This window comes from Coregonus lavaretus (assembly GCF_964263955.1).
Source record: "Coregonus lavaretus genome assembly, contig: HAP1_SCAFFOLD_2536, whole genome shotgun sequence".
Classification (NCBI taxonomy): Eukaryota; Metazoa; Chordata; class Actinopteri; order Salmoniformes; family Salmonidae; genus Coregonus; species Coregonus lavaretus.
Genome location: NW_028156463.1, coordinates 192 through 72,280, shown reverse-complemented (window position 1 = coordinate 72,280; position 72,089 = coordinate 192). Strand labels below are relative to the sequence as shown.

The 72,089-nt window shown below is 42.6% G+C and overlaps 3 protein-coding genes across 3 annotated transcripts; 2 read left to right on the top strand and 1 right to left on the bottom strand.

Moving 5' to 3' along the window:
• Nucleotides 1-4,406: 4,406 nt before the first annotated feature.
• LOC311126315 (regulator of G-protein signaling 7-like) lies at nt 4,407-25,842 on the top strand (the record flags this gene model as incomplete). The annotated part of the gene is made up of 16 exons (XM_084200324.1): nt 4,407-4,503; nt 11,285-11,335; nt 14,422-14,528; nt 16,876-16,927; nt 17,411-17,475; nt 18,559-18,635; nt 18,874-18,955; nt 20,052-20,126; nt 20,241-20,339; nt 20,514-20,575; nt 20,987-21,097; nt 21,349-21,474; nt 22,214-22,400; nt 22,614-22,703; nt 23,429-23,482; nt 25,822-25,842. 16 exons carry the CDS (start codon nt 4,407-4,409, stop codon nt 25,840-25,842), a joined length of 1,356 nt encoding a protein of 451 aa, XP_084056450.1.
• Nucleotides 25,843-36,835: 10,993 nt separating this feature from the next.
• On the top strand, nt 36,836-37,390 carry LOC311126313 (gremlin-2-like; the record flags this gene model as incomplete). The annotated part of the gene is made up of 1 exon (XM_084200323.1): nt 36,836-37,390. One exon carries the CDS (start codon nt 36,836-36,838, stop codon nt 37,388-37,390), a length of 555 nt encoding a protein of 184 aa, XP_084056449.1.
• Nucleotides 37,391-39,223: 1,833 nt separating this feature from the next.
• Nucleotides 39,224-69,035, bottom strand: LOC311126316 (formin-2-like; the record flags this gene model as incomplete). Its single annotated transcript, XM_084200325.1, has 15 exons — nt 39,224-39,357; nt 39,752-39,833; nt 41,183-41,332; nt 42,222-42,273; nt 47,565-47,657; nt 49,510-49,630; nt 50,198-50,257; nt 50,598-50,744; nt 51,082-51,211; nt 51,313-51,404; nt 53,867-53,928; nt 59,069-59,156; nt 65,356-65,500; nt 66,635-67,440; nt 68,919-69,035. Coding segments are annotated over 15 exons (2,172 nt in total), but the record flags the coding sequence as incomplete, so codon positions are not given.
• Nucleotides 69,036-72,089: the final 3,054 nt, after the last annotated feature.

The following is a 72,089-nucleotide window of genomic DNA, read 5'->3' as shown; positions in this document are numbered from 1 at the left end:
GATGATCAAAGTAGTTGATTGGTTTTCTATTTTTCAATCATTCATAATTTGGGGTTTTGATGATGCCTCTCCCTCAAACAGTAAGCTCATATCATGATGTTTGACTGTTCTCTGAGAGAAGGACGAGCTTCAAGCCTGATATGTTTGTAAGTGAATTATCCTGTTGAAATTAGGCGAAAATGGTTACTAAAACGTGGGGGACTGATCTAGAAAGTTATCTTATGAATACCAAACAGGCTGATAATAAATTATTATAATTAAGACCGTTTTAATATCTTAGGTCAGCACACCTCTATAACATTGGCTAGTAAATTAATAATTTATTTCTTCATATAATTTACACTATATGAGCTTGAATGTTTATTATTTTATTAACAAGGGCACAGTCTTGGATGGATTTAGCTGATATAGCCACCAAGTCAGAGATTCGATCTATTCATATTTTACTCTATTCTCTAGATCTGTTCATATATGGCATGTACATTTGAATAAGGATCTCAAACAAGCCTATGTTCTGTTTTTGCCAGTGAAGATATTACTTTCTCATATAACCTAAGGTATGATGAGAACATTGTGTTTTTGGAATGAGTCCACATTATGCAAACGCATCACACTGATCAACACTGTGTTTCTGATATACTTGTCAACATAACTATGCTCTAACTCACAACGTCACAAATCAGGCCCGAGGACTGGTGAGCAATTCTCTGTTTCTAAGTGCAGTGGAGGATTTAAAAATGGAACAGGAAGAGGAAGAGTCCGTGACCAACTCTCACTCAAATGTGCATTAAATCTGCCTGGATGCTCCGTAATGTGTATTTATTGTACAATATGTCTGATACTCAACAGTGTTGCTTTTCTAGAACACTGTGATAGAAGTGTGTAGGGTGTCTGTAGCTGTGTAAAAATCTACACTTGTGTCCTCCTCAGATAACACCAGCTGGATAATTCCATTCCCCTCAGGATAAGCAGTTCTTAAAGCCCCATAATACACAGAATCCTAATGCACAGCTTTCATTCAAAATCTACAATCATGCAGTATAAAACGTAAATGTTTACAAGATAACACAAACCTGCCACAATAGGCCATTGTCGTTAAATGGGCAATTCATGAAGCTTCTGGAAAGCCCTACGGTAGCAGCAGGCCCACTGTAAGGAAATGAAAAGCTCCTCCATTATTCTCCTCTGTGATGGATGATTGTCCCACTGCCATGCTGGTGATGCTGTAAAAGAAACCCACTCTTTCCTTTCTCTCTCTTGTCCTGGTAGTGAGCAGTTCAAGTGAGTAGTTGTATGAAGCAAAGTAAAAAGTCTAGTGCTCCATTAAAAAGTGAGTGTTTGTTCTTTTGTCTCAAATGCTCATTGGTGCTCCCTGAAAATTCTGAGACACAGTATACACTACAGATGTAGGATCTTCATTTGAGCCAGTTTGCTACAACAGGCAAATAATCCTGCAACATCAGGAAATGTGAATTATTATGTGGATTATAATTAAGGGACATTTTTGTAGGGGTTGATACATTTTTTGTTAGGGCAAATCAAGTCTGAAATGTCAAAGTGGAAATTACAAACTTTAGAAGCCTTTTTAAAACTCAAATACTACAAGTTTGCATTTCCTGCCGTGCAGGAAAATTCTCAGCAACAAAAGAGTGATCAAATTAAGATCCTACATCTGTAGTTGGAATAGCACAGTGGTAGCCTTTATTATATTTTGAGCTTTTGTTAGTAATTTCATATTTACAGACTTGTGTTCAGAAAACAGACGATTCGCTGTAGAAAGGCAGCAAGATGTAGTTCTAGTCAGTCAGTACAAGAGAGAAACACTCTTCTTCTTCATGAATAGCTTAAATCAAAAATATTCAGTGGGAGGGAGAGACAGTGTGAAGTATCGATCATCACTCTGTTATCCTGCCGGTTAGCTCAGTGAATCATCTAACTAAGTTCTAAAAAGGTGTCAGGAAGTGTAATTTCTCAATGTGCCTGCTGTCATTTAGCTACTGTATGGATAATCTATTGGCAATGTGAATACTGGTAGCAGCTGTCTTTTACATAAGGATCTCTGTTGTCATAGTGACAGTGTTTTGTTAGAGACTGCTCAGAATGATCTGATGAGAGCTGTCCAGCATGGCTTTCGATCCTCTGTCTGTCTGGCAGCAGTTGCACCCTTTGAGGAGGGAGGACATACACATTAGATAGGCATCTCTGTAACCCCATACTCTCCCGACAACTCTTCATAATCTATGCCTGTGTTCTATCAGTCCATTACAAGCCAATTACTCAATAGGTTTCGGCTTCAGGGTACTTGAAATAAGGCAAGCTCTTTTTGTAAGATTCTGGTCCCATTTTCTCAAAATAGTTGTGACGTGCATGTCTTGGTTGCCCAGGTGAATTGATTTTAATAAGACCTTGTGTGTTTACATATCTATATTTGAGGCAGTTTTATTTACTGTTATTGATTACAGAGGAGTCTGCTCTACTCTGTTCCATATTGTATTTCAGTTGACACGCTGGTACATCCTAGGTTGCTGTGCTACTGTATCCAGCATTTCGATTCTGTGTTATCGTCATCAAATACTTAGGACATTAAAATAGTCCATTATGACTCAAAATAAAATCCTGGCCTTCCCTTAAGATCTTAAATTAAATACGACATATCTGATGATTGAACACCATTTCTACACCATTTCTCATTAAGTACCTCTATTTTAGACTCTATTGTACAAAGATCCAGTGCTTAGGTAATGGTAAATGAGACTTACATGGCAGGTTCAGGTACTCAGGCTAAGAATACAGCCACAGCACTTTTGCAAATTACCACTATAAGAATAACATTATGGTAATGTTGCTGTGAACGGAGGCCTTCAGGGGGTGCCTGTCATCTATATCTAGAAGGGGGGCTGAGTATGACAGAGTGGATGTATGAATATTTATTGTTATGTGTTTAGCCTTTATTCTATTGGACAGTAGATAAATCAGTATCATAATCCATATTTCATCAATTTACAGTTATATGCATACTTTCACAATTATACCTTGATCCGTTATTCTTAAGTATTTGTATGAATAGGAGATGTAATGTCATTATGTTGCGCTATCATTTGTTCTGTCTTTGTTCCCTCTCTCTCCTCCCTCTATCCCTCATCACAGGTGACGAGCTGCACCTGTGACCATTGGGAATGGTTTATAGTGGAGTGCTATGGGGTGGGGCTGCAGGTCTCCTGGGTTCTGGGCCTGGGAGAACATGAGTGAAGGTGTCTCCACAAGGAGGCCTTCTTATTGTGTTTGTTATTTTCAGCCTGAGGGCCATGTATTTGTATTAAATATCCCTTTAACTTTGGCATCAGACAACGTGGTCCTGCAATTCCTTTCATAGATACGGTCCAGGCAACGGCCTGTCTGTGACAACCCCTTCCAGAGGACAGCTGCCAGAAGAAAATCTTTATGGAGTGTAGTTGTCAAGATTCTGTACAGACTGAGGGGGAATGTTGATGAGGCACAGGGCAGCCAGTCAAATGAACTAAATGCAATCTACGAGGGTCGAAAGTGAGCTTTTGTAACCAACACTAACCAACAAAGCTTAATGGTTACCAATTAGCTATCGGTTACCAATTAGTTATCCAATATGATAGAGTATATGGGAAGTACATTGAAGTCTATAGAGTAGAAATAGAACAGCAGGCATTGCGTTGTGTGTATGTGTGTGTGTGTGTCACATTGTTACACTGTATTTATTTATGCCAGAGGGCTACTTTGGGATATCTCTTGGCATCCATCCGTGAAGGCTGACAAATCCGGGACACGCTTCACTTCACTCTGTCCTGTCTGTTTCTGGAAATAGGGCCTTCCACCAGGGCAGCTGAGCCATAACGCAGAGCAATGCTCCAATCCTGGAGAGTTGTGATTCAGATCTGCCTTTCTGTGGCATGTCTGTTTTTAGCCAGGTTGTCATGTCACATTTCTTTTAGGTTTTAGCTTGAAGGTGTGATTCAGTCATCACAGTGTCCTTTTATATTTCTCTGATGTCTTTTTTGTGACATCTTGTTTTGTCCTGTTTGTTTTAAGATGCATAGGCAGAAACTTTGCCATTAGAGTTGATCAACTAAATTATCACTAATCCAATAACATAAACTGACGTTGATATGAGAAGTGTCTTCCCACTGGACACACTGGTTGAATCAACATTGTTTCCACGTAATTTCAACAAAATTACGTTGAACCAACGTGGAATAGACCTTGAATTGCTGTCTGTGCCCAGTGGGTGTGCTGCAAATATACGGCCCAGAGCTGTGTCACAGAGGCCATTCACAACAGCAGTCTTACTCACTCATTTCAGCCACTTTCCCCAGTCTCCTGACTATATTTCGACTGATCATTTCTAACATCATGTCTTCTCTCTTTTCTTCCAGATGGAGGACGTAATAGCCCGCATGCAGGATGAGAAGAATGGAATTCCTATCCGCACTGTGAAAAGTTTTTTATCCAAGATTCCAAGTGTTTTTTCAGGTAAACATCTTAATTTACCTAAAGCTTGTGTTCTAATATATTGTAAACGTTGAAATGGTAATGCCAGCTAACAAGGACTTTTGGGTTCTGACTGACTTGGAGAGCTGTCCGTGGTTCTGAAACCCATACACCTAAACCAGAGATGAAATAGAATATCAAAATGAATCATAATGTTGCAGGGAGCTGCCAGAGATCTGAAAAGAGAACCCAAGGTTGAGAAACGACTCTCAAAACTGAACACAATGGAAACTTGAAGGCTAGATAGCAATATAAATATAGGGCGGCAGGTAGCTTAGTGGGTAAGAGCGTTGTGCCAGTAACCGAAAGGTCGCTGGTTTTAATCCCCGAGCCGACTAGGTGAAAAATCTGTTGATGTGCCATTAAGCAAGGCACTTAACCCTAATTGCTCATGTAAGTCGCTCTGGATAAGAGCGTCTGCTAAATAATGTAATTTAATAAATGTTGCTTGTTCTCTATAATACCTTATGCAAAAGTGGAGTATGCGTATTCCCTTTGCAGGACAGCAAACAGCAGATATGATCTAATATGGGTTGTCATTATTCATCTGAGTTGTCATTATTCAGGAAGGCACTAGTGACCCTTGAATACATATACAATTAGAACAGTTGATGTAATGTAAGTGGTGATCCTGGAACAGTAAAGTACTCTGGGGCCGATATGAAGTTCATAGAAAGACTAAATGAACAGCACAGCCACAAGATGATTGGAGGACATGTTCTGTTCAGTCTTATTCAGTGTTGCTCAGCATTCAGTTAAAATGAAATGCCCCCTATTTAGTAGTAGCTTTAGTACAATAGTGTGTTAATTGAGACACACACACTCTCCCCTCCATATTTATTTGGACAGTGAAGCTACATACAGTGAGGGAAAAAAGTATTTGATCCCCTGCTGATTTTGTACATTTGCCCACTGACAAATAAATTATCAGTCTATAATTTCAATGGTAGGTTTATTTGAACAGTGAGAGACAGAATAACAACCAAAAAATCCAGAAAAACGCATGTCAAAAATGTTATAAATTGATTTGCATTTTAATGAGGGAAATAAGTATTTGACCCCCTCTCAATCAGAAAGATTTCTGGCTCCCAGGTGTCTTTTATACAGGTAACGAGCTGAGATTAGGAGCACACTCTTAAAGGGAGTGCTCCTAATCTCAGTTTGTTACCTGTATAAAAGACACCTGTCCACAGAAGCAATCAATCAATCAGATTCCAAACTCTCCACCATGGCCAAAGACCAAGGATGTCAGGGACAAGATTGTAGACCTACATAAGGCTGGAATGGGCTACAAGACCATCGCTAAGCAGCTTGGTGAGAAGGTGACAACAGTTGGTGCGATTATTCGCAAAAGGAAGAAACACAAAATAACTGTCAATCTCCCTCGGCCTGGGGCTCCATGCAAGATCTCACCTCGTAGAGTTGCAATGATCATGAGAATGGTGAGGAATCAGCCCAGAACTACATGGGAGAATCTTGTCAATGATCTCAAGGCAGCTGGGACTATAGTCACCAAGAAAACAATTGGTAACACACTACGCCGTGAAGGACTGAAATCCTGCAGCGCCCGCAAGGTCCCCCTGCTCAAGAAAGCACATATACATGCCTGTCTGAAGTTTGCCAATCCACATCTGAATGATTCAGAGGAGAACTGGGTGAAAGTGTTGTGGTCAGATGACACAACTTCACCGCATCAAAGGGACGATGGACGGGGCCATGTACCGTCAAATCTTGGGTGAGAACCTCCTTCCCTCAGCCAGGGCATTGAAAATGGGTCGTGGATGAGTATTACAGCATGACAATGACCCAAAACACATGGCCAAGGCAACAAAGGAGTGGCTCAAGAATAAGCACATTAAGGTCCTGGAGTGGCCTAGCCAGTCTCCAGACCTTAATCCCATAGAAAATCTGTGGAGGGAGCTGAAGGTTCGAGTCGCCAAACATCAGCCTCGAAACCTTAATGACTTGGAGAAGATCTGCAAAGAGGAGTGGAACAAAATCCCTCCTGAGATGTGTGCAAACCTGGTGGCCAACTACAAGAAACGTCTGACCTCTGTGATTGCCAACACGGGTTTTGCCACCAAGTACTAAGTCATGTTTTGCAGAGGGGTCAAATACTTATTTCCCTCATTAAAATGCATATCAATTTATAAAAATTTTGACATGCGTTCTTCTGGATTTTTTTGTTGTTATTCTGTCTCTCACTGTTCAAATACCATTAAAATTATAGACTGATAATTTTTTTCTCAGTGGGCAAACGTTCAAAATCAGCAGGGGATCAAATACTTTTTTCCCTCACGGTATATACACATCATACATACATACATGCTGTCATAATATTATATTATTTTCAGAATAGCCTTGTAGCAGATTACCTCACACATCTCACTATTTTAACCTCCTAGAAAGTGGGTCATTGCTGAATGTGTGACGATTACTGGGTGTATTAATGATGTTAATCCATGATCAATCTCATCTGGATATGCTAATGTAGTCTGGGATCGTTAAGACAGCCTTGGTTATTATCTTACAGTTTTTCTCAATCGCGTACGATTTTTTTTTTTTTAATGCTGTTGATTTTCCAAATAGTGTACTCGAGACACAGAACTCTGTGGCCTTTTGCAAAACAGTAAATGCAGTTGATAAATACATTCATCAAAACTATATGATACCATAAAAATTGCAAATACATTCATCAAAAGAACACAACGGATGCTCTTTTGATGAAAAAAGATTAACACAAACATTTCTCATAAATCTAACCTGACAAAACAGAAAGTAACCCTGTTTTTAAAAAAATCCCAGTTGATCAATACATTTTATTTGCAGTCACTAAATCATGATGATCACAATTGGACATACAACAATTAAAATGTGCAGAATTATGGGCAAATACTCTCCTTTTATGCATACTTCACCAAACAATCAAATGAAATGTAATTCATGATCAAAAAGAAAATGGAAAGTAAGCACATTGTGTGCAGGATCCAATTCTCATCACAATCCATTTCCATGTATTCAACACATAGGCTGGTCCGCTCATAGGCTTGTTGACTTTCCATCAGCAAGCAGAAACACAGCGTTAATTCAAACAGTGCTTCCCAAACTGTGGGTCGTGGCAGGGGTCCAGGTAGGTGGCAGGATTAAATGTTTTGTGCAACAAAAAAAATATACAAATACACACTTTCAGTGTAAACATAAACAACTAAAACAAAATAGAAAGTATGTTGAAAAGATAATGGACCTACATATTTTAAAATAATAAGATAATTTCTGAAATAGCAGTGGACCGGAATCAAACCCATGCTGCAGCATTATATGTGCTCCAGAGGCAGCAGCTAAGACCATAAGACCAACCTAGGTCACAATATTTTCTCTTCTGATGAAAACAATGTGTTGATATTCTGTGAACAAAACACTTTACAGGGAATTTTGTATTCATTAATGACAATTGTATTTCAAGTTTTGCAAAAGTGGGTCTAAGATACGCAATCCAGGTACAACGCCAAGAAAAAGATCAGACATTCCGCAGATGTATTTAAGCATTTGATCATTATTGTTCTGCTTTTGGTTCATTTAACCACAGTTTAAAAAATGCTTGTACGCGATTGAGACTGCAATCCACCGATTTTTTTGAAGTTGTGGTAAGACGTGGCGTGTCCTCTGGAGCTCATCTCAGAGACAGAGGAAGAAAGAGAAAGGTGTGGGGGTCACGCTGACCCTTTTTCTTCATATAACACCTTCTGTCCATCTCTTACACCACACCTTAGAGAGCAGAGACGGAGAGAGAAAGACACAGTGATAATAACTTTTCTATCTAGGCCATGTGAACACCAGTGGTTGAGCTGGGGTGTGAAGATTACTTGATGTCAGATGTTACACTCAATATTGTGGGCTGTTAAGATGATTTACATTACTATCATTTTTATTCAAGTGCAGTAATGATGGCTTTACATCCATTCTAAGTATATGGCTTTGATATGTACTAGGCATGGTGTCCTCCTTAGCATTAGTTAGACAGGTTCTGCCATGACTGTTCCAGCCACTATCAGGGGTGTAATTTGTATGAATGGGAACAGAGGTAGGTGGTTTCTAATGCCTATAATAAAAGCATGGCGTGTTGGACTGCCAATTACCCACCCACATGCTAGGAATTTGCATGTAATTAAGCCGATTCTGGTGTATTAAAGGGGCAATCTGGAGTTCAAACAATAACAAATGAGGGATGGGACTGGAGAAATGTAACCACTCTCAAATTCATAGACACAGCTTTGACTGACCGTCAATGCTATCCAAATTAAAATTGTAACTATGTTGTGAGAGTATACAATGTTTATTTAAAATAACAATGTTTACAAACAATGGAGTAAAACAAGCTTATATTCTGGGTTCTGATGGGGTACGACAGTTGAACTAAGCTTATGAGGCATTTATACGTTATATTCTTCAAGAATCAGTGGGTATATATCATTGATCTAAAAGTCCACAAATGGATGTTGTCACGCCCTGGCTCTGGGGACTCTTTAATGTTGAGCCAGGGTGTTAGTACCTATGTTTAGTTGTTCCTTGTTTTCTGTCTAGATCGTTTAGATATATGTTGGCCAGGGTGGTTCCCGATCAGAGGCAGCTGTTGCTCGTTGTCTCTGATTGGGAACCATACTGTTTTGCACAGTTGATTGTGGGATCTTGTTCTGTATAGGTTTGTGTTGGTGAACCTTTAGACTTCACGTATCGTTTTGTTGTTGGTGTCAAGTACTCATTAAAAGATGTACGCCTATCACGCTGCGCCTTGGTCTGTCTCTTACAACGATCGTGACAGAAGATCCCACCAAAATAGGACCAAGCAGCGTGTTCAGGAGCAAACGCCGGGTATGGAACAGGAGGTTACTCTGGTAGATGTCCTCCTCGGTTGGGGGAGAATCACAGAGGAGGAGGCCGTCCGCTACCGGAGGGCGATGAGGGAGGATGCCCAGGCAGGAGAGGAGAAGCGGCGCCAACCGGGCCGTCGTCGGACAGGCGAGAAGCAACCCCAAGAAATGTTTGGGGGGGGGGGGGGGCACACGGCATGGACGACGGGGCTGCTGGAGGCAGCTACAGGGCGAGTTGCGGACTAGGAGAGGAGGCCACCAGGTTACGGGGGCCATTGGTCATGAGGGGGAAGGAGAGTGTAGAGGCACGGCGAGAGGTACTGGGGTGTGTTACCAGTCCGGTCCGGCCCGTTCCTGATCCCCGCACAAGGCCAGTGGTGTGTGTTCCCAGTACGGTCCGGCCTGTTCCTGTCCCTCGCACCAAGCCTGTGGTGCGCGTCGCCAGCCCGGTCCGGCCTGTTCCTGCTCCCCGCACCAAGCCTGTGGTGCGCGTCGCCAGCCCGGTCCGGCCTGTTCCTGCCCCTCGCACCAAGCCTGTGGTGCGTGTCGCCAGTCCGGCCCGGCCTGTTCCTGTCCCTCGCACCAAGGATGTGGTGCGCGTCGCCAGCCCGGTCCGGCCTGTTCCTGCTCCCCGCACCAAGGCTGTGGTGCGCGTCGCCAGTCCGGCCCGGCCTGTTCCTGTCCCTCGCACCAAGCCTGTGGTGCGCGTCGCCAGCCCGGTCCGGCCTGTTCCTGCTCCCCGCACCAAGCCTGTGGTGCGCGTCGCCAGTCCGGCCCGGCCTGTTCCTGTCCCTCGCACCAAGCCTGTGGTGCGCGTCGCCAGCCCGGTCCGGCCTGTTCCTACTCCCCGCACCAAGCCTGTGGTGCGCATCGCCAGTCCGGCCCGGCCTGTTCCTGTCCCTCGCACCAAGCCTGTGGTGCGCGTCGCCAGCCCGGTCCGGCCTGTTCCTGCTCCCCGCACCAAGCCAGTGGTGCGCGTCGCCAGCCCGGTCCGGCCTGTTCCTGCTCCCCGCACCAAGCCAGTGGTGCGCGTCGTCAGCCCGGTTCGGCCTGTTCCTGCTCCCCGCACCAAGCCAGTGGTGCGCGTCGTCAGCCCGGTCCGGCCCGTTCCTGCTCCCCGCACCAAGCCAGTGGAGCGCGTCGTCAGCCCGGTCCGGCCCGTTCCCGCTCCCCGCACCAAGCCAGTGGTGCGCGTCGTCAGTCCGGCACGGTACCTGCCTGTTCCACCTGTGCCTGGTCCGGCACCGGTCAGCTGCTCCACGCCTGAGCCAGAGCAATCCGCTCCACCGGTGTTCAGTCCAGCTTCGGCCAGCAGGGCCAGACCACGAGGGCGAGAGAGAGAGTGATAGTCACGCCCGGAGCCGGATCCGCCTCCGAGGCGGAATGCCCACCCGGCCCCTCCCCTGTGGTGTTTGGTTGGTGCGGTCGCAGTCCGCGCCTTTGGGGGGGGGTACTGTCACGCCCTGGCTCTGGGGACTCTTTCATGTTGAGCCAGGGTGTTAGTTCCTATGTTTAGTTGTTCCTTGTTTTCTGTCTAGATCGTTTAGATCTATGTTGGCCAGGGTGGTTCCCGATCAGAGGCAGCTGTTGCTCGTTGTCTCTGATTGGGAACCATACTTAGGCAGCCTGTTTTGCACAGTTGATTGTGGGACCTTGTTCTGTATAGGTTTGTGTTGGTGAACCTTTAGACTTCACGTATCGTTTTGTTGTTGGTGTCAAGTACTCATTAAAAGATGTACGCCTATCACGCTGCGCCTTGGTCTGCCTCTTACAACGATCGTGACAGATGTAGCAATCCCATATTTCCCCTTTAATGTCCACAGTTTACATCACTGTGCTAAAGGTGCTGTACAGTATGCTTTGGGTGTATTTATGTATGTGGTTTTACATTCCAGGTTCTGACATTGTACAGTGGATGATCAAAAACCTGAATATTGAAGATCAAGGTAATGCATGATTATTAGTGTCCTATTATGTATCCTATTATGTGACACTAGACATGTGAAACAGTGACTCATTCACAGTTATGTGACGTATCGAGACCTTGGGACTATAAGGTTATATCTGTGCAAAGCATAGTCCTGAGATATTGAGAATCAATGTTTTCACATCCCAGATCTCAGAATTGTTCTGTAGTGAATTCTTATTTTATAACCCATTAAGGTCCTAACCTTAAAGGTACCTAAAGTGCAGAGTATCAAAATCCTGAAACATTTGTAAATCAGATTTTATAGGTGGGTGCAATCGTAGATAGAACCTTATGGCTCTGAAATGTCAATCTGGGTTCAGCCATAAGGTTCTGTCTGACATTTCTGAATTAGACATGTTCAGTTTTTAAGAAAACTGTAGCTCTATTTGAATACATAAATGATAGAATAACACAATTTTACCAAGATAGAGTCAGAACACATCATCAAGTACATTAAGAAATGTATTACTGTCATCGCTGAACAACGATGTGACAACATCATTTACTTTAAGATTTCTGACAGTGTTGTTTTTTTTTTGCTTGCGTGCCGTTATCGCTGGCTAGACTAGCCTAGACCATACTTAGAGGGAAATAGCAAAGACGTGTTCTGATTGGTCCATCTGTATTTGTTCAGGCTTGTGATTGGATTGCAGATAGAACCTTATAGCGCCAAGTTCAAATGGGTTAATGCAAATAGAACTTTGTCGTTTTAAATTTTTTTCATAAAATATTTACTTCATAGACATATGAAGAACCATCTAAATATCAATTATATGTGACTAACAGATTTTTGACAAAAACCTTATAGTCCCAAGGTCTTGATATACCACCTTTATTCTTGAGAAGTTCCTTCCATATTGTATCATTTTAACATGTCAATGGCTAATTAGAATCATTGTAACATAGTGGAAAACTTTGTTTCTCTAAAACCTCAGTGCATACAGTAGCAGGCTTTTCTAGAGCAATTGATTTTTATGACATAACAAAATATGGAAAAAGTCAAGGGATCTGAATACCTTCCGAATGCATTCGGAAAGTATTCAGATCCCTTGACTTTTTCCACATTTTGTTATGTTACAGCCTTATTCTAAAATTGATTAAATTGTTTTTTCCCCCTTCAATCTTCACACAATACTCCATAATGGCAAAGCAAAAACAGGTTTTTATAAATGTTTGCAAAAATAAGTTGAAATATAACATTTACATAATTATTCTGACAGTTTACTCAGTATTTTGTTGAAGCACCTTTGGCAGCGATTATAGCCTTGAGTCTTCTTGGGAATGAAGCTACAAGCATGGCACACCTGTATTTGGGGAGTTTCTCCCATTCTTCTCTGCAGATCCTCTCAAGCTCTCTCAGGTTGGATGAAGAGCGTCGCTGCACAGCTATTTCTAGGTCTCTCCAGAGATGTTAGATCGGGTTCAAGTCCGGGCTCTGGCTGGGCCACTCAAGGACATGCAGAGATTTGTCCTGAAGCCACTCCTACGTTGTCTTGGCTGTGTGCTTAGGGTCATTGTCATGTTGGAAGGTGAACCTTCGCCCAGTCTGAGGTCCTGAGCGCTCTGTAGCAGGTTTTCATCAAGGATCTCCCTGTACTTTTCACCGTTCATTTCCCCTCGATCCTGACTAGTCTCCCAGTCCCTGCCACTGACAAACATCCCCACAGCATGATGCTGCCACCACCATGCTTCACCGTAGGGATGGTACCAGGTTTCCTCCAGACATGATGCTAGGCATTCAGGCCAACAAGTTCAATCTTGGTATCATCAGACCAGAGAATGTTCTTTTTCTGAGAGTCTGAGAGTCTTTAGGTGCCTTTTGGCAAACTCCAAGCGGGCCGTCATGTGCCTTTTACTGAGGAGTGGCTTCCATCTGGCCACTCTACCATAAAGGACTGATTGGTGGAGTGCTGCAGAGATGGTTGTCCTTCTGGAAGAATCTCCCATCTCCACAGAGGAACTCTGGAGCTCCTTCACAGTGACCATCGGGTTCTTGGTCACCACCCTGACCAAGGCCCTTCTCCCCCGATTACTCGGTTTTGCCAGGCGGCCAGCTCTAGGAAGAGTCTTGGTGTTTCCAAACTTCTTCCATTTAAGAATGATGGAGGCCACTGTGTTCTTGGGGACCTTCAATGCTGCAGAATTTTTTTGGTGTCCTTACCCAGATCTCTGCCTCGACACAATCCTGTCTCGGACAATTCCTTCGACCTCATGGCTTGGTTTTTGCTCTGACATGCACTGTCAACTGTGGGACCTTATATAGACAGGTGTGTGCCTTTCCAAATCATGTCCAATCAATTGAATTTACCACAGGTGGACTCCAATCAAGTTGTAGAAACATCTCAAGGATGATCAATGGAAACAGGATGTACCCGAGCTCAATTTTGAGTCTCATAGCAGGTCTGAATATTTATGTAAATAAGGTATTTCTGTTTTTTTTATTTTGTATAAATGTGCAAAACAATCGAAAAACCAGTTTTCACTTTGTCATTATGGGGTATTGTGTGTAGATTGCATTTTTTAATTTTTTTTAATCCATTTTAGAATAAGGCTGTAACGTAACAAAATGTGGAAAAAGTCAAGGGGTCAGAACACTTTCCGAAGACACTGTATATACTGTAACCTAGTAGATGCCGCCACTTTAGGTCACGTCACTCAGACTAACAATTTCACACAAGCACACAATGCATAAACACACACACATCCACATGCAAACACACAAATTCACTGAAAGGGCACTCACATTTATCAGTAAACATGTCTTTAAACATGAATGAGTGATCATTTATTGATGCATAGCTGAGTCTTATATACATTCTAGATACAGAGAGACAAGGTGGAAATAGTGATAAAAATAGAATGTGTTTCATTTTACGTTAGGAGGGGTGACAGGGGTATGGCATATGAGGTAAACATTACCTTTGGGGCCATCCCCAACGGTACTATACTGACCTCATATACCATAGCCCGGTGAAGGGGGAAAGTGAGGTGTGTCAAAGGGGACAATGGGAATATTAGGGGTGCTGTGGTGGAAAATGATATGATTTTATTTGTGTTGTCCAGTGGAGGCCCTTCACCTGGGGACCCTGATGGCTGCCCATGGCTACTTCTTCCCCATATCAGACCACGTACTCACACTCAAAGACGATGGCACTTTCTACAGGTTTCAGGTACAGTGAATTCATAGGCTGCATGGCTCTTATTTGTACTATAATGTACTCATACTGTCAACCATAGCTGATCCAATCCATATCAAATAAAATAAAATAAAATTGTATTTGTCACATACACATGTTTAGCAGATGTTATAGCGGGTGTAGCGAAATGCTTGTGCTTCTAGCTCCAACAGTGCAGTAATATCTAACAAGTAATATCTAACAATTTCACAACATATACCTAATACACACAAAACTAGTAAGGAATGGAATTTAAGAAAATATACATATATGGACAAGCAATGACAGAGCGGCATGGACTAAGATACAGTAGAATATTATAGAACAGAATGCAGTATATACATATGAGATGAGTAGTGCAAGATATGTAAACATTATTAAAGTGACTGTAAACATTATTAAAGTGACTAGTGTTCCATTTCTTAAAGTGGCCAGTGATTTCAATAGGCAGTAGCAGCCTCTAATGTGCTAGTGATGGCTATTTAACACTGATGGCCTTGAGATAGAAGCTGTTTTTCATTCTCACGGTCCCAGCTTTGATGCACCTGTACTGACCTCGCCTTCTGAATGATAGCGGGGTGAACAGACATTGGCTCGGGTGGTTGATGTCCTTGATTATCTTTTTGGCCTTCCTGTGACATCGGGTGCTGTATGTGTCTTGGAGGGCGGGTATAATGCGTTCGGCAGACCGCACCACCCTCTGGAGAGCCCTGCGGTTGCGGGCGGTGCAGTTGCCGTACCAGGTGGCGATACAGCCCGACAGGATGCTCTCAATTGTGCATCTGTAAAAGTTTGTGAGGGTTTTAGGTGCCAAGCCACATTTCTTCAGCCTCCTGAGGTTGAAGAGGCTCTGTTGCGCCTTCTTCACCACACTGTCTGCGTGGGTGGACCATTTCAGTTTGTCGGTAATGTGTACGCCAAGGAACTTGAAGCTTTCCCCCTTCTCCACTGCAGTCCCGTCGATGTGGATAGGGGGGTGCACCCTCTGCTGTTTCCTGAAGTCCACGATCATCTCCTTTGTTTTGTTGACGTTGAGTGAGATGTTATTTTCCTGGCACCACACTCCCAGAGCCCTCACCTCCTCCCTGTAGGTGGTCTCGTCATTGTTGGTAATTAAGCCTACTACTGTTGTGTCGTCTGCAAACTTGATGATTGAGTTGGAAGCGTGCTTGGCCACGCAGTCATGGGTGAACTGGGAGTACAGGAGGGGGCTGAGCACACACCCTTGTGGGGCCCCAGTGTTGAGGATCAGCGAAGTGGAGATGTTGTTTCCTACCTTCACCACCTGGGGGCGGCCCGTCAGGAAGTCCAGGACCCAGTTGCAGAGGGCGGGGTTCAGACCCAGGGCCTCGAGCTTAATGATGAGCTTGGAGGGTACTATGGTGTTGAATGCTGAGATATAGTCAATTAACAGCATTCTTACATAGGTATTCCTCTTGTCCAGATGGGATTGGGCAGTGTGCAGTGTGATGGCGATTGCATCGTCTGTGGATCTATTGGGGCGGTAAGCAAATTGAAGTGGGTCTAGGGTGACAGGTAAGGTAGAGGTGATATGATCCTTGACTAGTCTCTCAAAGCACTTCATGATGACAGAGGTGAGTGCTACAGGACGTTAGTCATTTAGTTCAGTTACCTTTGCTTTCTTGTGTACAGGAACAATGGTGGCCATCTTGAAGCATGTGGGAACAGCAGACTGGGAAAGGGAGAGATTTAATATGTCCATAAACACACCAGCCAGCTGGTCTGCGCATGCTCTGAGGACGCGGCTAGGGATGCCGTCTGGGCCGGCAGCCTTGAAGGGGTTAACATGCTTAAATGTCCTAATCACGTCGGCCACGGAGTAGGAGAGGCCACAGTCCTTGGTAGTGGGCCTCGTCAGTGGCACTGTGTTATCCTCAAAGCGGGCGAAGAACGTGTTTAGCTTGTCTGGAAGCGACGTGGCTGGTTTTCCTTTTGTAGTCCGTGATTGTCTGCGCCAGGTTGATATCAGACCACACAGGGAGGACTAGGATTCATATGTCGTTGTTGAATGCTTATCCACAGGGACCTATGTGCTTTATACCTAATCCATTTATATTGCTGGATGTTTTACTGAGGCAACTAAAGTGCCTCGCTCTAGAGAAATAACAGGGATTTTAGCCAGGTGTCTCAGTTCTTAGATCAGTTCTTAGATCAAGGTGTCTCAGTTCTCAGATCAGTTCTTAGATCAAGGTGTCTCAGTTCTCAGATCAGTTCTTAGATCAAGGTGTTTCAGTTCTCAGATCAGTTCTTAGATCAATGTGTCTCAGTTCTTTAGCTGGCTTGTCCCTCACTATTTTCTCCTCACAATCATTCTCCCCAGACCCCCTACTTCTGGCCATCAAACTGCTGGGAACCAGAGAATACAGACTATGGTAAGTATTCACTTAGCAGTAGTGAATAGTAATACATAATGGAAGGCTGTACCGTGCATTGAATGTAACCATCAGGATGATAATATCAAAATCGATTTTATTTGTGTAGCATCTGGCATGCAGGACATTGTAACCCAAATGGCTTTGCAGAAGAAAACAGAACCATCAATGGTGGTTTGTTCAATTCAATAAGTGAATATAAGTATTTGTATGTCTTATTTTGTATATAAGTTGCAACAACCCCTCCAGCCATATAGATAGCCGTTTGCACCCCCAAAGCTGCAATGGATGTTGTTAAGACCATTTTGCAAGCCACATGATACTCTGGTTATGGAATGACTTATTAATGTTGTGGCCTAGTCTGCAGCTGATGCAGAAAGGGTTTGGCAAAGTAAAAATGTTATCTGTAAAACAGCATCTGGTCAATAGTAGCTTTCTCTGTTTTCTGATTGGTTTGTTCTTCCTCTGTGTTCTGTGCCGCAGCTGTTTACCTCTGCAAAAGAACAATGCAAAACAAAGCTCGTCTGGAGCTGGCAGACTACGAGGCGGTAGGAGGTCTTCTCTGTTCATTGTCATTGTCTCTTTAGTATGTTAGCACTAGCATCCTTAACATTGATATCAGCCTACATCCATCTCTTTAGTATGCTAGCACTAGCATCCTTAACACTGATATCAGCCTGTATCTTCATCTCTTTAGTATGTTAGCACTAGCATCCTTAACACTGATATCAGCCTGTATCTTCATCGCTTTAGTATGTTAGCACTAGCATCCTTAACACTGATATCAGCCTGTATCTTCATCTCTTTAGTATGTTAGCACTAGCATCCTTAACACTGATATCAGCCTGTAGCTTCATCTCTTTAGTATGTTAGCACTAGCATCCTTAACATTTATATCAGCCTGTATCTTTAGTATGTTAGCACTAGCATCCTTAACACTGATATCAGCCTGTGTCTTTAGTATGTTAGCACTAGCATCCTTAACATTTATATCAGCCTGTATCTTTAGTATGTTAGCACTAGCATCCTTAACACTGATATCAGCCTGTGTCTTTAGTATGTTAGCACTAGCATCCTTAACATTTATATCAGCCTGTATCTTTAGTATGTTAGCACTAGCATCCTTAACATTTATATCAGCCTGTATCTTTAGTATGTTAGCACTAGCATCCTTAACATTGATATCAGCCTGTAGCTTCATCTCTTTAGTATGTTAGCACTAGCATCCTTAACACTGATATCAGCCTGTAGCTTCATCTCTTTAGTATGTTAGCACTAGCATCCTTAACATTTATATCAGCCTGTATCTTTAGTATGTTAGCACTAGCATCCTTAACACTGATATCAGCCTGTGTCTTTAGTATGTTAGCACTAGCATTCTTAACATTTATATCAGCCTGTATCTTTAGTATGTTAGCACTAGCATCCTTAACATTGATATCAGCCTGTAGCTTCATCTCTTTAGTATGTTAGCACTAGCATCCTTAACACTGATATCAGCCTGTATCTTCACAGTGAAAACCTTTTGTTCTGTTGCTATTATTGTGTTATTATATCATGTCATGAAATAAGACAAATAATTGTTTGGCTAGATTTACTGTCTGTATTTTTTATGTTTATTGTTGTTTCAGGAGAGCTTAGCGAGGTTACAGAGAGCATTTGCCAGAAAATGGGAGTTCATATTTATGCAAGCAGAAGCACAAGCAAAGTAAGTTTCCAAAAGAAACAAATCTACTATGTGTTGATGAGTGTTAAGTTGATCACCACACTCCTCATTATAACGGATATGCCATCATCTCTAACTACCACTTCTCAGCAGTTTCCTAATAACACCACATTTTAGGCAGGGGAAGTGGCAAAGAAAAAACATTAATAATTACACAAAATATGGTTTTGTGAAAAAACCTAAAAAGTAATTGCTTGTACTGTGTATCCTATCTCCTCAGAGTTGACAAGAAAAGAGATAAGATTGAGAGGAAAATTCTCGATAGTCAAGAAAGAGCATTTTGGGATGTGCACAGACCAGTGGTGAGTTTATTGTGCTTTTAAAATCTCATGCTACAAGAGTTACAGTATCTCCATCACATAACACCTAGCTACAGTGTTAGTGCAAATGTTCCACTGGAGCATACAGCTAACTGGAGGCTAAGGGATCCATTCAATCTGTATCGCTTAACTCCAGCGCAATAGTGCAATTGAAATGTAAAGGTAATTTCCAATTGAGCGGACATATGCAGCATTTACTGTGAATGCAGTCTCCACGAACGCGGAACATTGCCTTTAAATTTAAATCGCGCTATAGCGCTGAACTTCCGCGATACAGATTGAATCGAGCCCCTAACTTAGTATTTCTGTTTGTGGAATATTGTTGTGTATTGTCATGCATACATGCTTAGAAATATCCATTGTCAAAAACCTACATTGATCTTATCTTAGAAATAAAAAATATGTGGCATGGATTTTTTTATTAGATGTTTTTTGTAAAATGTTATAGAACTTTCTTCAGTCTACAAAGCAATTTATTTCTCTGTTCAATGTGAATAATGTGAGGGACAATCGTCAATTTTTTTTTGCTTGGTAAAGGCAGCGCTTTCTTCTTTGTCTGCCATAATGTCAAAATGTTATTATTGTACCGTCAATTCCTCAAAAATAATGTATTCACCTGCAGCTCTCCTGTGGTCTGTATGACCTCATCATCCATTCAGACACACTTCCTTCTTAGTAATAGCTTCCACTAGGGAATGGATCCACTTCCTTGGAAAAATCCAGCTCCATGAGCTTAATTGTAAAATAACAGGATCAATTCATGCATGCTTGGGACATTATAATCAGGTTCCTTTCTGATTTCACAGCAGCCTCGTCAAACCAATTAGCCACCGTGGTCCTGGAGGATACCTTAATTGTGCTCCTTGTTTAATCATGCGGGACATTCAGACAATATGTTTTACATTAGTATTTAGCTAGATCATGTTTGACTGAGCTTGTAGCAAAGTGCAATAGAAAAAGCTGGATTTCTGGGTTCACTAAACAGTCCTACCTGAGCTGCTAGTGAATCAATAGGAAGAAGCAGAGAATGCTCCCTGAAGGGCATGCTTTTATTCTGTTAATTTCTGTTGCTCTCCAGCCCGGATGTGTAAACACAACAGAAGTTGACATAAAGAAGTCCTCCAGAATGAAAAATCCCCAAAAGACAAGAAAGGTAACTCTTCCTATAAATCCATTAATTCTGAATAACAGGTTAGCTGAAACACTGTTAAAAAATAAAAAATAAAATTGACTTTGGGTGGTTTCTGTTTGATTGTCTCTGCCTCAGTCTGTATATGGGCCTCAGAATGATGTGCGAACCCACAGCCCCACTCACACCCCCGCCCAAGAGGCCAAGCCAGCCACAGAGGAGCAGCTGCAGGACCAGGTAATGTAGAGGTTGCTGGACTGCCTGGGTAGCTTCTCTTGCATTGCAAAATGTATGTTTGGAAGGAAACTGTTCTTTCCAAATGTACACTTAAGATGGCAACACTGTTACTGTCTTATTAGTTTGACCAGTTTCCAGAAATTCACAAAATACTGTTTCCCCTTGTTGTTCCAGATCAATTATTGGGGAGGGCAATTAGACAGACATCGACTGAAAATGTCCAAAGTGGCCGAGAGGTGAGCGAAGTTCTCCATCTCTTCATTTTCCCCCCACTGATCCCTTCATGAACTCTCTAAAACTTAATGTAGCCAGTAATTAAGAGCTTAGACAACCTTGAAAAGTGTTTAGCCTGAACAATACCTGCTGTGTATCATCAGCACTAAGGCTAATTGTAATTTATTGTGCTGTTATGTAACACTGAACAGAGAGTACGTAACATTGAACAGAGATTACCATCCTCAGCTGCCTGGGTTACTCACTATTGTGTTAAAACAAAGATACTGCATCACTTCCTGCTATCTTCGAAGGTCAAATACTGTGTAGCACTGTTGTTAGTCATATCCTGAGTTCCCCAGGCCGCACAATACATTGTCACATTTTCTGTCCACTCTACCTGCCTGAACTGAATAGTAAGTCTTTCTCTCCAGTTTGTTGGCCTATACAGAGCAGTATGTGGAATATGACCCCTTCATCACGCCGACCGACCCCTCCAACCCCTGGATCTCAGACGACACCGCAGTGTGGGAGCTGGAGGCCAGGTGTGTCTTCTTGGACTGTCTTTTAAAAAATTATTATTACATCTCTGTGGTTATTCTGTGTTGTTTTACACTGGTACAAGTAGTGAGTGGTACCAGTAAATTATTTGTGAGTTGCTCTGGATCAGACCATCTCCTGAGGGATGTCAGGTAGTAATAAAATGATTTGTAGCTGTGTAGTGTGCACTGTTAACTGTTCACTGAGATTTTCCCTCTATACACTGTGGTGTCTGACTGCGTGTGTCTCTTCCTAGTAAGGAGCCAGGTCAGCAGAGGGTGAAGAGGTGGGCTTTCGGCATCAACGAGGTTCTCAAGGATCAGGTGGGGAGGGAGCAGTTCCTCAAGTTCCTGGAGTCTGAGTTCAGCTCAGAGAACCTGAGGTAGGGATACAGTACATACACACACACGTAACACACATGCACGCACGTACACCCCCACATGCACACACTCTCACTTCCTTTCTCTCACACACAATCATAACCTATCCTTGCACTTCATTCATGTTTCCTGTACTTCCTCTTCTGGTACTTGTCTGAACTGTTTTGCCCAGAGCTAATCTTCAGGTCAATCTGGTAATGTGTTATTATCTAACTGAGTGAGAGTCAGAGGTGGAATTTAACACCTAATTGGTCACATTAATTACCCTATAATTAGATATGTGATGTTATCATCATTAAAGGACATAACTGAGCACTGAATTTATATTTCAGACAAATATTTTCAGACAAAATCTCTGCAATACTTATCCAGAAATTCCTATAAGAAACCATGTTGGGAAAACGGCTTATCCTGGACAAAACATGCACAGCAGGCACAAGCATGCACACATATAATATGTTGCTAGTCCTATATTAGCCTGAAGAGTGATAGAGAAAGACAAAAATAAAGGGGTTCAAGGGATAGATTTTGAGTGGATTTTCCCTTTAACTATAAAGATTATCTTTTGGTATTTTTTTAATTAGTCCAGCGTTGATACAGTCCCAAAATGTTTTGCATGTCAGCAGTCCATTTTTCAAGATATTGGACTTTCAAGAAGCAAAGTGTCACCGGCCACATCATGGTGATGATGATGCAAAATACAACTGTGTTATTCCCCGCCCCCCGTGTTGTGTCCTGCAGGTTCTGGCTAGCGGTCCAGGAGGTAAAGAAAAGGCCCATCCGGGAGGTCCCGACCCGGGTTCAGGAGATCTGGCAGGAGTTCCTGGCCTCTGGAGCTCCCAGTGCCATCAACGTTGACTCTAAGAGCTATGACAAGACCACCCAGAACGTCAAGGACCCTGGACGCTACGCCTTTGAGGACGCACAGGTAACACTGTAGTAATATGTTAGTGAACAGTAGGGTAATTATAGGCAGGTTACTGACTTATGCTTGTAGTGTGTTTGGGAAATCAGCTGGATAAGCTACTGTACTGTTCAGTACATTTGTCTCAACAGAAAATATTCTGGGACGTTGAATTGTATCAAGGGTTGTTACAACATGACCATCACTGTGGTTGAACCATTTCCTTGTGGTTGACAGGATCACATCTTCAAGCTGATGAAGAGTGACTCCTACAGCCGCTTCATCCGTTCCAGTGCCTACCAGGAGCTGCTACAGGCCAAGAAAAAGGTAAGGTCTTCAAAGAATAAACATGGCTGTGTGCACTGCTGTTCTCTGACCTGCCCTGCCTCAGGCCTGGATCAATGACATTGGTGCCTCCAGCAGTGAAGGAATAGCTACTGTAGCAGCATTTTCACATGCAATAAGGCACCTCGGGAGTTTGTGGTATATGGCCAATATACCACGGCTAAGGGCTGTTCTAATTCACAACGCAACGCGGAGTGCCTGGATACAGCCCTTAGCCGTTGTATATTGGCCATATACCACAAACTCCTGAGGTGCCTTATTGCTATTATAAACTGGTTACCAGCGTAATTAGAGCAGTAAAAGTACATGTTTTGTCTTACCTGTGGTATACGGTCTGATATACCACGGCTGTCAGCCAATCAGCATTCAGGGCTCGAACCACCCAGTTTATAAGGTCTGATATACCACAGCTTTCAGCCAATCAGCATTCAGGGCTCGAACCACCCAGTTTATAATTAAAATGATAGTTCCTTCATGATTTTCTATGATTTGGCTTATGTTTTGTGTTATGTCACATATCACTGTATAATTCTCATCGTAATCACATCAGCATATCCTTATTTTCGCTTTTATTTTTCAAAGGGCCTCTCCTCACAGTTTAGTTTGTTTCCCATTCCTTCACTTTTTGGTTTCAGCTCTGTCTTTCTTTTCTGTCTTTCTTTTTGTTTCTTTTCTTTTTGTTTCTTTTTCTTCTTTTTTTGGTTAAGTATGGAGACATTCAGGACCGCAGAACTTCATTTGAGAAATTCACTCGAAATGTGGTAAGAGGACATGGGTTTTTCTGGTCGACCAACGGGCCTGTTCAGATAAAGCATGTCCACTGCTTTATCACTCTCTCCTTCCCTCCCTCACCTCTGGGACCTGTCATGGACACGGGCATGGTGACGTTTCATGACCATCTTTTTCAGGGCCTTGTCAACATGTACTGTGCCTCTCCTTTCCTTCCCTTTGGACTTTTATGTTGCAATTATAGCACCAAGTAAGCTTTTCTAAGAGTTTTGTTAACGGAATTATTGTGTTTCATTTCAGAAATTAACCTATACAGTGCCTTCAGAAAGTATTCATACCCCTTGACTTATTCCACATTTTGTTGTGTTACAGCCTGAATTCAAAATGCATTAAATTGTTGTTTTTTTCTCACCCATGTACACACAATACCGCATAGTGACAAAGTGAAAAAATGTTTTTAGACCTTTTTGCAAAGTTATTGAAGATGAAATACAGAAATATCTAATTTACATAAGTATTCACACCCCTGAGTCAACACATGTTAGAATCACCTTTGGCAACGATTACAGCTGTGAGTCTCTAAGAGCTTTGCACACATGGATTGTACAATATTTCCCCATTATTCTTTTCAAGCTCTGTCAAATTGGTTGTTGATCATTGCTAGACAACCTTTTGCAAGTCTTGCCATAGATTTCCAAGCAGATTTAAGTCCAAATTGTAATGTGGCCACTCAGGAACATTCACTGTCTTCTTGGTAAACAACTCCAGTGTAGATTTTGCCTTGTGTTTTAGGTTATTGTCCTGCTGAAAGGTGAATTTATCTCCCAGTGTCTGGTGGAAAGCAGACTGAACCAGGTTTTCCTCTAGGAATTTGCCTTTGCTTAGAAGCTCCATTACGTTTCTTTTTTATCCTGAAAAACTCCTTAGTTCTTAACGATTACAAGCATACCCATAACATGATGCAGCCACCACTATGCTTGAAAATATGGAGATATTACTCAGTAATGTGTTGTATTTATTTTTCCCCAAAACATTTTTTGCAGTATTATTTTAGTGCCTTGTTGGCAACAGGATGCATGTTTTGGAATATTTTTATTCTGTTCACTCTGTCAATTAGGTAAGTATTGTAGAGTAACTACAATGTTGATCCATCCTCAGTTTTCTCCTATCACAGCCATTAAACTCTGTAACTGTTTTAAAGTCACCATTGGCCTTTCACCATGGTGAAATCCCTGAGCAGTTTCCTTTCTCTCCGGCAACTGAGTTAGGAAGGATGCCTATATCTTTACAGTGACTGGGTGTATTGATACACCATTAATAACTTTGCCATGCTCAAAGGGATATTCAATGTCTGCCAATAGGTGTCATCTACCAATAGGTGCCCATCTCTGAGAGGCAAATTCTGGTCTTTGTGGTTGAATATGTATTCGAAATTCACTGCTCGACTGAGGGAGCTTACAGATAATTGAATATGTGGGGAACAGAGATGAGGTAGTCATTCAAAAATCCTGTTAAACACTATTATTGCACATAGAGTGAGTCAATGCAACTTATTATGTGACTTGTTAAGGACATTTTTACTCCTGAACTTATTTAGGCTTGCCATAGCAAAGGGGTTGAATACTTATTGACTCAAGACATTTCAGCTTTTCGTTTTTAATTCATATGTAAAAATGTCGACAAACATAATTCCACTTTGACATTATGGGGTATTGTGTGTAGGCCAGTGACAAAAAAATCTCAATCTAATACATTTTAAATGCAGGCTGTAATACAACAAAATGTGGAAAAAGTAAATGGGTGTGAATACTTTCTGAAAGGCACTGTATATTTCATGATTAACTAATTAATCAGACATTTATTAGTAAAAAAATATTTATGCAACAATGGTAGTTAGACATTCATCATTCCCTTTCAAGAACTAGATGCAATAGGAGCACAATAATATCAGGATATAACCTATACATATTGGTTTATTATTCTTGTGAAATCATGTTTTAGTGTAGTTTGATACACAATGTTGCATTTGTTAACTCCTCTGAGAGTTAAGGCTGGATTTAATCCGTATCGCAGAAGATCCACGTTAAAATGTAAAGGTAATTTCCGATTGAGCCGACATATGCAGCGTTTACTGTGAATGCAGTCTCTGCGAACGCGGGAACATTGCCTTTAAATTTCAATCGAGCTATAACGTGGATCTTCCGTGATACTTCTGCGATACAGATTGAATCCAGCCTTTAGAAGAGTCAGCTGAGCTGTTACAGGACAGAGGCATGTGGCCTCTCCTGCATGTCTCCCATTTTGGCCCCTGAAACCAACCTGCCAAAATGTCCTCCCTCATTCATTCTGTGTTCTCTCCTTGTCCCCACAGAAAAGTAAGAACTTGTTTTGAAGGATTTTACATCCAGGTAATAATGCCAACAATCAGTGCAGAGTGTTACAGTAAATTGCATGTGGTTGCTCACCTCACTGACTTTCATCCTCTCTGTGTTCACCCTCACATTTTTGCATATTGCATGGAGACAGCTCTTTTGACAGCTCTTGATGTAAACTGTATTCTCTGAATTAACTTTACTCAGATTAAGGAAGCTACAGCATGTCTGACTTACAGTATAACACAATAACACAGTATGATGCAATCATGTTGTACACTTGATGCCCATAGGATGTCAGTATAATCCTGACATTACACACTTTCATATTCCGACCAGGTAGAACTCTCGCTCACTCTGCTAACACACAGACATTTCCACATGCTATATTACAGGAGGGTGTTGGAGTGAATCTTAGATTACAGTAGACAATTGATCTCATTCTCTCTCTTTCTCTTTCCCGCTTCTTCTCTCCTTCTCCCAGGGGAAATCCCTGACATCCAAGAGGCTGACCAACCTTGTGCCATCATGCTAAAAAACAGCCACTCTGCGATATAGAGGAGGACCATTTCTACGTCATTTCTACATCATCACTGTCTGCTTTCCACTCAGACGATGAGCTGGACAGTACATCAGATGTTGCATGTCCAAGGAGAAGGCTTGTTATTTATTTTACCTGATCTATATCTACTATTGGCGAGGACAGGCATTTTGGGACAGACAGGCATTTTAGGACAGACATTGAGACCAGATAATGCCTTTAAAGAAAGTCAGTGTCCAGTTACTTCCACCATATCTGATGGACACACGTGTTCCTCACCAGCTGAGCTAATGATGTCAGAAAACAATTAATTGGAAACGACAGCTTAACAGTAAAATCGAATCAAAATATTATTACTATACAGTACACGATCTGTAATCACACCTACTTTTGTCACGATAAGGGAAGTGTTGTGCAGTATACATATATATAAATTATTATGTTTATTTTGCATTGCTTTTATTGCACTACAGTAATTAGCACAGTTTTCATTACACTTGTAAAGTCACATTCAAGCTGCTGTCTTCTGTCTTCTGTAGAACGCACTTCTTTGTTACTCTCTCCTGCATTTATTTTTATACCATATTTAAAGACACTTAAAAATGTATTAAAGTTGGCCCTTTATCTGTTTTAACTGTCCTGGTAATGAATCAATACATTTTGTAATGACTAGCAGGAGGAGATGGACATACTGATCTGGAGTCAGTGTAATAGCTCATGATTATTCTCACTGCTCTGTCTGCTAAGGGCACAGACTGTCATCTGCAGTTTAGTTGTTGCCACTAGATGGTGGTAGATTTAACAGAGCGGAACCTACAGTAGTTTTGGGTATCCATTAGATTAGAACTGGTCTTCGCTTATTTTACTATAATTTAAGGGAATAAGTTGTATGTTTGCAAAAAATAATGCTTTATTTGTTGATTTTGTTCAAATGTGTTATTTGTCAGCAATTTAGACATTTATTATACTGTACAAAAAACACGACCACAAAAAGTAAAGGCTGTATTCAATCCGTATGGAGGAAGTTCAGCGTTACAGCGAGATTGAAATTTAAAGGTAATTTTCCAGCGTTAGCGGAGACTGCATTCACGGTAAATGCTGCATATGTCTGCTCAATCGGAAATTCGCTTTACATTTCTAGCGCGCTAAGGGCTTGATTCAATCAGTAGCGCTGAAGATCTGCTTTATAACACGATTGAAATTGAAAGGTAGTTTCCGATCGAGCCGACATATTCAGCATTTACCATGAATGCAGTCTCCGCGAACGGCGGGAACATTGCCCATGTCGCGCTAGAGCGTGGGTGTTCAGCACTACGAAGTCAATTGAGCCCTAAGGCTTAATTGCTAATATCACTAACAGAGTTTCACAAACCATAACCTTGTCAGTTCAGGCCAGTCAGTATATTTAAGCCATGAGAAACCATGACTTAAGATATTAGTCATAGTATGGACAAAGACTGAGGCTTGAATTCAGCTGCTATAGTTTCCTGCTATTCTCTACTGGTAGGATCAAATGGTAATTGTTTAGACAGTGAAGTTTTTTTGTAGACGTTTCAGATTTTTGATGGTGAATGACAGCCAGTGTTTTTTGTCTGTTCCAGTTCCAAAAACATCATTGTCTTTCTTCTTTATACCTAAACCAAAATATTGGGAATTTCAAAGGGTCTTGTCTTGTCGACATGTGAGTAGGCAGGCGTAAGAATGATATATGGATTATGTGATTTCACACACCCATGTTTGGGAAAAAGGAACAATCTGTTGTGGTCTTATGAGAGGCTCAGAGAGAGCTGAGATGGATGTCAGATAAAAGTTTCCTTGAACTGGTCTTTGTTTCTTTGGTGGTGTGTGTTGAAGGCTTTCAGTGGTACTGGAACACCTAATCATTGAACCCACCTCATGGCCAGGTGAGAAGAAAGGTGGATAGGTGGAAAGAGAAAGAGAGAGAGATTAGTATGAAAGTGAGGGAGAGACAGGGAAAGCGAGGGAGGAAATTGCGTGAAGGGGGCGATAGTGAGAGAGGAAGAGGGATTTTGGGTTTCAGAGTACGAGAGGGAGTGATAGAGGGAAGAGGGGGAGAGAGAGAGAGAGAGAGAGAGAGAGAGGGAGGGAGGGAGGGAGGGAGGGAGGGAGACTGACAGGGGATTCCAAGATTGGAGAGTCAGCAGTGAGTATGTTTGTGGAAAGAGGAGGGAGGATAAGTATGCAGAGAAATAGAGAGGGTAAGGGAGAGAGGTGAGGCTTGGTTTGATTCATGTTGTGATCAGAGCCAATAGAAAGCCCCCGTCTATGTCTAGGGGAAAGCAGAAGTGAGAGTCCAAACCCAGCTGTAGACACACAGAGACAGCACTAGAATACTGAGACACAGAAACCCAATGGCAGAGAAAGACAGATTACACAAAGAGAGGAGAAAGAGATATATACATATTTTGAGATAAATATGGATTATTAATAAACTCAAAGATACAGACTCAGTGGAGAGAAACAGGACCACAGACCTTGGGACACTCAACTGACAGTCCACCTCAGGAACCCCTGCTGTTCCCATGGAAACCAACACCAGGATTCCCTCTCCAGGACCAGTAAGGGTGGACAGCTACCCCTAACGGAGACGGGATCACCCCACTGTCCCGGGACACTGTGAGGTACAGTCACTGTCTTCCTCCTTCAGGTCATGCAGTAGTCTTGGTGGCTGGTCAGTTATTCAGGCTGGAGAGCAACAGGTATAGAGGGTGAGATTCAATCACAGGAAGCATTTTCCTGAATGTTTATGGAATTGAGTGCTTTCATTGAGTTAATGGGTGTGTGGGTGATTGTTGATTTGGCTAATGAATGAAAGACTGTATTAGTGATAAATGATTTGGTGTGTGTAAGTGTGGGAGAAGCTATATAATTAAGGTGAGAATGTAACTTTGTGTCACAGTGTAAATCCATCAGTGTGTAAGAGAGACTGTAGCCCCGTTTATACCTGGTGCTAACATGGGTAATTTGTCCTGATCTGGTCTACATTCTGATTGTGCCCACATTTCCAGAAATGTGTCTACACATGGTATTAAAATGTGTCTGTTATCCGTCCACTGTGTCTGCATTGTGACCAGATTTCCTGGTCCCTTCCTTTATGCAAATAATTTCACAGCTATTCTTTCAAAATAATATTTATTTATTGTAAGATATATATTGATGTAATCAGTCAATGGTGCCACCTGTCAATGATTTTATAGAGCGGAATAATTATGATTTCAATGGTGTCTCTGTCCAGATCTGTCTACACTTGTAAGATATCCAGACACCATGCCTGTCTGACAACCTCCAGAGGTGGACAGGATGATCTGATCACAATCAGATCAGGATGTGTGTTTTGATTGTCTACACCTCTCTAAAAATGTGGGCACAATCAGAACGTGGAAAAGATCAGGAAAAAGGACGCAAGCTAGAAGCAGGTATAAACGGGACTTGTGAATGTGTGAGAGACAGATTAATTACATGTGTGGTTGAGAGTTTGCGTGTGTACGCGTTGTGTGAGTAGCGAGCTTGGCTTCTGATCCGACTCACCGCTCTGGTGACGGCTCCACCTTGGACTGATAGCTCTGATTCCAAAGAGGATTTAGGCAGGACACACATCTTTGTCCTAATATAAACCCTTTGATATAAACCCTTCCCCGCACTATATTATTTCCAGTTTAATCCCAAAGAGCTCTTTGTTAATGAATATGAGATATCAATTTCTAAACACTGTGTGTTTGTAATATTGAAACAATGCATTGCCTTGCTGGAGGAGGGCAATTGGTTCTTGCTGAATCTCCCAAGTTTAATTTATTTAAATACCACCCTCTCTAGTATCAGTATATATTTTTTAACACTGTTTTTCTCACTTGACAGATTTAAGTTATCAGTACAGACACTGATAGGGACTGTACAGGCCTGTTGTGTTCAGCTGCAGTTTAGGGTTGGTTATGTTACGCAGTAATTCACTCCCTCTAGGTGGGGAACACACTATCGATTATATTTTAGCCATCCTCGCTATGATCCTGATTCCGACCCGAGTTAAATGGGACGTCATTCCCTTTTATCCACTGTTCTCTCTATGTGTATTCTAACCTTGAATTTAAGCATGAGAATAGCATGCTATTCACCTGCTATTCGTTCGGGGTGGCGATCTAAGAAATGAAGGTGTGGCGGAGGTGTGTCTACAGATAAACCATATTCAGACTTTTATTTAATTCCCTCATAATTCCACCACCTTTACACGCAAGGAAACCATGAATAAGGTCGAGTGAACCTGCCGGTTCCAAGTGAAAAAAGCATCTACTTTCTTTTTGCGATAGAAATAACACCATTCTCGTTGCACTGTAATTTATAAATGCATAAGCGCTATTGTTAAGAGCTAGGTAAATGAGTATTCTGTTTGGAGAAGGGGATTGTAAATACACATAGCAATTGTTTTTGATGATTTTCCTTTTGATCCCTGGAGACAAATGTGAAACCAACCATTTGGAAGCAAACTCATATCAACATGACATGTATTGCGGCCCCTTTTCCACAGTGAAATAGGCTCTAAATAGCTGTACCGTTATTCAGAATTTTAATTGTGTGCCCTCATAATTTGCGTGGATGAAATTTGGACACCCAAGCTATAGGCTTCTGAACCTGCCGAGGTGATGTATACGCTTTAGAATGTTTTAATTATAGCCTATGCCCAGGCTTGTCTCCTTTTTATTTGACAATTTGTATCATATTAAATATTTGCCACTATCGGGAGCCACCGTCAGTAATACCCACATACATTTATAACTGTCACTTTAGTGTCCTTTTACCTTTCTTTCCTCTGTCATGTCCGTGTAAATTGTTCCTGAGGGTCGCTAGCATTAGTGGATCAGATTAGGATGATGTTGTGCAATAATTTGGAACATGTAGCCTATTTGAATCATTATGGAACTCAGACCACACCTAGCAGTTTAAACCTGGAGCATGGCGCACAGTTCACGACGACTGAACGGTTGTCATATAGTGCCATGATTAGTGAGGATTATAGCAGATTTATAGGACTATTGTTCAACCCCTATTGTACACTTTTTACAACTTCCAATATTGAACTTGAATATGACAACTTTCAGGATGAATTAAACCACTGTATTTTTTATTCATCAATATGTTTAGTGCATAAAGGCTCTCCAAACCTGTTTTTTTAATGATTCATACATACTTTTCTAATCATAAAATTAGCCTAAATAATCTACAAGATCTGAGTATTTTTTAATCTACCAGTTTGTACGGAGACGTAGATGCATAGATGGCATTCTTTTATTGATCCATATATTCTGAACCCGTTCTCTCGATGTATTCTAATCTGTCTACAAAATTGTAATTACATTTGTACATATGGCTTTTGGAAGATGGGCAGGGACTCCGCTGTCCTAGCTTAATGGGGAAGCTGGTTCCACCATTTAGGTGCCAGGACAGAGAAGAGCTTGGACTGGGCTGAGAGAGAGAGCTGCCCTCCTGTAGAGTTGAGCCAGACTCAGTTGTGTGTAACTTGAACTTTCACAGAAATCTCCTACTGACATCAAGCATGAATTATGTAAACGTTCTTATCACGCATCCTTTGCTCTGGAAGACACTGAATAGGTTCAACTCCCCTTGTCCTCATGACCACCATCATCCTCCATCCATTCAGTCCTCTTCTCTAAACCCTCCACCAGCCTCATGGTTCCTGGGTATACCAGTACCTAGCCCTCCACCAGCCTCATGGTTCCTGGGTATACCAGTACCTAGCCTTCCACCAGACATTGTGTTTTTCTTGATGGCCAAAAAGCTCAATTGTAATCTCATCTGACCAGAGTACCTTCTTCCATATGTTTGGGGAGTCTCCCACATGCCTTTTGGCAAACACCAAACGTGTTTGCTTATTTTTTTCTTTAAGCAATGGCTTTTTTCTGGCCACTCTTCCGTAAAGCCCAGCTCTGTGGAATGTACGGCTTAAAGTGGTCCTATGGACAGATACTCCAATCTCCGCTGTGGAGCTTTGCAGCTCCTTCAGGGTTATCTTTGGTCTCTTTGTTGCCTCTCTGATTAATGCCCTCCTTGCCTGGTCCGTGAGTTTTGGTGGGCGGCCCTCTCTTGGCAGGTTTGTTGTGGTGCCATATTCTTTCCATTTTTTAATAATGGATTTAATGGTGCTCCGTGGGATGTTCAAAGTTTCGGATATTTTTTTATAACCCAACCCTGATCTGTACTTCTCCACAACTTTGTCCCTGACCTGTTTGGAGAGCTCCTTGGTCTTCATGGTGCCGCTTGCTTGGTGGTGCTCCTTACTTAGTGGTGTTGCAGACTCTGGGGCCTTTCAGAACAGGTGTATATATACTGAGATCATGTGACAGATCATGTGACACTTAGATTGCACACAGGTGGACTTTATTTAACTAATTATGTGACTTCTGAAGGTAATTGGTTGCACCATATCTTATTTAGGGGCTTCATAGCAAAGGGGGTGAATACATATGCACACACCACTTTTCCGTTATTTATGTTTTAGAATGTTTTGAAAAAAAATATTTTTTTCATTTCACTTCACCAATTTGGACTATTTAGTGTATGTCCATTACATGAAATCCAAATAAAAATCAATTTAAATTACAGGTTGTAATGCAACAAAATAGGAAAAACGCCAAGGGGATGAATACTTTGCAAGGCACTGTAAAAACACAGAGTTTTGTTTTCTGTGTGTGAGCTTTGGCCTGTTGAATTGAAAACAATAATTGATGTCAGTTATCCGTCTATTACATTTCCTGACACACTTTGCTATAATTATTGTGTAACACAGGCTTTGTTTTGACCTGTCATTTTAGGCCTGTTCTTGTTCTTGTCATTGCTAACACTTTATTTCAGGGCCCATGTGGAAGGTACTGCTTTGAGCTTATTGACTGAATAATTAGCAGATTTCATTATTGAAGAACCCTTGACCTATCATAGTTGATGTATTACAATAGAGGCGCTGGTACTGTGGTGCAGACGGAAAGTTCATCCAAGTGTAGCTACCCACTGCGGTCAGTAAAGCTCAAGTTGCCATGGGCAATTGTTACTCTGGGAGATAGCTATCCCAGTTTTGTTTTTGGTTCAGTATTTGTAGACCTGAGGTCTGAGATGGTTCATTCAAGCGTATAGAGCCTGGTATTTGTGGTTGTGATATAACATGCAGTGGCCCTGTTTGTGGACAGATAGCATGGTCCAGTTCAGCTGTCTCACCGATAATACAAAAACCACAGTCTCCCTCCGGCTCAGACTCCATGATGATTGGTGAGAGAGAGAGTCAGGGGGGTGGATGAGGGGGGCCGCAAGCACTAAAGTCAGGGCTAAATAGTTTGTTTTGTTTTCCAACAGTCTCTCTGTACACTATCATTATCCCCCCCTACTTCCCCCCCAACCTCCAAACCGCAATTTGTCTTGCTGGGAGATTGATGACGATAGCTGGCAGGGTCGTCTGTATCATACTTAGGCAAAGTTTGGAAGTGGAGAAGGACTGAAGCACTGACTATATAACATATCTGTCATCTGCTGTGTACACAGTCAGGATATCCCTCCAACCCCTAGGGCCTTTAAACTCACCAGACCTGGGCTGGTCTTCTTAACTAATGAAGGGGAAATAGAGAGAAAAAACTTTCCAGGAAGCCCGCTGTGTTGGATTGACTTAATCCATTCTGATCAGTAGTCACTGAATGTTTTTAGGGACAAATACATTTGTTTAACTGGTGAGTAGATCATTGAATGATGGAGGAGGGTTACGACATGCAGTGGGGACAGAAGGTAACATCATCATTAGGTTTGACCCTTTGTGGTCAAGTGTGTGTGTGTGTGTGTGTGTGTATGTGTGTGTGTGTGTGTGTGTGTGTGTGTGTGTGTGTGTGTGTGTGTGTGTGTAAGAGATTTGTCCTCATGATAGAGTTGAGCCAGACTTAGTCGTGCGTAACTTGAACTTTCACAGAAATCTCCTACTGACATCAATGCATGAATTATGTAAACGTTCTCATCACGCATCAATTGCTCTGGAAGACACTGAAGAGGTTCAACTCCCCTTGTCCTTCTCATGACCACCATCATCCTCCATCCATTCAGTCCTCTTCTCTAAACCCTCCACCAGCCTCATGGTTCCTGGGTATACCAGTACCTAGCCCTCCACCAGCCTCATGGTTCCTGGGTATACCAGTACCTAGCCCTCTACCAGCCTCATGGTTCCTGGGTATACCAGTACCTAGCCCTCCACCAGCCTCATGGTTCCTGGGTATACCAGTACCTAGCCCTCCACCAGCCTCATGGTTCCTGGGTATACCAGTACCTAGCCTTCCACCAGCCTCATGGTTCCTGGGTATACCAGTACCTAGCCTTCCACCAGCCTCATGGTTCCTGGGTATACCAGTACCTAGCCCTCCACCAGCCTCATGGTTCCTGGGTATACCAGTACCTAGCCCTCTACCAGCCTCATGGTTCCTGGGTATACCAGTACCTAGCCCTCCACCAGCCTCATGGTTCCTGAGTATACCAGTACCTAGCCCTCCACCAGCCTCATGGTTCCTGGGTATACCAGTACCTAGCCTTCCACCAGCCTCATGGTTCCTGGGTATACCAGTACCTAGCCTTCCACCAGCCTCATGGTTCCTGGGTATACCAGTACCTAGCCTTCCACCAGCCTCATGGTTCCTGGGTATACCAGTACCTAGCCCTCCACCAGCCTCATGGTTCCTGGGTATACCAGTACCTAGCCTTCCACCAGCCTCATGGTTCCTGGGTATACCAGTACCTAGCCTTCCACCAGCCTCATGGTTCCTGGGTATACCAGTACCTAGCCCTCCACCAGCCTCATGGTTCCTGGGTATACCAGTACCTAGCCTTCCACCAGCCTCATGGTTCCTGGGTATACCAGTACCTAGCCTTCCACCAGCCTCATGGTTCCTGGGTATACCAGTCCCTAGCCTTCCGCCAGCCTCATGGTTCCTGGGTATACCAGTACCTAGCCTTCCACCAGCCTCATGGTTCCTGGGTATACCAGTACCTAGCCTTCCACCAGCCTCATGGTTCCTGGGTATACCAGTACCTAGCCCTCCACCAGCCTCATGGTTCCTGGGTATACCAGTACCTAGCCCTCCACCAGCCTCATGGTTCCTGGGTATACCAGTACCTAGCCCTCCACCAGCCTCATGGTTCCTGGGTATACCAGTACCTAGCCCTCCACCAGCCTCATGGTTCCTGGGTATACCAGTACCTAGCCCTCCACCAGCCTCATGGTTCCTGGCTCTGCTGTTCTATACTTTATTACTTTCTGGTCATAGATACAGCTGATCAATAGATTACTGTGAACAGTGGGACAGTTTCATTGAGACAAAGAGAGCTTAAAAGGGCAGAGCGCTCTTCACCCAGGGTCAAGAGCAGAAACTAAACAGAGACAGAAACCAAAAGTGGATTATGATAAAGTTATTGTCCCACATCCAATTGTGTTTGAGTCCAAGAAATTGAGAAGGGATGTAACATTTGCACAGCAAATAAGTATTTCAGGGAATAGGAGTGGCCAATGACTTTGTGGGGCTTTTGGTCCGCATTCAGAATTCTTACTTTATATTGTATATGCAATTCAAGAACAACATCTGTTGCAAAGATTTTTGAGTGATTGACAAATTGTACTGGCATTAACACAGATACATGGCAGTAATTCTCTGTCCCAACAAAGGTATTCAACTTAAAGCATACCTTTTCCCAATTCTACATACCTTTTTTTGGGATTACATTGTGAATTGTATGTGTGTGTGAGTGTGTATGTATATGTATGTGTGTTTATTGAGGGTTTAATCTCAGTCTCACATCTGCCAGTCGGCAGTGTGGAGAGAGGCAGTTTATAGTGCTCATAGGGCTTGGTCACAGAGTGGGAATGGGGACCCACAGGGTACTCTTGTCCTCCCCTAATAACATTCAGATGGGCCTACTAATGCATGTTTACATATCTGCGGCATAGTTCATGACTAGAGTAAGCAAAGCCCTAATTATTTTAACCGGCGACGAGACCAATAAAATCAACTTCCTTTTCTCATTATGGGTGTTTAAGGGTTTCCTTTGATGGCAAGACATGTTTATTTTTGGAAGAGTTCTGTAGCTGAGAAGAAAGCAAATAGAAGTATTGACACAGAGACGTTGACAAGATGATCGATTGATTAACTCAATGATTCCTTAAAGGGCAGACGAAAGAGGAGGGGGCAGTTCAACATGACGTGAACATTCACACACATACATAGGCTAAACACCAAAGCATACACACACAGACGGAGTGCTGTTGCACTGGAATAGTTTCAGGATTGAGACATACCCAGTAGACTCAACCTCGCTACATTCTTAAACCAATACATTCTAGTCACAGTATAGTCACTGTTTATGTACAAGGCTCAATCTTAGTTGTGTAGCACTGAAACTAACCTTTCTGTCTACTCTTTCCCAGAATGTTTTGGAGAATCACTCTCCCGGTCCTACTGGCTGGGGTGCTCTGTGTTGCCACAGAGACCAGGAAGCCCCGCCCCCAGGGCTCCATCCCCTCACTTTTCAAGACCAAAGGCAACCTGTCGGAGCGTCAGCGCCTGTTGCCGCGGAAACCCGAAGTCCTTTCGTCAAGTCGGGAGGCCCTGGTGGTCACGGAGCGCCGGTACCTCCGACGTGACTGGTGCAAGACGCAACCCCTCCGCCAGACAGTGAGCGAGGAGGGCTGCCGGAGTCGTACAGTGGTCAACCGCTTCTGCTATGGCCAGTGTAACTCCTTCTACATCCCCCGCCACATGAGCCCCAGCTCAAATCGAGGCCCAGGGTCCGGCCGGAAGAACCACAACAAGGCCCAAGAGCCCTTCCAGTCCTGTTCCTTCTGCAGGCCGCACCGCATCACGCAGCTCACTGTGCAGTTGGACTGTCCAGGTCTGCAACCGGCCTTTCGCCATCGCAAGGTGCAGCGTGTCAAACAGTGTCGCTGTATGTCGGTGGACGTGAGTGGTAACGGAAAACTGTGAGGAATTCTTCGGAACCAGACCATGACAGTCACCATGGACACTAATGTGACTGTGAAAGTGAATGTTAACATGAACATGAATAGCATAGACATGACAGGGGACAAGTACCTCTCCCTTATATTGGACTATTCTGCATCATCACTTTGTACACAGGTCTACTGGTCACACTAAATGAACCCTACAGGTACTGGTAGTACAGAGTGGCCCATCTATTAGACCTTTGACTATATGGACAGCTATGGTGAAACTGCAAAGCGAAGACATAAATGGAAGCATAGCACAACACCAACTGAAGCACAGACATGTTTCAGTTCAACACAGTCAGTCATATAAAACCACTGGGTCCTTCAACTCTATACAAACTGGTAATATTACCTTACCTATGGCCATGGACTGAAGGCCCCTTTCAGCTGGCCTTTGGCTCTAGAAGGGACATATAAAACCATAAACACAGCACCAAGTTCTAGACTGAAAGTGGAGCTCTTCAGCTGTCTATGGCATGTTGTGTTGTGTTGTGGACTGGGCTTACCTGGGGGAACTGTCCAGCCAATAGGGCTTCAGATTGAGAGAAAGACCCCTAGTCTGTCTAAGTATTTGCCTGTGGATTTCAGAGCCACCTGTGAAATATTTCACACAAATATCAAGCTAGCCAGTAAATAAATGATATTATTATTTTATGTATAACTGTTGTACTATAAATATATATGTATATGTCAAAAGATAATTAGCTATAAATATATATAAAATCTATTTCATGTGAAACATCTGTGTGGTCTGAATGCAAACAATGTTGTGGCATTAAAGGATATGGTTGACTAATGATGGTTGAGAAGAATAGGCTCAACAACTATTCAGATAAAGACTTTCAGGATGATTCATCTTCAATAAATAGTATTTTATCAGGAACAAAGGCGTTATTGCACATGGGGACACAGTCACCAACAGCTCTACAAGGCTCCAACAGAACATAGTACAGGAAAACAATTCAAACATACAAATCATACATGATATGTCACATACAGATTGCATATAATTTTACATGTAATGTGGATAATGTTATTTTTTAGAGTTATATTTTACATCAGTATTTCTCACTGTATAATATTATTTCAACATGTAGCTATGGTTCCATAATAAAAAACAATAGAGGATGATGTGAAATCCTGATGACCTACTAAATACCTTAGTACTGAATACCTTAGTACTAAATACCTTAGCAGCTAAGCTCAAGTCATGGTTAAGTTCATGATTTATTGCATAAACTACAACTGTACATCATGTATCATCCTTCTATGAAACTACAATGTATGATAAACTGATGATTGTCACAATGCAGGTTTTCACTAAGCAGGTCTGGTTTCCATACAGGTTGTATTGTCAGAGTAATGTAGATTCATTTCATTGGCTCATTTGTCATTAACTAGCTCAGTATGCTATAAAGGCACTTGCTGTCTGGTAAGCAAATATATACAAGCTCACTCTTGTGCTCCTTTTTATAGTGGAAGGCAGTGCAGATATGGATAGAAATGGCTTATTGGATAGAAACATGATTGTCTTAACTGGTGTCTTCTATCAAATGCTACAGGGGATAGGCTAGATACCACAACATGTGTGTCTCACTGGAAAACGATGCATTTCTCATTAAAATGGCATCTGTCCAAAAATAATTAACTGTTTAATTCATTCTACAATACTTACTTTGGACAGCACAATACTTTCTTTGGACTTGGGGGAAATCTCTCATTGACAGACTGCGCCAAAGCATGGTACTGTGTTTATATCAAACTTTCCAACACGGTAACAACCTGTTGGGCATACTTACATGTATAACCAGTTGGATGACAGAAATAAACTATTTACAATAGCTAAAAAGACATATCAGATTGTGTTGATCTCACTTGTGCAAACTTTCCTGGGTAAGACTTCTCCAGTCCATTGGCTCAGATCTTCTGACCCAGTTTGGCTTTCTGTGGAATTCAAAACAGATGGAAGTGAGTTTCAGACATTACAATGGGGCACGTAAATGAATTAATCCCTGCATTTTGACACTAAAATAAAGTGGTGACGGGTGGGATTTATACGGAGATTTTTAAAACGAGGAGTGAGAAGGGGGAAAATACAGATGTATGATCTTCATTTGATCACTCCTTTGTTGCTGAGAATTTTCCATGCAGATGAGCTTCGTGATTTACATAAATTGACTATACATTAAAATCCTATTGCTGCAAGATTATTTTCTAAAGGTCAAATTAAGTTCCTACATTTGTATATTATGAGGAATAAGGAGACAGAAGATATACAGAAAGGTGTTAGGAGAAAAGTATTTAGGACAAAGGAAAAATAGACTACAAGAGAACTCACTATTCCAGAGGACTGTTTGGGTTTGACGCTGTACGAGGCCTTCTCTCTGGCTTGTTTGAAAACCTCCTCTGCCATTTTCAGTCTGAAAAGACACCACTAGTTTCAGCCATGCATTTGTAATATACACACGCTTGCATTTGAATGTACCTTCTCCTAGAAATGGAGATAAGGTATGATAGCAGTAGTAAAAGGTCAGGCAATTCAGCAGTGAGGTTCTCCAGGCAAGGTTTGGGTCTGTGCTGTTTACACAGGAGAAAGTTATGGGTGACCAGTTCCAATGTTTTAAGAAGCCCCTTTCTGATCCACTGTGATGATAGAGCCAGCTTTAAACCATTCAGTGGCCTGACTCTCAACACTGCACGCTGTAAAAAAATACATTCTACACCAGTAAATTCACGTGTGTGCGTGTTTGTCCAAATTTGGTATGCCTTTGTAGTAAGTCAGGTTGAGGGGGGGAGTCTAAATGTCTAAATTGTCTAGATAGTTAATGAATACAACTTTGTTTTCATCATTCCGCAAATGAACAAAACACAAGACATGACTTTTTATTTTACAAATACATATCACAATGTAATCTACATCCAGCAGAACGAAACAATTAGCATTTGTTGACTTTTCAAATGCTATCTCTAAACCCATCAAACCACTGGAAGCTAACAGAATCGCTCATGTGTTCTTTTCATTATTGAGGTTAAGAAACCGATCTGGGTCGTTTCAACCCTTCTCTCTCTTATCTTGTCTATGAATTTGAATGACTCTGATAGGATCTAATAGTGAACATGTGATGCATGCTATTGGAAACTCATGTTTGGGGATCATTCATTCCAACACTGAAGATTCAACACTCTCATCTATGGCGACTCCTGACTTTCTGCTTGATATTGACCGCACAGGGTAGGTTCAATAGAAATATGAATATATCTATAGGAATCAAAATGTACGTTTGTCTGATCCATTTCCCTTCTACGAGATGATTACATAAAACATCTACTCCATTCTGGGATTAATGGTGTTTGATTGCCACAGCATCCTTGGTTGTTACAACACACAGCCTTCTCTATTGTTTCAAGGGGAGTCGAAGAGCTCAAGGTGCACTACATTTGACCTCAGTCAAGGTGCTTTATTCTACACACTAAGCTGACGGATGACTTCACTTGGCTTGTCAAGGTAATGTGCTTGGTGTGCTTGAGGGTGAATGTGAAACAGTAGGTTCATTGTGTTCCAGGGAGATATAGTAGTAAAGTTGACATGTACCGTACAGTCGATCTGTGGTAGGTCTATGGTAGGTCTATGGTAGGTCTGTAGAAGGTCAGAACATACATTGTACAACCCTCCACAAAGTTAGACCCAGCAAAGAGTGTCTTTCATTGAATACGATAAGACTCAACACACATAAAAGGACTGCAAAACACCGCTTGCACCAATCCTTACCGTTCCTGTAACCTCCGTTTGTTTTCCTTCTTCCAAAGCTCTTTGAAATCAGTGGAGAACTCATGCCACACAGAGAACAGCGTGTTGGGAGAGACTTCCTTCTCGCCCGCCTTGGCCTTGACTGAAAAGAACACGCTCAGCTCCAGAAAACTGAGGATAGAAAGAACAAAAACATTACATCAAACCCAAAATACCCAAATTACAACTGTAGATTACAGAAACACTAAGTTATTTTGAAACCTGCAGGCTTATAATAAATATGTGAAATGTGAAAGTTAATCTTAGAAAAATAAGAGCATTTCACAAAAACACTTGATATGGAAGTATGCTAAGTAAAGGTGACTGGACATTTCAGAACAGTACACAAAGAAATACTAGAATGTATTAGCTGCCACAATCACATTCTTTCCTAAGTCGATAACATAAAAGTGATATTCTCCCTCCACACATAAAATTCCAGATGAAAAGGTTATAAAACCTTTAAAGGAAATTAATCTCACTGTGCTCAAGTCTCAGAGACAAACACATAAAGAAAGGAGAGAGAGAGAGAGAGAGAGAGAGAGAGAGAGAGAGAGAGAGAGAGAGAGAGAGAGAGAGAGAGAGAGAGAGAGAGAGAGAGAGAGAGAGAGAGAGAGAGAGACAAACAGGAGAGAAAGATAAATAGAGGAAGAGAGAGCACACGTGAAAGTGACAAATGCCCTGGTTTTGTGCTTGATCAATACCCTGGAGTTTGGGGGGAACACATTCCTGCCTAGTGTTAACAGAAGCCTGGAGCCAACGCTGTCTACTCTGGCTCTGCTTGGATAAACAACCCAGACACTGGACACCTTTAGTCTATCACATGACCCGCAGTAAAGGCCATCTAGAGGTAGAGGTACATGTTCCATGTAGCCTGGGGATCTAAACATTGACACAGCGCAGTAAAGAGTGAACTTAGCTGATAATTTAGTAAGCTGTTGTGACACAACATTATCATTGTCCCAATGTTATCATACTGAAGCTCTAACATCTGAAAAAATCACATCAGGTGTATTCTTACATCTTATGAGTGTTCTCTAGTTGTGTTTCTTGTGCCTCCAGATGAGTTTTTGCTGTGAGAGAAAACATAGTCAGAATATAGGCATAGCAAGCCACTCAACAGGATAACATCAGACAGTATGCAGAGTTCAGCAGTAATGGATCATTATATACTGTACATGTGGTACTCCATCCCATGAGCTACTGTAGTTACTAGTTCAGTTATTATGGAAAACATAAAGATACAATGCGGTGATGATAACAATGCGGCCGGTTACACATAAGCTATAGAACAAGGTTTTATTATCAGTATTGATAAATACACAAAAGTATGTGGACACCCCTTCAAATGAGTGGATTCTGCTATTTCAGCCACACCCGTTTCTGACAGGTGTATAAAATCGTGCACACAGCCATGCAATCTCCATAGACAAACATTGGCAGTAGAATGGCCCGTGACTTTCAACGTGGCACTGTCATAGGATGCCACCTTTCCAACAAGTCAGTTCATACAATTTCTGCCCTCCTAGAGCCACCCTGGTCAACTGTTAGTGCTGTTATTGTGAAGTGGAAACGTCTAGGAGCAACAACGGCTCAGCCGCGAAGTGGTAGGCCACATAAGCTCACAGAACGGGATCGCTGAGTGCTGAAGCACTTAGCGCGTAAAAATCGTCTGTCCTCGGTTGCAACACTCACTACCGAGTTCCAAACTGCCTCTGGAAGCAACGTCAGCACAATAACTGTTTGTTGGGAGCTTCATGAAATGGGTTTCCATGGCCAAGCAGCCGCACACAAGCCTAAGATCACCATGCACAATTCAAAGAGTCGGCTGGAGTGGTGTAAAGCTCGCCGCCATTGGACTCTGGAGCAGTGTAAACGCGTTCTCCGGAGTGATGAATCACGCTTCACCATCTGGCAGTCCGACGGACAAATCTGGGTTTGGCGGATGCCAGGAGAACACTACCTGCCCCAATGCATAGTGCCAACTGTAACATTTGGTGAAGGAGGAATAATGTTCTGGGGCTGTTTTTCATGGTTCGGGCTAGGCCCCTTAGTTCCAGTGAAGGGAAATCTTAACGCTACAGCATACAATGACATTCTAGACGATTCTGTGCTTCCAACTTTGTGGCAACAGTTTGGGGAAGGCCCTTTCCTGTTTCAGCATGACAATGCCCCAGTGCACAAAGTGAGGTCCATACAGAAATGGTTTGTCGAGATCGGTGTAGAAGAACTTGACTGGCCTGCACAGCGCCCTGACCTCAACCCCATCGAACACCTTTGGGATGAATTGGAATGCAGACTGCGAGCCAGGCCTAATCACCCAACATCAGTGCTCGACCTCACTAATGCTCTTGTGGCCGACTGGAAGCAAGTCCCCGTAGCAATGTTCCAACATCTAGTGGAAATCATTCCCAGAAGAGTGGAGGCTGTTATAGCAGCAAAGGGGGGACCAACTCCATATTAATGGCCATGATTTTGGAATGAGATGTTCGACAAGCTTTTGTCCAAGTAGTGTAGCTTAAACAATTTCTCATATAGGCAGAATGACTGGGTTTCCCCTTTATAGACAGTTTGCACAGGATTTCACACATCACCATTAATAACACTTGCTGTCATTTTCAGGGTTAGTTCATGTAATTGTGTGTTGAACTGACTGCGGTGACACCACTGACAAATGAACACCATGGTTTTCTAGGCAAGTGTTCTTTGTGTACATTTAGTATTAATGAGTTCAGGGAATTATTGTGAAATATCCTCAAACTCAGAGGAATTCCAGAGGATATCCTTAGCCTTAGGAGGATTTTTTCATAATTCTCTCTCCTTCCACCCTGTATAAACAAATATGTTGATTCGACGTACAATTGTACGGCAACCAGCTGCAATAGGATTGTGAGTTTGCAACAAAAAAAATGTGTTGAGCAAACTCACAACAAAAGTTTGTGTGTGAACATTTTGTTGAGCAAACTCACAATCCTATTGCAGCTGGTTGCCTTACAATTGTACATTGAATCAATATCTTTTTTTTTTCTTCTTTTTTTTTTTACAGTGCAGTAACTTCATCGAGATATTGAGGAAGTCTGTGATACTGTAACTAAGGTGTTCTGGTGAACCAATCTTTGTCTGAGACCTGACTTGCATTAGCTACCTGAGAAAATGCCTATAGGCCAACGTTTTAGTTGAGTGGGCTGACACAGTCTTGTAGTGTGCAGACAAGGATGTCAAAGCTAAGGTGAACTGTACCTTAGGTGGTTCGGTGAACCACGCTTGCTTTTGGACTAACAACAGTCTTGTGGCGTGCAGACGACCCGGGTTCAAACCCCAGTCAATCTCATCTGCGTGTTTCTCCAGCTATATTGCTTTTGCTTTCACACACAATCCTGCTAGTAGATAGATACCATTCTTAGTTCCTTCAAGGGTAGCATCCAAATCCATAGAAACCTAAAACCTCTTCATTGCTTTCCAAGACATCCACTAAAGCAGACGGGTTAGGAATCTTTCTTGGCATGGATCTTCGGCCTGTCTTTATCCAGGGAACATCAAATCGCTGCGTGTAATTGAAGCCAGAGCGACATCTAAGAAACGCTGACATGTACAATGGGACGATCACTTTTGTCCACGGCTCCCTGTACTAAATCATCCTATAACTGATGCTCTCTTCTACATCTGCTTCCTATTGCTCATCAATAACCAATCAGAAATCAGAACAGGATGGATGTCATCAGATCAATGCAACAGCATAACAATCAGCAAAGAAGTATGGAATCCATTTTGAATTTCATACATCATGCACTGTATAGGGTGAGTTAATACCGGCCTTATATACACATGTCAGTACATTTACATTTTACATTTTAGTTATTTAGCAGACGCTCTTATCCAGAGCGACTTACAGGAGCAATTAGGGTTAAGTGCCTTGCTCAAGGGCACATCGACAGATTTTTCACCTAGTCGGCTCGGGGATTAGAACCAGCGACCTTTCGGTTACTGGCACTACGCTCTTAACCACTAAGCTACCTGCCGCCCCAGTACAATACCAAGAGGTTTAAAAATTGATTTAGGACAACACAGAATAAATCTTATCTGACATGGTATGAGTAGGCAACCCTTCTAGCCAAGGCAGTAGTCAGTCCCCTGAAGAGAGCATGCAGCCAGTATTACTAATCTTAATATTTCCATCAGAAACAGATTATCACATGGCCAATGTTCTGTTCGGAGGCACAGAGACTCCATCAAAGGCATCGCATGCATGAGAATCTGTGAAACAAGCGGGGAAAATCGAGCTAGACCAAACAGTGCCGTTCCTACGAGTCCCCTTTCAGTGTTATTCTGTGGTTAGTTTCATGGTCAGAAAATAAACAAGAGTGGTAGAAACCGTGGAGCCAGAAACTGTTTAACTCCAGGGTCTGAAATTATAGAAATAACACAAATAAGACATTGCTGTTGTTGCTCTTTTTTTGCCGCAGTGGAGGCACCCAGCGAATTTAGTCTGGAGCCTTCCAAGTCACATGTCAGTGTTACATCGAACATTCCTCTCTCTGAGGACAACCTCGTCATTTGCATCAAAGGGAAAACCCAATATTTATTTCGGAGAGACGCTTTCATCCAGGCTTCCTTTAAAGTTGGACTCAAGGACAGTGAGCAACATAGTGGAAGAGCATGTGTTATAGATTACCAACTCTCATTTGAATAGAACAGCACTTGAGAAGGGCCAGTGAGCTCAGAATTACAAGAAGAAAGGGAACAGATAGCTAGAAATACCCTGCTATGTAAAACTGCCTAGAATGTCATCCTACATGTTTTAATAGACATGACAACCAAACCTTACTTCGTCTGTTATGATGAGCATAGTTCCATTCTTTTAAACAGAGTTTTCTATGCTTTACCTCAGAGTTAAGTAAGTTAAAAGGACTGAGATGCAGTGGTGAAGGTACTCTTTCAAGGGAGGTTGTTGAAAGGCTCTGGGAGGGAGGGTGATAACAAACACACTGTGGTCAAATGAAAACAAACATGGCCGATCGCAGAGGGAAGGCGCTAGGTGGATTCATCATCAGCGCTCTTTCCGCTGCTAATTCATCATCCCTGTTTTAACTGTTCCCAGGGTAAACAGCTTCCTCCAAGTGTTTATTTGATTTCCTGATATGACGGAGGGAGGAATGGAGGGAACGAGAGAGTAAACGAGTGAAGTTGAGAGAGGAGGCTCTCCCAGAGGCCATACAGTAAAAAGGGAAAGACAAGAGGTGAAGAATGACCAGGAGGAGGAAGACAAGGACAAACCAGATTGCCATTACAGTTACACTATCTACCCTGTCAGGGTCCAATCCCGCCTGTAGTCCTCATTATGTGTTCATGTTTGGCCTGGATGTACGTCTGCTCTTGAAATGTCCTTCAGACAGGTCAAAGGCTCAGCTAACAGGTGCTGCTACAGCTCATCATAACATAGGGACAAAGCTGAAACAATAGCCTTGAGTTATTCAATGCAGTCTGGGATAAGCAGAGGTCTCCATGGAAACTGCGTTGAATCAAATCAAATTGCATTCGTCACATACACAGTTTATAGCAGGTATAAAAGGTGCAGTGAAATGCTAACTCCCTCAACATTGCAGTACAATAATAAAATAAGTTATTAGAAGAAGATAGTATGCATTGTAACAATATATGTGTGCTATGTCAAGTATGACTGTATTTACAATATAAAGTGGGTAGTGACTTGGTCATGCAGTTGAATAAATAGTATATAATAGAACAGCTGCATTGACTGTGTGTGTGTGTGTGTGTGTGTGTGTGTGTGTGTGTGTGTGTGTGTGTGTGTGTGCTTGTGTGTGTTTGTGTGTAAGGGTTTGATGTGTGGAGAGTCAGTGCAAATAGTCACAAGGTGCAGGTCTGAGCAGGTAGAATGATGGTCTCTACATGTCTTCCTTCCAAACACTGTACATTAACCAGAAGAGCAACTGAGATATCAGTCTTGGCAGGACAGATGCAGTGCAGTCTAACCAAAGGTTAGCATGATGATCAACTGCCCATCTCTACACTCTATTCTCTAACACAGATCCAAGATGGCTTCCTCATGTCAGGTATTCTGACACTGAACATAATCCAGTGGGATATCTGAGGCATTAGTTATTGGCCTCCATCTTTGGGACAGCTACACTTTAGTTGCACCAAGGATAAGGGGTATCAATGACCCGTCTCGAAGCTTGACTCTCACTTGAAGAACCAAAATGGCTTCCCTTATCATTGATCAATGGTCCATTTGTCTCAGCCACAACCCAAAATGGCCTCAGTGATTGTTGAGTCATTTGTCAAGTAACCACAACTGGGGCACCTTCACCTCTTGCCTGTCTGTACTCTGTGTTCGGAAACTCACCTTGGCTCAGAAACTCCTCCATCTTCTCTTTAAAGGGTTGCAAGTGCTCTTCAGAAGAGACCTGACAGACCTTCTCTGTCTCGGCCGAGCATGCTGGAGTGGAGGAGCACAAAGAAGGAAGAAAAAGAATGAGACAGCTTGTAAATACTATTTTTGACATTGCAATATTACACTCTACCTGTTTGTGTAATTGGGGCTAATTACCATACATAATGGATTGGGCAACGGCAAACTAACCAGTAATGATGCATTCCCATTCACCCTAATACTTTTCTCCAAACAATGAGTGATACCCTTGGAACCTGCAGACCCCTTAAGCGTCCCTTGACGCACCCCAGAGTCACGGTCCATCAGCGGCCATGATGAATCCAAAAACTTGCCTGCCAGAGTTCTCGGAGTTAATTGGTTGACCATATGGCCCCCTCTGTGGAGCTAGCTGTTGTCCTGAGGGCCATACAAGCCCACTGCTGTGGGACGCCTACTAATTAACCTAATCCCAAGGCAACTGTCATCGAAGCCCACATCTGTTACAACACTCAGCTCTAAAGTAAAGAGAACCCTACAGTATGTGATGAAGCATTTATGTACGCCATCATGGTACACTGCCATTGGGAATGAGTAAGTGAGTCAGCCTCCCAATGGACCTGGGCAACCCGATCTTCACGCGTTAGAAATAATGAGAAGATTGATTGCAGTGCAGTAAAAAACAATAGGTTTAACAGTAAGATACATAAAACATGATAGAGAACAGAGGAGATTTGGGTGATTATTCTTGATCGACACATATAAAATAGATGCACTCTGTTAGCGTTAATGTTTCCCCACCTGTAGACCCCTATAACGTGCTGTAAGTGTTGAATGAGTCAGGACTGACTAATGAATATAATAAGTATTTCCCCATTCAGTCATTAATTCGGTCGCACAGGGATTTTGTTTTCAACCAATGAGCTTGGCTTTAAGTGTATAATCTCATTTCCACACTTCATCAGGGCTTTTTGTTGGGAAAAGACTTTACAGACTTTCAGCCAAGCCTGATCGCAGTAATTCCCTGTAAACCTCCAAAACATTTTCATAAATGCTACCTGGACTTGTATTATATGCGAAGTGACCTAGTATTTAGGTTGAACTATAATAAAAAGGATACACAGACTATATTCTGTTCTTGCTCTACTGGATGGCTGTCAAACATTATTGCTACCCACCCAGTACACTGATAGTTTTGAAGGTTTTAATTATGGGACCTTCAGATCTTATGGTTTGTAATTTACATTTACATTTTAGTCATTTAGCAGAAGCTCTTATCCAGAGCGACTTACAGTTAGTTAGTGCATACATTTTTTTTTTTTCATACCCCCTATGGGAATCGAACCCACAACCCTGGCGTTGCAAACGCCGTGCTCTATCAACTGAGCTACATCCCTGCCGGCCATTCCCTCCCCTAACCTGGGCCAATTGCGCGCCACCCCATGTGAGTATGCGGGTGCTGCATAAATAAGGAGGCCTCTCCAGGCCCTTGACCCACTCTGAGGGGCCTGAGCTGGGGCACACAGGTAGGAGAAGCCCTCTGAACCTCGCTTGTTTGGATCTCTGTGTTGTGAGGACAGTAAAAGCGCACCTAGCGGATTCTACAGGAGTCAGCTCCTGACTCTCCATCTGGTTTGGTGGTCTGTACGACAAACAGATGCTATCTGTTGACCCTGTTCCGTGATCAAGACAGCACTATGGTTGGGCACACTTGGAAGAAATTCCCATGATAGAGATACAGGGATGCATTTCACCCGAGTTATACTTTCATAAACTCTACACAATGGATCATAAACATGATGTGACACCTGTCATAATCAACGTTGATTCAGGTTTACTACCTGGTGTTGGTGATATACAGTCCAAGGTTTGCAAATGGAGCTCCAATGGAGAAAAATATATTTGTGGGAGCCAGTCTCACCGTTGAGGTCTTTCCTTAGCTTGCGTAGATCTCTCTGAAAGTCCTCAAACTTCATCTGAGAGGCCTGGAAGAGGTCCTGGGGTTCAGGGAGAGGGTAGACACAGGTCTCTCTACCTGCGTCCTGACAACACACACACACACACACACACACACACACACACACACACAGTCAAAGTCAATCATCATCAAAGACCAGAGCAACCCTCTCCAGCATACATCTCAGGTAAGATTGGGATATCAGTAGTATCTTATCAGTAGTCCAAACATTCCCAATAAGATACGGTTGCATGGTGGTAGTGGTTATAGTCATCAGCTAGAGAGGAGCCATTGTAATCGAAGAATACGTTTATCCTGTCCATCAGTGTTACCAGGGAGCCATTAGGAGCCCAGAACAGTGTCATGTAGGTTGATGTTGGCAACATACTCTCGGCTGAGTTCATCTCATCTGGCTAACCTAATTATTTACAATAGGCCCCCTTTGGATCCTGTGCCAGCTAACGTAGTACAGGTCGGCCTGAACTGAGAGGGAACTGTTGCAAAATGGGGGAAAGGAAAATAAATAATTTGATTAAAAAATAAGCCACGCTATCCTCTGGCGAGAAGGAAGATGAAAAGGGGTCTGGAAAGATATCTCAGCAAATCAGAGTAAATCAGAAAGGGGTTCAAATAAACAGGAACTAAAACATACCTCATCAAAGTGCCTTAGATAGTAAGCAACGATGTATGACAAAAGACTCTGAGAGTTATCCTGAAAGAGAGAAATAAATAAACCAAATAAATAAACCGTAAATCCTTTTTGTCATTAATCTAATCATTTTAGAGCAGAATGTTTTCACTTAGAAGTTCAGCACCGCAAAGCAATGCATCAAACACAAGTGAAATCTCTGCTGGTAACTTGTCTTATATTCTTTATGGGCACCTCTCTGGGATTCCAATACTGAAAACACTGACCACTATGTTCTTACAGGACACCACTGGTGGTACACCAAAAGTCTAACAAGCAGTCAGTCACCCACTCATTTGGGGACAAAGCCATTCCCTAAGCACCGTAATAGAGCAGTTATGGTCCGAGCTCAACACACACTCACACTGCTCTTGACGTCCTTGAGTTTGGGCAGGATGTCCAGAGTGAAGCCGTCAGCCTGCCCGCGTGATCGGTTCCCTCCGTTCATGAAGTTCCCAAAAGCTAAGACGAGAGCTAGCACCTGCATCACACACTGACCTCTCTGCAGAATCTGATACACAGCATGGGGAAAGACAGAGACAAGGAGTTGAGGGAGTTAGAGGAAGGGGAGGACGAAGACAGGTAGAGAAGGATAAATGAAAGGAGGAGAAAGGGAAATGAGAGACAGAATATATAAGAGAGAGGATAGAGAAGACAGAGGGGGAAATAGACAAAACAGAAGAAGAGCGAGAGATAGTTCATTTCAGTGCATCTGGTATCAATATTTGCCCTCTGCAGAGATAATGGCTCTCATTCCTTATGCACCGAACACTCTGGATGCATGGCTGTACATTACATTGTCCACTAACGTTACAGGCTGTTTTCAGACAGATGTAGAGGAGACTCACAGTACACACTCTCTGAAGGATTTCAACTTTCCGGAGGATGGAGGAGATGCATTCATCAAAGGTTGATTGAAAGAGGATGCAAAACACCCTTCCTGAGAAATTGGGGATTTGGGACAACTGGAAGAGAAACCTTAGAGAAGAGGATAGAACAAGAACAAGATGATAGTGATAAAAGACTTAACCAGACCCCATTTTGAAATAGTGATTTTCTTGGCCAACATTTGCTCTCACTGTTCAGGCTTGTCCAATGGCTTTCTGTCATCCTTATCTTTGGATGACTTGATGTGCTTCTCAATCTTCTCCATCTCGTCTTGCTGGGCTCTCTGAAATAGGTAAAGAGTGTGATAATGGGTAACAGTAGTGAAACACAAAAGAATACCTTGTGCTTGAGATATACTGTACATGCACACAAACCCTGTTCTTTCACTTAGAAGGGAACTGAATGTGGTCAAATACAGCCCTTGCAGATACTTTATAAACACTATAGTATGGTTTCGATTTATAACATATTTGCCCATTCTCCGACACAAAACCACAGTTTAGTACAAGGTGGTCGAACAAAAATAAACCAGGACAGAGATGGCCTCTCATTTAACAAAGGCAAAGACAATAGAGGTTGACAGGTCTGATCCAGAATGCAAAACCATAAAACGTCAGACACAGAGAAATGTAAACTCTGTAAGCAAACTCTCATGACTTCAGGCTTGTCTGAGGAAGCAGGCTAGGGGACCTGACGTTGACTCCAGAGCCTGGCCCAGGAATAAATCAGCAGTAGCACATCAAACACAGGGTGAATTAGTATTCAACACACTCTGCCTTGGGTCCGCGAGGGGAAGCTCTGGTTCTGGTTAACAACATGTTTTAAAGTGTAAATACATTTAACATGAAACAGGTCCTTTTTAAACTTGTGGGTGTACCAACGTGAGGAGTAATTTGTGGACAAGAAGATATGATGGTGAGATCTATGAATTGGTACATTTCTTTTTGGCTGTGATAGTATGAGAGAAAGTTGCATGTGACATTACAGAGAAAGGTGACCTTTTGGAAAATGACTTTGGACCAAAGGTCACTGCTATGTGAACAATCCTTTATTTCTGGTCAACTCTGTTTTTCTAAACCTCCCATGTATGGCACTAAACTTCAAGTCAAGATTATTTTCTGATGAAAGGGTTCTGTGAGAACGTAGCCTGAGGTGCTATTATTGTACTGACCCATGTCACTGTCATCAATTCTGTGTTTTTCATTCAAAATGTCAGTGTTGTTATAATGTTCCTCAACCTCTGCAGTCGCAGCCTATGAGTAGATGTCATGAGTGTAAGGGTTGGAGTTTGTCATGCTGTTGCTTATCATGTGCACAGTGATGTGGTGTTGGGAGGGGTTCCCTGAACTTCTAAGAGTCGTGTGAGATGGTTACGACTCCTGATATTTGTGGGGAGGGGTACCTCACAGTGACCTCTTCCTTCCTGTGGGTTTGTGTTGTGAGAGCAGTAGTGGTTATATTCTCAGAGCCCACAGACAGGGTGACTCCACGTCTTACTGTGAAGTGAGGAGTGACCTTCTCCATGGCTCTGTGTTTGTGAGTGTGTTCTAGAACTGTGAGGGTGTAACCATTAGAACCCCTCATTCCGAAGTCAGGGTGGCTACACTGCCAACTGTGGTTAGGGGTTGGAGACCGGGAGACAGGATGGAGTCTCGCAATACAAAAGAGAAACAATTTGGCTCCTCAACTCAATAACACAGCCTCAGGCAAGACAGAAGAGGGAGAGAGGTTAAACCACAGGAGGTTGGTGGGACCTTAATTGGGGAGGACGGGCTCGTGGTAATGGCTGAAGTGGAATCAGTGGAATGGTATCAAATACATCAAACATATGGTTTCCATGTGTTTGATACCATTCCATTTCCTCCGTTCCAGCCATTATTATGAGCCATCCTCCCCTCAGCAGCCTCCACTGGCCGTTTTACGTCTTGCAGGGCTAATGATGTAGCTATGGGAACCTTCACCACCAGCAGGGTGTACTAGGGAGTCTTATTCTAAAGCAATTAAATAATAACAAACTTTATTACATTATTCTATTATCCCATTGTACTTGAATAAAACAGTGCCTATTATAACAGTGGAGAGAAATACATTAAAACCCAATAGAGATAATGTGTCTCTACTCCCCTTGTATGATAATGCATGTCTTACAAGAGAGGAGCCAACTTCTTTAAACAACAATAGAAGTTTACTAGAGAAAAGTATATCCCCTTCCAGCAGACATACAGTACACAGGGCTGACTCTGTGGCCAAATACCACACATACCAATAGGGATTGTGGCGTCCATGTTTGTTTTGGTATTTAAAGCACATTTCCTTTAGTTCGCCTTTCAAGTGGACCAGATGGAACATGAACTCCAGATACAGAGGCATGTTCAGAGCAGACGCTGTGGAACTGACATCCACAACAAAATCATTCAACTATTCTGGAAATACTATAAAGACTTAGGTAATGACTAAAGATTCAAAGACTGTTTCTGAAAAGCCTGCCTTCCCACATGTTCCAAGGAAGGTGCACTTAATTGATGGGAATTGTAGTTTTTTTCAATGTAGTGCTGACTAAATTAGTGTCAATTAACCACCTCAGGGACCAGTGGCCAGCAAAACCCCACGGACCAGCACAGGTCCACGGACTGGAGGTTGAGAAACCCAAAACTCTTTTTTTTTCTTTTGTGAAAGTTCTTGTCATCAAACGTTTACAATGAAAAAGCATAGTGTATAATCATGAATATATTGCAAACAACTTACATTGTCATACAGGGATTGCAAGGTCTCAAGGTCCACCACAGTGTTGTCCATGTTCAGAATGGCTTTAAAGGAAAGGAAATAATAGGTAGCATTTAATGATAATATCTGCCAAGTTCCTATTGGATAAAAGATTTTGGTCCCATCTCACAAATAAATCTTAACCAGTCATGACAAGAACAACAACAACATGTTTTCAACCTTGGCAGATCTGCCATACACTCATACCTTTAGCCCCCTGACTGAGTTATAATTCATGTTGGACTAAAAGATAACATGTCAAGATATCTAGACTGATTACAGTCCCATTTCCCTACTAAATAATGCTATTGATCCTGGATTTTGATCCATGACAAATATGAGAAACAGGTTTTGGCCTGTTGCTGGTAAAAACACAGTGACTTCAACACATGAATAATCTACAGTACAAAAATGAATACACATATCTACAATACATTTGGTTTCTAGGTTGTTTGTACCAGGGCGGTTCTTGTTGGCCATCTGATGAACTGGTGACACATCTCACACACTGCAGTACAGACTGCTTTCTCACACCACAGGTACTATTGGGACTGAGTATCCACGTGATCAGCCCTCCCCTTTAACACTGGTGGAGGTATGCATTGAGCACAGTGAGACCACACAGGTATATCATTTGATCTATGTTGAAGTACTGTAACAAAGCTCATCTCAAAGAAACAGGATATAACAAACATTACATATTCAGGGTCTCCGACGGTACTTCTGATTACGAAAGGTTCATCAACTTGCATGACACATGCATTCCTAACTGAAACTTTTGCACACAAGCTCCTATGTAATAGAAGCAGAATGTAACCTTCCCTGGAATATAACCATAGATAAATCAGTTGAATGAGGGTTCTACGAAAACCTCTGTAGCTACTGTTCACCACCTAATCCCTTAATCTCAAATCAAATCAAATGTATTGGTCACATACACATGGTTAGCAGATGTTATTGCGATTGTAGCGAAATGCTTGTGCTTCTAGTTCTGACAGTGCAGCAATATCTAGCAAGTAATCTCTGTGTGAAGAATCAGTATTTTCGCCGACCTGTCTATCAGTGTACCTTTACTTGTTAGTGATATCCAATTGGTAGTTACAGTCTTGTCCCATCCTCTACGGACTCGGGAGAGGCGAAGGTCGAGAGCCATGCGTCCTCCGAAACACGACCCCGCCAAGCCGCACTGCTTGCTTAACCCGCACCAATATGTCGAAGGAAACACCGTACACCGTAGTCAGCATGCATGCGCCCGGCCCGCCACAAGGCATCGCTAGAGCGCGATGGGACATGGACATCCCGGCCGGCCAAACCCTCCCCTAACCCGGACGACGCTGGGCCAATTGTGCGCCGCCTCATGGGTCTCCTGGTCGAGGCTGGCTGCGACACAGCCTGGGATCGAACCAGGGTCTGTAGTGACACCTCTAGCACTGCATGCAGTGCCTTAGACCGCTGCGCCACTCAGAAGGCCCAGTGTTTCGTTACTTGTCATGTTTTGTGTTTTTTGTGGACCCCAGGAAGAATAGCTGCTGCCTTTGCAAAAGCTAATGGGGATCCAAATAAACCAATAAACAAAGCATCAACCCTGTTGTGATCCTCTTCCAATCATTCATTTGGCTGGCCATGATCTGCAGGAAATCATGTTGGATTTGTAAATTCCTGTGTAAAGGCCTTTTGGTGTTTCTATAATGTGGTCAGTCTGGTCAAACAAGTAAAACTGTCAGTTCTTTATTTTATTTCATTTTCCCATGTCTGTCTGTCAACAGAAAATTGCTGTGAGAGAAGATGAACAATCCTCGGAAAGCTTTTCTTCTTCTATAATATTCATTCCTCTATCTCTACTTCAGTCCCCCTGTGACTCCGTCACATACTCCATTTCTCTCTCTCTCACACCATACCCTCTGTCTGCCAGTTTCTCTCTCTCTTTATTTAGCTTTCACTCTCAACCCTTTCACACTCTCTTTCCCTCCACAGTCACCACAGGGCCAGCCTCCCCCTTCCTTGCAGCGCCTGGTCTCTCTCTGCTTGCTCTCTCTCTCTGCCTGCTATCTCTCTCTCCGCCTGCTCTCTCTCTGCCTGCTCTCTCTCTCTCCGCCTGCTCTCTCTCTCTCCACCTGCTCTCTCTCTCTCCGCCTGCTCTCTCTCTCTCCGCCTGCTCTCTCTCTCTCCGCCTGCTCTCTCTCTCTCCGCCTGCTCTCTCTCTCTCCGCCTGCTCTCTCTCTCTCCGCCTGCTCTCTCTCTCGCTGCCTCTTCTCTCTCTCTCTGCCTGCTCTCTCTCTCTCTGCCTGTTCTCTCTCTCTCTGCCTGCTCTCTATCTCTCTGCCTGCTCTCTCTCTCTCTGCCTGCTCTCTCTCTCACTGCCTGCTCTCTCTCTCTGCCTGCTCTCTCTCTCTGCCTGCTCTCTCTCTCTCTCTGCCTGCTCTCTCTCTCGCTGCCTGCTCTCTCTCTCTGCCTGCTCTCTATCTCTCTGCCTGCTCTCTCTCTCTCTGCCTGCTCTCTCTCTCGCTGCCTGCTCTCTCTCTCTGCCTGCTCTCTCTCTCTCTGCCTGCCTGCTCTCTCTCTCTCACTAATTTGGTTTTAGTTACTGACTCAAACAGGGCTGAGTATCTGACAATAAGGCACGAGAGGGTGTGGTATATGGTCAATATGGTCAATATGTCCAGGCACTCAGCGATGTGTCGTGCTTAAGAACAGCCCTTAGCCGTGGTATATTGGCCATATACCACACCCCCTCGTGCCTTATTGCTTAAATAACCACCAATGGAGAGCTAACTTGACTCTCTATAAAACAATGCCATAGTCATAAAAAAGAAGATCAAAAACTATGATTCAGAAAAAAAAGTATCTTTCTCATTTGTCTCTTTAGATGTGGGGTTTAGAGAACATATTTAAATCCCAAACAGTGTAACATTATCTGGAGGGTTCCCAGATCATTCTGAACATGTGAAGCACTGTATTTCTCTTTCCCAATCTCATCACCCCATGAAATACCGTACCCTCTAATCAACACTAATGCTGTATGCTGAAAGAAAGTCCTAACACTGGCGACTGATGAGTATGGCCCACCTCCTCCCATTGAGATAAGCCTATCAAGAGGACTTATAGGATAGACAGACCCTCCCCAGCGTACATCTTACAAGGAGTGTTTAGACACACGGATGAGGGATGAATGGCGAGGCAATCAGAGGACTATAACAGGAGGAGAATCCATTCTCAGTTAAGTCTGGAGTAGTTCCACTTTAAAAAGGCAGTTTAGACTAGGACGCAGAGTGACAATAGATTAGAGAAAGAGAGAGAGAGAGCGAGATAAAATAGAATATAGTAAACTAAATGAAAGATGGAAACACACAGAGAGAAAGATAATAGTACATCCTTCATACTTCAAAGTCTAGTGATAACTTAATAATGAGGCCTCTCACTTGAGGCAATAACACCACACCTGAATTATGACTAGATCCATCAGAAGTCTAGAGAGGTCAATTAAGGTACAGTTGAAGTCGTAAGTTTACATACACCTTAGCCAAATACATTTAAACTCAGTTTTCACAATTCCTGACATTTAATCCTTGTAAAAATTCATTGTCTTAGATCAGTTAGGATCACCACTTTATTTTAAGAATGTGAAATGTCAGAATAATAGTAGAGATAATTATTTATTTCAGCTTTTAATTCTTTCATCAAATACCCAGTGGGTCAGAAGTTTACATACACTCAATTAGTATTTGGTAGCATTTCCTTTAAATTGTTTAACTTGGGTCAAACATTTCGGGTAGCCTTCCACAAGCTTCCCACAATAAGTTGGGTGAATTTTAGCCCATTTCTCCTGACAGAGCTGGTGTAACTGAGTCAGGTTTGTAGGCCTCCTTGCTCGCACACACTTTTTCAATTCTGCCCACACATTTTCTATAGGATTGAGGTCAGGGCTTTGTGATGGCCACTCCAATACCTTGACTTTGTTGTCCTTAAGCCATTTTGCCACAACTTTGGAAGTATGCTTGGGGTCATTGTCCATTTGGAAGACCCATTTGCGACCAAGCTTTAACTTCCTGACTGATGTTTTGAGATGTTGCTTCAATATATCCACATACTTTTCCTTCCTCATGATGCCATCTATTTTGTGAAGTGCACCAGCCCCTCTTGCAGCAAAGCACCCCCACCTCATGATGCTGCCACCCCCGTGCTTCACAGTTGGGATGGTGTTCTTCGGCTTGCAAGCATCCCCCTTTTTCCTCCAAACATAACGATGGTCATTATGGCCAAACAGTTCTATTTTTGTTTCATCAGACCAGAGGATATTTCTCCAAAAAGTACAATCTTTTCCCCCATGTGCAGTTGCAAACCGTAATCTGGCTTTTTTATGGTGGTTTTGGAGCAGTGGCTTCTTCCTTGCTGAGCGGCCTTTTAGGTTATGTTGATATAGGACTCGTTTTACTGTGGATATAGATACTTTTGTACCTGTTTCCTCCAGCATCTTCACAAGGTCCTTTGCTGTTGTTCTGGGATTGATTTGCACTTTTCGCACCAAAGTACGTTTGTCTCTAGGAGACAGAACGCATCTCCTTCCTGAGCGATATGACGGCTGCGTTGTCCCATGGTGTTTATACTTGCATACTATTGTTTGTACAGATGAACGTGGTACCTTCAGGCGTTTGGAAATTGCTCCCAAGGATGAACCAGACTTGTGGAGGTCTACAATCTTTTTTCTGAGGTCTTGGCTGATTTCTTTTGATTTTCCCATGATGTCAAGCAAAGAGGCACTGAGTGTAGGCCTTGAAATAGATCCACAGGTACACCTCCAATTGACTCAAATGATGTCAATTAGCCTATCAGAAGCTTCTAAAGTCATTTTCTGGAATTTTCCAAGCTGTTTAAAGGCACAGTCAACTTAGTGTATGTCAACTTCTGACCCACTGGAATTGTGATACAGTGAATTATAAGTGAAATAATCTGTCTGTAAACAATTGTTGGAAAAATTACTTGTGTCATGCACAAAGTAGATGTCCTAACCGACTTGCCAAAACTATAGTTTGTTAACAAGAAATTTGTGGAGTGGTTGAAAAACAAGTTTTAATGACTCCAACCTAAGTGTATGTAAACTTCCGACTTCAACTGTAACTACCCAGCGGGCGTAACTGGTTGCAATGACGTCGTTATGCTGTGTTGAGGTGGAACATCACCACTCACCATTCTGAATGTCCTTCATGTCCAAGTGGATGCTGGACATGAGGATCCCCACATTCTGAGATCGCTTGGTGTTCAACAGCTTCACCACCTGAGAGAGAGAGCGAGAGAGTGAGAGAGTGAGAGAGAGAGAGAGATAGCGAGAGAGAGAGAGAGAGAGAGAGAGAGAGTGAGAGAGCGAGAGAGAGATAGCGAGAGAGAGAGAGAGAGCGAGAGCGAGAGAGAGAGAGAGAGAGCGAGAGCAAGAGTGAGAGAGAGACAGAGCAAGAGAGTGAGCGAGAGAGAGAGAGAGCGAAAGAGAGAGAGAGAGCGAGAGAGAGATAGAGAGCGAGAGAGAGATAGAGAGTGAGAGAGAGAGAGCAAGAGTGAGAGAGAGACAGAGCGAGAGAGTGAGCGAGAGAGAGAGCGAAAGAGAGAGAGAGAGCGAGAGAGCGAGAGAGAGAGAGAGAGAGAGAGAGAGAGAGAGAGAGAGAGAGAGAGAGAGAGAGAGTGTGAGAGAGAGAGAGAGAGAGAGAGAGAGAGAGAGAGAGAGAGAGTGAGAACAGACAACGGAAAGAGGATCAAGCTTTTAAATGTATTATTGATTATTTATTACTCTTCCTAAGGTCCAAACAGAAATACAGTAATACATTATAGTAAAACAACAGACTACATCATAATACAACAATACATCAACACATTGTGCATTAAAAGTTACATTGTTCAGATATTACACATTTACAATATAAAATATACAATAATACAATTTGTGTGCGTGTGTGTAGTGTGTGTTAGAGTGTGTGTGTGTGTATGTGTGTGTTAGAGTGTGTCTCTTCACAGTCCATGTCGTTCCGTGAGGTATTGTTTTATCTGTTTGTTTTTTTATCAGATTTTACTGCTCGCTTGAGTTGAGGTGGAAGAGAGTTCCCTGTAGTCATGGCTCTATATAAAATGAGTCCAAAACAGGCCAGAACTGAGCCTCAATGTCCCTTTATCTTTTCCTTTTATGGGAAAAGAACTGTTGCCAATTCTCCCACAAACATTATGCAAATGATAAACCTGTTTAGTCAGATTAAAGTGATTGAAAATTTCCCCTTAAAGTTCAGTTCTCCACATCCATCATATTTTCAATGGGGTGATCCAGAATGTGTAGATCTTAGATACATCTCGACTTATCACTTCAACCCGTTCCGTTGATAATGCAGTTCATACAGAGATAAGTAGGAGACCATTCAAAATATGGCCCACTAAGTGTACAGTAGTGTATGCCCATTGTGCTGTTTTCTCTGTGATTGTTTGTTTATCAAATTAGGTTTTACACAAACCACTAAATGCGTTAAAGGCCTGTGCCTTTAAGGCATATCAATGGCAAGACTTCACTATTTAAAAGTAAAATGTCACAACAACAATGTGAGAATAGATTGGCACATCACAAATATATGAAAGAGTTTTTATCTCAATATCAAATCATTTCTGGGTAACAATTAAGGGTCACACTTTATTTGAATAGTCCGGAAAGTCGGTCTGTAGATGCTCTAAAGATGGCCATACTACAGTGAGGGAAAAAAGTATTTGATCCCTTGCTGATTTTGTACGTTTGCCCACTGACAAAGACATGATCAGTCTATAATTTTAATGGTAGGTTTATTTGAACAGTGAGAGACAGAATAACAACAAAAAAAATCCAGAAAAACACATGTCATAAATGTTATAAATTGATTTGCATTTTAATGAGGGAAATAAGTATTTGACCCCTCTGCAAAACATGACTTAGTACTTGGTGGCAAAACCATTGTTGGCAATCACAGAGGTCAGACGTTTCTTGTAGTTGGCCACCAGGTTTGCATACATCTCAGGAGGGATTTTGTTCCACTCCTCTTTGCAGATCTTATCCAAGTCATTAAGGTTTTGAGACTGACGTTTGGCAACTCGAACCTTCAGCTTCCTCCACAGATTTTCTATGGGATTAAGGTCTGGAGACTGGCTAGGCCACTCCAGGACCTTAATGTGCTTCTTCTTGAGCCACTCCTTTGTTGCCTTGGCCGTGTGTTTTGGGTCATTGTCATGCTGGAATACCCATCCACTACCCATTTTCAATGCCCTGGCTGAGGGAAGGAGGTTCTCACCCAAGATTTGACGGTACATGGCCCCGTCCATCGTCCCTTTGATGTGGTGAAGTTGTCCTGTCCCCGTAGCAGAAAAACACCCCCAAAGCATATTGATTCCACCTCCATGTTTGATGGTGGGGATGGTGTTCTTGGGGTCATAGGCAGCATTCCTCCTCCTCTAAACACGGCGAGTTGAGTTGATGCCAAAGAGCTCGATTTTGGTCTCATCTGACCAGAACACTTTCACCCATTTCTCCTCTGAATCATTCAGATGTTCATTGGCAAACTTCAGACGGGCCTGTATATGTGCTTTCTTGAGCAGGAGGACCTTGCGGGCGCTGCAGGATTTCAGTCCTTCACGGCGTAGTGTGTTACCAATTGTTTTCTTGGTGACTATGGTCCCAGCTGCCTTGAGATCATTGACTAGATCCTCCCGTGTAGTTCTGGGCTGATTCCTCACCGTTCTCATGATCATTGCAACTCCATGAGGTGAGATCTTGCATGGAGCCCCAGGCCGAGGGAGATTGACAGTTATTTTGTTTCTTCCATTTGCGAATAATCGCACCAACTGTTGTCACCTTCTCACCAAGCTGCTTGGTGATGGTCTTGTAGCCCATTCCAGCCTTGTGTAGGTCTACAATCTTGTCCCTGACATCCTTGGAGAGCTCTTTGGTCTTGGCCATGGTGGAGAGTTTGGAATCTGATTGATTGATTGCTTCTGTGGACAGGTGTCTTTTATACAGGTAACAAGCTGAGATTAGGAGCACTCCCTTTAAGAGTGTGCTCCTAATCTCAGCTCGTTACCTGTATAAAAGACACCTGGGAGCCAGAAATCTTTCTGATTGAGAGGGGGTCAAATACTTATTTCCCTCATTAAAATGCAAATCAATTTATAACATTTTTGACGTGTGTTTTTCTGGATTTTTTTGTTGTTATTCTGTCTCTCACTGTTCAAATAAACCTACCATTAAAATTATAGACTGATCATTTCTTTGTCAGTGGGCAAACGTACAAAAACAACAGGGGATCAAATACTTTTTTCCCTCACTGTATCAACTGTTGATCTGTTGATAAGCAACTGCTTGCTAAGGTTACAGTTAGGGTTAGAATAAGGGTTAGGGTAAGGGTTAAGTTTAGGGTTAGGATAAGGGTTATGGTTAGGGTTATGCTAGGGTTAGTAGATAGTTAGTTGAAATGTTACTGATAGTCTATAGATATAGATATATAGATATAGATATAAACTGAAAAATAGCTGCAATTGGCAGAGAGGTTTGGAACTCTCTTTCTTATTGGTATATTAACTAATTTACCACCTTGTGACATCACAAGGCAGGCCAAAACTCCATCCCACCAAAACAGGCTGAAATTTCAGGCTGTCTTTTCAAACAGCTCTTACACTAAAAGGGCATTATCATCAATTTCAAAATTTCACGCTAGGATATTATCCTAACGTCATAGTGTGGAAACATATATAAAACACAGGAAAATCACATTTTTGACTGCACTAGGCCTTTAAATTAGCTGCTTTAGTTTGTGGAGTCTCGAAATATTGTTTATTGTACAGATGAAGGATCTTAATTTGAGCCAGTTTGCTACAGCAGGAAAATAATCTTGCAGCAACAGGAAATTATAATTATTTTGTGGAATATAATTAATGGACATTTTTCTAGGGGTTGATACATTTTTTCGCAAGGGAAAATCAAGTCTGAAATTTCAAAGTGTAAATTACAAACTTGAGAAGCCTTTTTAAACCTCAAATACACTACAAGTTTCACATTTCCTGCATTGCGAGAAAGTTATCCTGCAACAGGGCCATCAAATTAAATTCTACATCTGTACAATAAATATCCATCATCACTATCTTTTACTATATTTCACTATATTGTGCCAAGTACATTTATAACTGCTGATCAAGTTAAAATATATAGATAAACCAACAGCCTTGGTAAAACCATGGGCGGTATCATGTATAGTTCACAGTAGAGTAGACCAGTGGAGGCTGCTGAGGAGAGGAAGGCTCATAATAATGGCTGGAACGGAGCCAATGGAATGCCATCAAACCATGTGTTTGATGTATTTATTACCATTCCAGTGATTCTGCTCCAGCCATTACCACAAGCCTGTCCTCCCCAATTAAGAGGCCACCAACCTCCTGTGGAGTAGCCTCTCCCAGTGACCACAGTCAGGCTGAGAAAGCAGAGTGGCTGCTGGGTAATAAAGTGGTGTGGGGAGTGTAGCTAGTAAACCCTAGCCTCAGACAGACCAAATCCATGTGCTCCAGATCACACAAACTACAACATAGAACATGGACACAGTTACATCACTGACCTCCTGCCTCCTGCCACAGCCAAAAGAGAGACAGTCTAACATATCCAGCTAAATGGTTTTCCATCACACTGTAGACATCATAGAATGTAATTGTCAATGCTAAAAAAGTGTTTAAAAATCATATATCAGTTGGCACAAGCTCCTATTGTAGGTGCATATTTGGGGTACTACACAGCAGTATAATACTGTCTGATGAGTTCATAGTGAAGATCATTATACCACATTGTAGATCCTTTTGACAGGATCTACAGAATAACTATTCTCCAGCAGTATATCATAACATTTACATTTAAGTCATTTAGCAGACGCTCTTATCCAGAGCGACTTACAAATTGGTGCATTCAATTTATGATAGCCAGTGGGACAACCACCCTTTTTTTCTTCTTTTTTTTATGGGAGGGTGGGGGGGGGGGGGGGGGGTAGAAGGATTACTGTTACACTATTCCAGGTATTCCTTAAAGAGGTAGGGTTTATCATAAACTGTTTATTAATGTACAGTTTATTATCCATTCAAAAACATTTTCCTGATGGGAATATGGTTTGAATGAAAATATTACATACAAACCATGTGCAGAAATGGAATCCTAGGTTTTAAAAGATCTTTAATTCCCGTCAATCACCGATTGATGTTTTATTTGTGTCTCCTCCCTATGTCATGAGTCAATCATTCCAGTAATACTGTGTGTTCAACATTGGCCTACACATATTTCTACGAAACCCACAAAGCCCTGCATCACATGCCAGAAATAAACCCTGAGGGAAAATTTGTTCTTCATTAGACCATAAAAGAGAATAAATTATCACAAAACAACATTTGTTGATGTGGAAAAAGTACTCAGAGGCAGAAGAGAAATGCAGACGTCTGTTAATGTAAACTCAAGGCCTGAGTACAGAATTCTTTCTCTACAGTTTCACATCTAACATTGAATATAACAAAGTGGGCTAGTATAGTGTGAAGTAGCCAGTCCACTCTGATATGAAGGGACATATCCAGTCACAACAAAGAAAGAAGGTCTGAGAGGGCAGAAAGATGACAACAAGGTATATCCATACGTTGACCAAGACATGCTGTTTATCCATTTTTTTTTTTACAATCTGGGACATGGAAATATCTAAGAGACATGTCTAGCACTTTCGATGTAATGCATAAAAAATGCGTTACAAATGCTATTACATTATTACTTACAAAATTATTATTCATATCCAAGTCATGAATGAATGTTGTATGGTCGGATGGTTGATTGAATCCAGACATAATGAGCTCTGACTGAGAGTGAGTATGAAAAGTGACTCAGCCTGGCTTTCTGCTCTTCATCAATCATCAAGTCTGTCTGTACTGAATACACAGAGGAAGTCCCTCTCACACAAGAGGGAAGAGCACACGAAAGGCTCTGTCCCAATACTCTCCTAAACCCTATTTTTTATCCTTGTTTCCACTTAGAGGGGAAGTGCTTGACTATCTAGTTCTCCACCATGGTACTTAAATCTATCAAATGCTTTTAGATCAGTGGCTGTGACAGAAAAGTACAGTAGAAAGTTCAAAAGGGAAGGTATGTTAGACTATTGGGTCTGAGCCACAGAGCAGCGGTCTCAGGGGAGGAATCACAGGACAGACGAGGCTGCCACAGTGTCTCCCAGTCATCAGTGTGGGTTTACTTACCACACGCCACTCACTGGCTCCGAGCTTCGCTGGGCCTGGGAGCCAAGGGGAGCCAGACCTCACACCACATAATCACTCTCTGGCTACATCACTTCCTCATGTCATTTACAGGCAGGGGATTGGTGTGATGGAGAGAGGGACAGGAAGAGACAGAGATGGGACTAAAGAGAGTCAAGGGCAGACAGGCAGACACACGCTCACACAATGTACAGTACCTGTTTGGCCTTGGACTTTGTGATGGTGTCTGATATTGGCCTTTTCTTCTCCTTCACAGCACTTTTGGAGAATAACTTGACAAACTCATCAAAATCCACTGACGGCTCCTCGATCTTCTCCCAAACCAGAGAACCACTCGCATCCCTCAGGTAGAAGAGAGAAAGATCTGTATTACATCGCTTTCATTGGGTCTTTATCCTGGTGATTTGTACCTCAAACGTACAACTGAAAATGTCTGGCATTTTATGCTTTACCGAGCCCTAGAATGCAGGAAGACCAGCACTATAGCGCCTCTTCAGACAACAACTGTACAGTACATTACATTTCCAATAACTATACATAAAACCACCACTATGTATCATGTCCTCTGGTAATTATAATGTGGACTTATTTACACGTCACAGTACTGTTATAAGATATATTTACGTGTATGGAGTCGGACCAAGTGCATCAGTACCAAAGCGGCAGTGTTGGGGAGTAGTGAACATACACGTAGTTCAACTAGTAATTAAACTACATTTTGCATTAGCTTTGTGGTCGTTGAACTAAAGTCAAATCTAGGTAGTTAATTATTTTATCGCCATGTAGCGGTGTAGCTAACTACTGGAACTACACACTACTTTTTTTTTGTAAAAGGAGAATAAAATATTGTGAAGTAGGGAAGAATTTCCTTAGTTTTTCGGCATCAGCGTAATTCTCAGTTGAAACATAGTTTTTGTGTTTAATAGGCTAAATCACACATTCTGTTAACACCTGATCCCAGAGTGATCTGTTCTTGCAATTTGTAGTCTATGACATTTCATATTTAGATATGATAATTTTTCCCAAAGTAACTTTAGTTTCAAAGTAGCTTTAGTTAAGTAAACTGTATTTTTCTTAAGGGTAGCTTTAGTGTAGCTTAACTTCTTCCAGTGTGAAGCAATTGGTAGTTTGGGAAACTATGATTTCAGAGAAGCGTCCCCAACACTGCAAAGCACATCACAACACCTGTTTCAACTCAACAACATCTCACCAAACTCTTTCCCCACATCTTTCACAAATGTTTCACTGGGTTACCATCTGTATAGGGTTGGTTTACAAGGCTGATCTTTATCTTCAGTAGAAAACCCCTTCTATAGCCTCCATGAATGTCAATGATCCATCTCTATCTTTTGCATACGTTCTCATTCATGCGTTATGTTTATGGATGTCTCATATACTGTAGTTAAACAGGAAGCTTTGGATAAACATACTGTATATGTATGTACAGTCATTGGACTAAAGTGGATTAGTAATTACTTTTTAGCATGCAGTTGGATCCTGGTCCAGTAGAGAGGCTTCATGGGCTTGGGGGGTTCGATGGGTGCCTTCTGGGGGCCAGCCTCCTGGGCCATGGGGGCCATGAAACCACCGGGAGGGGGAGGAGGGCCAAAGCCTGGGGGAGGTGGAGGTCCACCGCCGGGGGGTGGGGGCGGAGGAGGGGGGCCCATACCTGGTGGAGGGGGTGGGGGTTGAGGTCCAAAGCCTGGCAGGGGAGGGGGTGGAGGTGGGGGACAGGGTCCGCCCATACCTGGTAAAGGAGGAGGAGGGGGTGGAGGAGGAGGACCAGCCCCACCAGGGAGAGGGGGAGGGGGTGGAGGTGGTGGGGGCCCTCCAGAGAGTTGAGGTAGAGGAGGAGGGGGAGGAGGAGGAGGAGGTGGTATACCTGGGGTGGGAGGAGGTTGGGGCTGGGTACCACTCTGCTGCTGCTGTTGGCAGGTACAGACAAAGTCAGGTCTGGGGAGGGAGGAGGAGGAGATTGCTGGGACAGAGTTTGAGGAGGGGATTGACCCTCCCCTGAAAGGCACTTCAAATCTAAAGGCCTCCTCCACAGGTGATGTCTGTACGGAAACATCCATCCTCTTCTTTCCTGTGAGGTTGACACCCCCCAAGGCCACAGTATTGTCCCCATCCCCACTCTCCTTAGAGTGGATCTCCATCTCCAGAGATGCATGCTGGATTTCCAGTGCTGCAATCTTTATCCTCAAGTCATTAATGGTCTGCTCCAGCCCTGTAATATCACTGCCATTGTCCTCTTGTGACAGATTCCCGAACTTTGACGAAATCTGTCATGAAAAAAGTATTTCAGACCACTTTTCAAGCAGCAGCAATAAAATACAGAACTTTGTACATTTGAATATTACATAAAGTGATGTTTTGAGTCATACTGAGACCAAGGTCTCTTTTACAGATGAGCCCTGAATGACCTACATCCAAATATAATTACAACATGCAAGCAGAAAGAAAAACACTGTCATAAAAATCAAACACATTCATCAGTAATAAGGTCATCAATCAGCTTTCTGAATTGCCCTAGAGGCACCAGAACATCAAATTTAAGAACATTTAGAAGATTGTTCCACAAATAAGGTGCAAGGAAACTAAAAGCTGATTTACCTAACTCAGTAGAGACCAAAGGAATTTCCAGAGTTCGCCATCCCTGAGACTGGGTGTGGTAACTCATATGTCTAAAGTTTAGTAATGATGTTAGGTACAGTGGGACCTTTTGTAAAAGGGCTTTATAAATGAAAACATATTAGTTCATCAACTTACATGACATCAAAGAGGGCCAACCAACTTTCTGGTAGAGAATGCAGTGATGAGTACTAAAATTGTCGCCCGTAATAAAGCACAGTGGGCTATGATAAACTGCATCTAACGGCGTTAATGAAGTGGCAGCTGCGTTCATATAGATGATGTTGCCATAGTCTAGGACCGATAGGAACGTTGACTGAATAATCTGCTTTCTACTATTTAACGAGAGGCAGGAACTATTTTTACAAAATAAATACATAATTCCTCAGACTTCAAAGCTAGTAGATGCCACACCCTGAGTGAATAAGGGTAAACAAACACCCACAACTGAGGGTGTTTGGTTTCAGGGTTACAGGTCAGGGTAAAGTGAGGGTCAGGGTCAGGGTCATGGTCAGGTCAGGGTCAGGTCAGGGAAGGCCACATGTTTAGACTCCAAGCTTCTGGCACCTGGGTAGTTAGAACATTGATTGGGAGACTTAAAATATTTGACCCATGAGATGATCAAAGTCTCAATGAGCTTCAAAGAGGCCATAGTTAGATGCACACGCTCCAGCCATGTTACCATAGTTACTACAGTTTGTGTTGAGTTTACAGTCCTAGTCTTTCTAAGTGACCATTACAAGGTAAGGAGCTCACAGGATATGAAGTTTACCTGCTTCTGACAATGACCTATGAAAGTTATCATAGGAATTCAAGCCAAGCCTGACCTCTGTTGGAAGAACAGGAGTAATATCCTCATGCTCTGTCATTATACAACATATACAAGATATAACCACAAGAGGACAGTATTGTAACAAAACATGTCTGGGTAGTCATTCACTTCCAGTTGTAAGAGCAAATAAAAGAGTACAAAGATCTGTTATCCTCCTGAGGCACACACAGTCATTTTCTATTCGGTTGAAGGTGACGCAACATTTTCAATGTCACACTATCTGAATAAATGTTCTCCTCTGGAGCTCGTCTGCTTGGTGTGGTACACTACATAAAACACACAGTGTTGAAAACATACCTGAGCTGGCTGTGGAGGGGGCCACAGGCCCTGGATGCGGCCTGGGGTGCGACCTTCATGGGCCTCCCAGAGGTGGGAGGGCAGGCCAAAGGTGGCCCAAGTATACAGCTGGTCCTCCTGGGGGAGGGAAAAACAAACAATGAACATGTTAGAATGCATTTTTACAGTATTTACCTTAACATCAATGTTTTATTCACATTGTATATTAACACCATATAATAACCAGGCGAATATAACTGGGACATTTGACCTACATCATTTTCAGTTGAATTAAATTGATTTGGTTTACTTACACACAAATAAAGGCCAAAACAGGGCAGTGCACAGACAAAAAGGCAGACAGCTATTTAACGTACACTAAATAGCTGACAGAGAAACAAGGAACTCCATTCATATTTAATCACATTTTACTTCAAGGAATAAATAAATAAAGCAACCTATGTAAATCCCTCTGTTGATTCAGAGGACATCCACCAACACTGCCTAAACAGAGAGGCCTTTCACTGTACTAATCGAACCAATAAAAACGTCCACTTTTCCTAAATGAGATAAGGTACAGTGTTTGCTTAGCGCAAGACTCCCTATTGTACAGTGGAACGTAGAAAATTGCGAGAAGCTAAAAGAAAGCCATTCTCATTAATCTGATATATGAAAACTCAGCTTGTTACTGTGTATATTCTATTAGTTCAGCTTAATGCATGAGAGCTTGTTACTTATCAACTGAGCAATTTTTTCCCCTGGGAAATGGCTGTGAATGGTTCCATTGCAGCAAGCACTTTCAGCACGGCACAGTAATATGATATTGAATATATAACCACATGCAATTGGGCAATTCTAAGGGCCCAATTTAGTCTGAATCTAAATATATTGTAAATAAATCGGATAATTCACAGACCTCTACATAATGACTATCAATTTATGTAAGAAGATCAAGCCATTCCAACACTGTGCATGTCAAGTGTGTGTGTTTGTGTGTATGCGTGCGTGCGTATGAGTGGGTGTCTACACTTTACGGAGCACATATTCATTCTGTTCCAGTCTGAGAGCTCGCCTGAGGCGTTATTTTCTCTGTGAAGTCAATGCCAGAACAAAATCTTAACCAGAACCCCAGCTTGAGCTGGAGCCAGAATCACAACTCCAGTACAGGCAGAGACTAAAACATGGTCAGAACCTGTCATAGCCCCTACTCTATCACATCAACAATATTTTCTCCATAGAGACAATGCTGATTCATTATAGTGGCACTATAGGGAGGGATTATATTTCAGGGAGTCAAAAAAGGCTTTCTACTTTTACAGGGGAGCGGACAGTGAGGACAGAGAAGAGAGGGAGGGAGGAAGAGAGAGAGAAAGAGAGAGAAGAGAGAGAGAGAGTGATCGAGAGAGAGAGAGAGAGAGAGAGAAAAAGGGTGAGGGAGGACAGCGGGTGAGGGAGGACAGCGGGTGAGGGAGGACAGCGGGTGAGGGAGGACAGCGGGTGAGGGAGGACAGCGGGTGAGGGAGGACGGGTGAGGGAGGACAGCGGGTGAGGGAGGACAGCGGGTGAGGGAGGACAGCGGGTGAGGGAGGACGGGTGAGGGAGGACAGCGGGTGAGGGAGGACAGCGGGTGAGGGAGGACAGCGGGTGAGGGAGGACAGCGGGTGAGGGAGGACGGGTGAGGGAGGACAGCGGGTGAGGGAGGACAGCGTTGTCAATAGACACGGTTAGAGGTTGACTCTGGTCAAGGTGAATAATGCAGAGCTGCAGGTCCAACCCCAGGTAGAGACAGTGAGAGGGGACGACATGCTCGAACCAACCCAGGCACAGTGAGCCTTCTGAAGAGCAGCCTGAGCCCTGGGCACGTGGGGCTCTTACGCAACGCAGTCAGCAGATGGTCTACGCAAGCAGATGTGTGTGTGTCACAGAGTGACTGTTTGTAAGGCATGCATGTGTGTGTGTGTGTGTGTGTTTGTGTACTGAATGAATGAAAGCATGTGTGAATATGTGTATGCCTGTTTCTAGGGTACTATGTGTGCTTGCATACATTGCAGGGACATATTGTAATTCTATGTGATTTTGTGTGCATGTTATGACTGAGTGTTTGTGACAGTGTGTTTATGTATGTGAGTGTATCTAAGGGGGGAGGTGCACAGTGCAGCCAGAGACAAATGCTCATCTGTTCAGACACAAATCTTCTTTGGTGGCTGAGCAAAAGAAAAGCAGCTCTGATCACATGGCACACCAAGAAAGGAAACATGACAACCCATTGCTTCACGACACAATGTTCAGTCCCTATGGAGATACTGCAACAGGAAGCACACACACACACACAGACACATGATTGCATGCACACACGCACACAAAACAAATTATAGTTATGAAAAATTACTAAGCTGTGAAATCTATATTTAATCCTCAGACTAGAACCTTACAGCTGAGTGGATTCAGCTGCAAGGGGCATGTGATAAAAATGGCACTGACAGCGCGCTCAACGAACTTTGCTTGGAAAATTATAACCACACAAACATGAGATTACGTCCGAGTGAAGCGTTACTGGGAAAAGGATTTAAACATTTATGAAATCAGTTTCATATGGTTAGGCTGACCAAAAGAACTGTTCTCAATGTAACAGGGTTGGTTATGTTTCCACTTGCCTCTAAAGAAATGTGTGTTTAATGTTCAAGTATTCTTATTGGTTGGTTCAACTCTGATGACAATAAGGCGTGTTGTGATTGGCCCCTCTTGCAGCTAGGGGGAGATCGCGAACGTCAGGTCTTTTTAATAATATAATATGCCATTTAGCAGACGCTTTTATCCAAAGCGACTTACAGTCATGCGTGTGTATGGGTGGTCCCGGGGATCGAACCCACTACCTTGGCGTTACAAGCGCCGTGCTCTACCAGCTGAGCTGGTACAGGTCTTCCCAGTATGAAAATGTGATGCAAGGGGTAGGTCATTTTTCTGAATACTGTTTTATATTTTACTATGTGTACAAGGTTGCTGTACGTTACTGATTTATACATGTGTGGGTATATGGTACCTGTTAGGGATTGAGGGGCTTTCTGGGATGTGCTTTGGCATATGATTGCTGTAGATAAGTGTGTTAGCTAGCATACACCGACGTAATGGTCACATAAGCCCACTGCTAACACAGTTGCCTTCATGCTACATATTTTGCCATCGACAGCCATC